Raw genomic sequence first — 72,089 nt, 5'->3', positions numbered from 1 at the left:
AGCATTCGCAACCGCGACGGAGGCGAGGCTACCAACATCGATCCCAGTCTTGCCGTCTTGGCCTTGGGTATGGGAGAAGGAGAACTGGAGAAGCCGAGATAGAGAGGTAGAGGCGCGGCGCAGAGTGCGTGGTGGACTGGAGGACGGTGGTGGTAGCCGGTGGTGCAATGGTGCGTGTGTGTGTGCGCTTGACCTAGGGTAGTGAGAGAAAGAGGTTGAGGACTGGGGCTGAGTAGTGAGTGGGTCTTGGGTGCAAATTAAAATTTTTAGGGGGTTCAAAAAAATATTATACAGGGGGGTAAGTGGGAATTTTATTTTTTTCAGGGGGTTCAACTGAACCCCCTGAGTCCAACGTGGGTCCGCCCCTGATTACAAGATAAAGGAAGCTATTTATCTTCTAAAGCCATGGATCATTCATAGGAAGTGTTTAACCTGCCATAAAACTGCTGACAGTGCAGTTTTGCAACGGGAGCTGAAGGTATAGATGGGGTTTGTGTTATCATGATGTACTGTTCTTGTGCAGCATATCAGAAAAAGAAAGATGGTACACATCATGACTTGCCTATAGTGGGATATCAGACATAGATGGATTCAATGAGAATATATACAACACTTATATTTTCAAACTTACAGTTATCTTTTTCTTTATACAAATCATAAGTACATTTCTAACTGTTTGGGTTATTTATTGGAATATACACAATACATATTCCTCATTCAACTAATCATCTCTGGAAGCTGTAAGAGCTTGTTCTGATTCAACATGTACTGAATGAGGATATAATTATCTTGATCAGTTGTTCTGCACTTGTAGCGTAACAGAAAATCTCTCTCTCTCTCTCTCTCTCTCTCTCTCTCTCTCTCTCTCTCTCTCTCTCTCTCTCTCTCTCTCTCTCTCTCTCTCTCTCTCTCTCTCTCTCTCTCTCTCTCTCTCTCTCACACACACACACACACACACACACACACACACACACGCGCGAGCTCAAACCAAGACACAAGAACAACAACAAAAAAGAACCATAGTAGAAAAACTATCTGGCACCAAATTTGAGGTAAGCACAATAACAATATTTCAAAGAATTAAGAAAACAATAAAGAAAGAGATAACACCAAGATCAGCAACTAAAGCACGAAAACTTTATACATAGCATTTTAATAAAGCCAAGTTAAAAAAGCACATACATTTTTGCATAAAATGATTTAGGAAGAAACACTAGGCTAAAAGGGTCAAACAGTATATTAAATGGACTGGGAACAAGGCCACATGTTTATACGCCAATGAAATATGAGAAATGATTAAATTCCAAAATAAGGGAGTGGAGGAATGCAAGAATGAGACTAGCCAATAAATAAAGAACTGGTGTTGTAGATGATATTTTCGGGTGAGTTCTGTCCTGAGCAAGCACAAGGTATGTCCTTCCACCATTGATCGCCTCCTCTTCCATGGAAGCACACAGGTTAATAGAACTGAAGCCAAACAGGAGGGAGGGAGGGAGGGAGGGAGAGAGAGAGAGAGAGAGAGAGTAGATCTGAGATCTGAAACTAAATATTTTGTTATTGGTAATTACAACAGTGTGGGATTACACTAGTTATAAACTGTATAACAGAAACCTAACTACCTAACTGACTTAACTGCCTAACAGAGTGTATACTCTATTACTTCCCCCTCAAGCTAGACTGGGGTGTGATGTGCAGCATCACAGACAGTTAGCTTTTTCCTCAAATCAAAGAATCTTGTTGAAGGTAAAGGTTTTGTCATAGCATCTGCAATTTGAAGATCTGCTGGAAGATGTGTGACTTGAAGCTGTTTGTGAAGCACCTTTTCTTGGACAAAAAATAGATCAAGCTCAATATGTTTGGTCCTAGCATGGAGAACCGGATTATGTGCCAAAGCCACTGTTGACAGATTATCACAAAATATGGAAGGTGTGGAAGAAGTCACTTTGAGTTCTGTGAGCAGGCTTTGTACCCACAAAATTTCTGCAGTAAGATGTGCTAAGCAGTATTCAGCTTATGTACTACTTCTAGCAACCACTGGTTGCTTCTTTGACCACCACGAAATGAGGTTGGGACTTAGAAAGATAGCAGCACCAGAAACTGATCTTCTATCATCTGAATCTGTGTGGCCCAATCTGCATTAGTGAATCCTCTCAATTGCATAGGACAAGACAAGGCTGGTCTCCTATGAAGACCATGGGTGAGAGTACCTTGAATATACCTAAGAATTCTCTTAACAACCCCCCAATGAGTGTCAAGAGGATTTATCATAAACTGACAAACTTTGTTGGTCTAGTGGGGACTGCTAGGGTTTTGGGAATTGAAGATAAAATACAATTACAACGTATTTATTAAATAAATATAAACATTTGAACAAATAATCAAATGACATCTTATAGCCCAATGGCATGAACCTTTGTCTTCCCAAGGATGTACAAAGGAGTCTTTAGAATACTATCATATTTTATCAATATACATTAAATCAATATTATAATGTATTTTGAGCCCAATAAGACAACTAAAAAATTGACATATTCTTTCATGACCCAACACCTTTCTTCTTTTCTTCCTCTCAAACCCATTCGAAAAAGTTTTTAAGATTTGTTGGATTCCTTTCCCTTTAAGCATGGGTCATGGAGTCCTAAGTTCTTTTTTCTATGTTAAAGGACTTCTTATCATCTCTTCAAGTATTAACCATTGGAAAAAAGGCACGGTGGTCCATATAACACATCTTACGACTGTGTCTGAGTTATATAGAATTGGTGTTGTAAGTGCAACATGCACATGTCAAGATTCCTTTGGTGCTCCAACCTAACAACATAACATACCCAAAATAGTTACTGATTGTCCACGAAAGAGATTAACACATTTAAAATGTTTGATTTATTGAGACCATATTTTGTACTCTTGATTCCCATAATGACTTTAGCTCTTCTTTCAGTGACTAAAGGTATACATTTTTCCGGTAATTTTTGTCTAGGAATCAATGATGACAAAACTGTATATTCAGATTTCAAGGACAACCAAGGTGGGTTGTTGTATACCATTATCATGGCATGCCATGTACTATGAGTTAATGCCTATAGTCCTAAATGGATTGAATCCACCACTGACTAAGCCAAGTCTCATATGAAGTCGACCAAAGACCTTCCATGCTTGGTCGTCAATAAGATGCCTCAAATTCCCATAATTTGAGTGTTCTTCTTCATACCATCTCATTGACTCGACTATTGTTGAACACATGAACAACATTTGAAGTCTAGGACTCAACAAAAATGCCTCAATTTTTTTGGAGGAACTTTGTAATCATCTTTTGATTGCTCAGACCCACAATATGCTTGAGAAAAGTCCTTCCACCGTGATGCTTCACAAACACGGCAAGAATTGTCAACACTTAAGTGGGAAGAAGATCCTCACCTTATAAAGTAAGAATTCTAATGTCTCTCTACATTCTGTAACACCCCGATTTTGGTGGCGTCACTTTAGTAACCAAAAAGAAACTTAAGCGGAAAAACGTGAATATATATATATATATATTTTATAATGGAACCAAAGACTGAAAGAAATAAACTCCCAACAAAAGATAACAGAATTAATATCTATTATAAATACAGCCCCCGCTGTAAGTAACAGCCCAGGTCACGAGTATCCTCCAGTGACGGAAAGTAGCGCTCGTAGGCAAAAGGTACAGACCAAAAGAAAGGTCAAGTGTCTGCAACATTATCCCTCAAAAATTAGAATAAGGCAGCCCAAACGGCCTAAAACGAGACCTCCTAGTCCAACCAACTCTCTGTGATTCCCGTAGAGAAACCACACAAAAAGCTATAGGCGGGAAACTACCCTGTCCCCAAATAGAAAACATGACGGTCAGAGCTAAGACTCTACTCCTACACTAATCTTGTTTCGAGGAGCTCACACTAACACTCAATCCTACATGCTAACGTGATCGTCGTCCGAATCTGAAACCAGAACGACCAAGTCTATGTACACCATCCGTCCTCCTCTCGCTACCGCGATGCGCTCCTGTTCCAGCATCTCGAACCTAGTTCCCCCTGAAGGGTGAACCGTCGTGAATCAGTCCACCATGGACATCTGACAATGGGCGTTTATCCGCCAAAGCACACACAGAAGACGCGAGGGTCAACTCCAAAGAATTACGTAAATAATAAATCCAATAGATACAGATAGATATAGCTACTTAGGCTTATAAGTTAGAGATAGCATCCTAGGGTTGTACAGTTCACAATGAATATAAAAGACGATAATAACAATTAACATGCATCAGATAAGATTAACAATTATCAATCACACACAGCAACTAAGTCAGTATGCATGTTGCATGAAATGCAAATGACGGTTAACCCAGTTAACCAAATGCATTCCGGAAACGGATGGACATCAACGGATCAGCCCTAACACCAGCCACGGTGGGACCATTTCGGCCCGCGTGCCTCTTACACCACACAAAGGTAGCCAGATCAGCAGTAAACCCGAAGGTCTGCCATTTCGGTCTGCTACAAGAGTCGTCTACAAACGCTCTTACACGGCATTCCGGGTCTTAGGACCATTTTGGAAACCGACGAGGTCCAGAGTACGTCCTGTGTTAATACCTCATTAATGTTGCATGAATGCAGGATGATTAGTCAAACAACGTCTCCGACTCTCACTCGACACGTCGCCACGTGTTCTAGCTAAATTAATGTCTCTAAAAGCTTACCCTAAGGTAAAGTCGATTCTGCGACAAAAGACACACTTCACAACAACACATTATCTCGTGATGATCTCCAAATCATCCGACTCATCTCCATCCGATGGTCAAAACTGCTCAACGAGCAAAGAGTATCAACATACTCGGAAACTACCGGTTTCCCGGACTTATCCCCAGGATAGCCCCACAACACAACTGCTCCCAGAGCACAAGAGTATCAACATACTCAAAAACTTACTAGTTTTCTCAGCTCTTGGACTCGACGACACTTCTCATTTTCAAAACTTAATGTTCAAGCCCTAAATTTTCGTCTGAGTCTTTTATCATTACATTAAGGGTTTTGAGGTTGTTTAATACATTATGGAGGTTCATTATGCAATTGTTTAAGTTTCGTCTCTAATCCTATTAGTTTCAAAGTTCTCATAATTCCAATGATTCCCTGGAGAAGGTCTCAAAACAAAAGGTCCATCATCACCCAAGTAATGGCCCGAGAAGTTCCCAGGTAAGCTGGCCGGGCACAATGCCTCATTAAAAGCCCTTCTTACCTTAGACAGAACAACCCAAGTTCTTACGTGACTTCAAATGGGGTGTTTCCAATATCATTTTCAAACTCATTTTCCTTTGAGAAGGTCTTGATCCATAAAACAATAATAGGGTACGAACCTCGGTCCGTCCCATCAAACTTCCCAAAATCCCAAAATAAAATCGGCATGACATGCCCGTTATCCTCACTCTAAAGCATAACAGATATATGTGTAATAGCATAGTTAAGTTAGCACAATTCAACAATCATAGCTCATATATCAACACATCCTAAGTTAACCACATAACACTTAGCATATAGAGCAGATATCACACATCCTAAATTAACCATTTAGCACATAGCATGTAAGTCAATCTCAAAAACAATCAATAGATGAATACTCATCATTGTCAGCCGAAGCCTCAGAAAACATTTTCCAGTCAAACACAAACAAGTGCATAAACAATAAATCAAGTCGAATTCGTCGACACCTAAAGCATTAGCTAATAGTTCAGTGAGTAGCCCTCACCTGTAGATTCTCCAGGGTTCTCTTCAAACGCTCCTTCACAATCCTCTTTTCCTGCTCCAAGTGTTCCTCCAAACGAATCTTTGAGCAAACGAAGCGAAGGTCAATCAAAACAAGTCAATTCGGTCAATACAATACTAACTAGCGTTTAGACAAAGCTTAAGAAGCTTCAAAGTACAATATTTAAGCATGAATAGACGACAGAACCTCGTTCGCTAAAACGAGCATAACTCGAGCTACAGAACTCGGAATGGCACGAAACCAGCGCCAAAATTTCGACAATCGAAAGAGCTACGCAATGGCTCAGGTCATAGAGACCCAAAAATTATTTTTGGACACGGTACCCTAAGCAATAGGTTTCGGCCACTATGAAAAATAGGGTTTCCGAACTTTTTCTTTGATCTAAATCGATTCCTAGGTATTCTTAGGCGATATCTAGGACAAGGAAACTCTCAGAAAAATTATCGAATCGAAAACTGTCGCAGGGGTATTTTGGTCATTATTTTCAGCTCAGAATTTCAAAATCAGAGTTTCGAAAAAAAAATTAGATGGGGTTGATACTAACGACGATTATGACGACTAATCTTACTAACGCTAAGCTCAGTCGAGAGTTTTAAGCCCAAAGGTTGGAACTTTAGCCAAAAATGGGTATTATGAGCATAATTGAAACTCAGCAGCAATTCGGCGAGAATCAGCAAAATGAAATCCGCTAAACATGCTCAGGGGCACGCATGGAATAAGTTTAGAAAGAAAGATGAAGTCATTTGGATAGTTTTGCAAAAAGCTCAAAACTTAGAGCACAGAAAAGCATAGAGAAAAGCTATGGAAACGACGATCAGAGGTAAGGATTAGCGACTATACCTCGATACCTTCAAGTAGCAACTGTTGAATCAACGATCAAGCAAGAAATGAAGAAAAGCTCTCCTCCTCCCTCTTCTCTCCAAGCCGCGGATTGTGTGTGTGTGTTTGTGAGGTTTTTGTTTCAAGCTTCACATATTTATAGGGAATGAAAAGGAAGATATTTATTAAGGATAGGATAAGTATGAATAGATATTTATCAAGATTGGATAAGTATGAACAGATATTTATCAAAGATTGGATAAGGTTGAATAGATATTTATCAAAGATTGGATAAGAATGAATAGATATTTTGTAAACCGGTACAGTTTTATTTAGATATCGGAGGATTTAACTCATAGAGTTAAAATAAAAATATAAAAGCGATCCCGATTTCTTCCTACTGATTCCAACGTATTTTAGACACGATATTCTCCCCGCTGAATCTTCTAATTCTTCAAAGAAATATCGGTATGATTTTTGGTTTTCGAGGCTTGTTTTTAATGCTATATATAGAGGTTGGAAAACGCGGGAAAATGAAAGTTTCGCGAACCTGATTTTTCCGGCTTCATTCTCCATGAATTCTAAGATAGGTTTTGGCGAAAGAATTCCAAAACTAAAAAGAGGTTCCCTTGTATTTTAGGCGACTAATGCAAAGTCGGTGTAAAACTATTTTGCCCGATAAGTTACTTTTTGCATCGAATGTCGGAATAGAAAACTTTCTTCTGAAGAAAGATTGAAATCATCAAGAGAAATGGGTGCACGCGTGTGGAATCTTCATTTGATGTTCTGAATAGAAAAAGTCTTCATTGTCGGGTGATTCTAGGGTTTTGAAATACCAGGGTTTCGGTTTCGGCAAACTTCCGATGATTGGAATCGGACGTTCGTAGATCCTAGAGTTTCGCCTCGAAACGATTGTGATATATGGAAAAAGAGAAGTTCTAACATTTCTCTGAAGATTTTTGGAATAAATTCCTACAGTGTTCCAAGGGTGGAATATTTTTATAAATTTATTCTTATAGTGTTCCAAGGGTGGAAGATTAGTCTTTTCCTGAACTTTCTCCTTCATAAATTTATTTCACTAAATAAACTCTTGTTCAGGTTTCTCTTCACAATACGTCAAACCTAATCGTAAATGGAAATCTCTCCCACTTATTCTAAGCTTAAAAACTTGGGTCTTACACATTCCAAGCCCACAATTTTCCCCTTGTTTTAATCTTATAAAAAGTTAACATTTATAACTAATTAAGAAAGATTGAATTTATTTAATCATTGGAAATTTTTTAATAATTATGAATTTGATAAAAACGTATAGCCCTTTTTTTCCCAATAATTCACTATATATTTGAGATGTTTTTTTTCCTAATATTTGTAAATCTTACAAATTTAAAATGTTAATAATTATTATAATCATGACATTATTCAAATCCAATTTTTGCTAGTGCTGTTGCTGTATTATAATTTGCTGGTGTTGATAATTTAGAGTCTGGCGCTACTGGAGCTGAATTAAATTCGTGGTTGCCCATGCTTTAAGTCATTGGATTATTTTATTAAGATTAGGGGATGTCTGCTATTGTATTTAGATGCAGAATGAATATCCCAATATTGTGGTACTCTTTTTTCTCGCTAGGTTTTTATTCCAATGAGTTTTTCCTAGTAAGGTTTTAATGATGCTATTTCCTGTGATTCTGTTATATGCCATTTTACGGGTTGGTGGTGAGTTTTTGTGTGAGACCCAAAATTTCCGTTATAGAATTAATTAATTAAATTCCTAATCACGATTAGGTTTCGATGTATCGTGAAGGAAACCTGAACAAGTGTTTACCAAATGGAATATATTTATGAAGGAGAAAGTTCAGGAAAAGACTAAGAATAGTATTAAAGTCGATATAAGTTTTAACGTGAGTCTTATTCGCTTACGCCTAGGGCAAGAGCGTTAGTAAATGATTAATTTATTCTTAAAGCATGTAAGGCCCAAGTTTTTTTAAGCTTATGCTAAGTGAATAAACTTCTTATTCACGATTAGGGTTGATGTAATGTGAAGGGAAACCTGAACGAAAGTTTATTAAATGAAATATATTTATGAAGGAGAAAGTTCAGGAAAAGTTCAAGGATTGCATTATGATCGATAAAAGTTATAGCACGATCGTTACACGCTTAAACATAGGTCAGAAACCCTAGTTCTATTGCTTTTCACTTTTAGGCACGACGGAAGTTAATTCCAAAAATCTTCAGAGAAATGTTAGAACTTCTCTTTTTCCATATATCACAATCGTTTCGAGGCGAAACTCTAGGATCTACGAACGTCCGATTCCAATCATCGGAAGTTTGCCGAAACCGAATCCCTGGTATTTCAAAACCCTAGAATTTCTCGACGATGAAGACTTTTTCTATTCAGAGCTTCAAATGAATATTCTACACGCGTACACCCATTTCTCTTGATGATTTCAATCTTTCTTCAGAAGGAAGTTTTCCATTCCGACATCCGATGCAAAAAGCAACTTATCGGGTAAAATAGTTTTATACCGACTATGCTTTAGTTGCCAAAAATACAAAGAGACCTCATTTTAGTTTTGGAATTCTTTCGCCAAAACATATCTATTAATTCACGGAGAGTGACGCCACTGAAATCGGGGTGTTACATTGTGGTATCAGAGCACGGTCGAGTCTTTCGGGAGTTGTTGGGGAATAGGTCTTCTGTGCTAGGTTGTGTGACTCTGCAAAGAGTGAAAATTGATTGTCTGCAAGCGATTTTTCGCTTAAAAATTGATTGAAGTTATTGCTTACTCATATTGTATAGTGATGCTAGATGCTATCTTATGATGAGTACTGACTGTTTGCTTCCTTTAACAGAACATGGTGAACACTAACAGTTAGCGGAGATGATGGCCACTATGGCCCAAGCGGTAACAGCGCAGGCCCAAGCGGTAACAGCGCAGGCAAACGATAATGCCATGAGGCGTGCTGCTGAAGAAGCACATGAACAACATCAGCGCCAGAGGGAAGTAACTCTGGACCAGAATAAAGGCCTCAATGATTTCAGGAGGCAAAACCCACCCAAGTTCTCTGGTGGTACTGACCCAGACAAAGCGGATCTCTGGATCCAGGAGGTTGAAAAGATATTCGGCGTACTACAGACTGTTGAGGGTGCCAAGGTGGGCATGGCGACTTATCTGTTGCTCGGTGATGCTGAGTACTGGTGGAAGGGCACCAAGGGAATCATGGAAGCTAACCATGAAGAGATCAACTGGAACTCTTTCCGGACCGCATTCTTGGAAAAGTATTTTCCAACAAGTGCTCGGGACGAGCGGGAGTCACAGTTTCTGACCCTCCGTCAGGGAGGTATGTCTGTACCGGAATTTGCTTCGAAGCTGGAATCCTTGGCGAAGCATTTCCAATTCTTTAATGATCACGTGGATGAGCGCTATATGTGCAAGCGCTTTGTCAATGGACTGAGGCCGGATATTGAGGACTCCGTGAGGCCGCTGGGAATCATGCGATTCCAATCATTGGTGGAGAAAGCCACGGAAGTAGAGCTGATGAAGAACCGGAGGTTAAACCGGGCTGGAACTGGAGGGCCGATGAGGTCGAGCTCTCAGAATTTTCAGAACAGAGGAAGGTTTCAAAATAGGAGGCCGTATCAGCGTCCTGTTGGTAGAGGAGCGGCTTCGGGATCTTACAGGCCCATGGTGGGTGCTGCTGGTGGTTCAGGAGGTCAGACTCAGAACCGGGAACTGACTTGCTTCAAGTGTGGTAAGCCAGGGCATTATGCTCGTGATTGTCCCGACACGAGACCTTAATGCTACAACTGTAACAAACTGGGGCATACTGCGGCACAGTGCAAGGTACCAAAGGCGGAACCAACCGTCAATACTGCGCGAGGGAAGCGTCCTGCTGCAAAGACGAGAGTCTACACCATGGATGGTGAAGATACTGAGGGGGTCGATGGACTGATTAGAGGCGACTGCGAGATTGACGGTAACCTCCTATCCGTACTTTTTGATTCCGGTGCAACGCATTCATTTATCTCTAGGGAATGCGCGATCAGATTAAAACTTCCTATTACTGCTTTGAGCTTCGATCTGATAGTTACTACTCCTGCCAAGACTTTACTTGCTAATTCAGCATGCATGTATTGTTCGATAACATATAACAATAGGATCTACCAAGCTAACCTAGTATGCCTAACTCTTAAGAACCTAGATATTATCCTAGGAATGGATTGGTTGTCCCGCTATCATTGTCTTTTGGACTGCAGCCGAAAGAGAGTGGTATTTCCTGATTCGGATCTTTCTGAGTATCTATCTGCCAATCACATTGGCGTCTCTTTGAACGAGGGATCTCAAGAGTATTCCGTTCTGCTGAGCTTGGAGAGTAAAGGGAATCCGGGAGTTGATAGTATTCCAGTGGTGAAAGAGTTCGCAGATGTTTTTCCTGGCGATGTACCTGGATTGCCGCCTGTACACGACATTGAGTTTGCTATAGACATCGTACCGGGAACAGGGCCGATTTCGATTGCACCATATCGTATGGCACCTGCGGAGCTAGTGGAATTGAAGTCCCAACTAGAAGATCTGTTGTCGAAGGGATTTATTCGACCAAGTGTTTCACCTTGGGGAGCGCCAGTCTTATTAGTGAAGAAGAAGGACGGGAAATCGAGACTATGTGTCGACTACCGACAATTGAACAAAGTAACCGTTAAGAATAGGTATCTGTTACCTAGAATTGACAATTTGATGGATCAACTGCGAGGAGCTACAATATTCTCGAAGATTGACCTGAAGTCGGGTTATCATCAAATCAGGGTCAAGAACGAGGACATCCAGAAGACGGCATTCAGAACCCGTTATGGACACTATGAGTACTTAGTGATGCCATTTGGGGTGACAAATGCACCGGCAATATTCATGGCTTACATGAATATGACTTTCCATACATTCTTGGATCGATTCGTCGTGGTGTTTATCGACGATATTCTGATCTACTCAAAGAATGCTGAAGACCATGAAGAGCACTTGCGACAAGTTTTACAAGTGTTAAGGGAGAAGGAGTTGTATGCCAATCCTTCTAAGTGCGAGTTTTGGCTCGAAGAGGTAAAATTCTTAGGCCATGTGATCTCTAAGGAGGGAATAGCTGTGGACCCAGCAAAGGTAGAGACCGTATTGTCATGGGAACGGCCAAAGACTGTGACTGAGATCAGAAGTTTTGTCGGTTTGGCGGGATACTATCGTCGCTTTATCGAGAATTTCGCGAAGATTGTTGGACCTTTGACTCAACTGACGAGGAAGGATCAACCTTTCGCATGGACTGAAGCGTGCGAAACTAGTTTTCAGACGATGAAGGAACGGTTGACGACGTCACCTGTACTCGTCTTACCGCAACCGGAGGAACCTTATGAAGTATACTGTGATGCTTCGCATCAAGGTTTGGGATGTGTGCTGATGCAACATCGGAAGGTGGTTGCTTATGCTTCAAGACAACTGAAGGTGCATGAGAAGAATTATCCAACTCATGACTTGGAACTAGCTGCAATCGTATTTGCGCTGAAGATTTGGAGACATCACTTATATGGATGCAATTTCACCATATTTAGTGATCATAAGAGCTTGAAGTATTTGTTTGAGCAGAAGGAGCTGAACATGAGACAGCGTCGGTGGATGGAATTTCTCAAAGATTACGAGTTCACTCTGCAATATCATCCTGGAAAGGCGAACGTAGTTGCTGATGCCTTGAGCAGGAAGATGCACATCTCGTCGATGATGGTAAAGGAGCTGCAACTGCTGGAACAATTTAGAGATTTGAGCTTGGATGTGAGATTGTCCGAAGGGGAACTGAAGTTCGGAATGATCAGAATCACAAATGGATTGATGGAAGAAATCCGAGACCAACAGTTACAAGATGAGTTTCTGCTCGGGAAAAGGAATTTGGTAAGTCAAGGTAAAGACCCAGAATTCAAGGTAGGAAGTGACAACATCCTACGGTGCAAGGATAGGGTTTGTGTGCCTAACAACCCTGACTTGAGAAGATTGATTATGGATGAGGGTCACAAGAGCAAATTAAGCATTCATCCTGGAATGAAAAAGATGTACCAAGACTTGAAGATGAATTTTTGGTGGCCAGGAATGAAAAGACAAGTGGCTGAATATGTAGCTGCATGTCTGACATGTCAGAAGGCAAAGGTGGAGCATAAGAAGTCTTCAGGTATGCTACAAAGCTTGGATGTGCCAGAATGGAAATGGGATAGCATATCGATGGATTTCGTGGTAGCTTTGCCAAGAACTCAGAAGGGCTACGATTCTATTTGGGTAATCGTGGATCGACTGACTAAGTCGGCTCATTTCGTACCTGTGAGGACTACGTACAACGTGGAGAAACTATCAGAGATATATATAGCGGAGATTGTACGACTTCACGGAGTACCGACAAGTATTGTATCCGATCGAGACCCGAAGTTTACATCACATTTTTGGGGAGCTCTTCAAGAGGCTTTGGGAACGAGGCTGAGACTAAGTTCTGCTTATCATCCGCAGACTGATGGACAGACTGAGAGGACAATCCAGTCGTTGGAGGATTTGCTACGCGCTTGCGTATTAGACAACAAGGGCAGTTGGGATACCTTGTTACCGTTGATTGAGTTCACATACAACAACAGTTTTCATACGAGCATTGGTATGGCACCGTATGAGGCTTTGTATGGCCGCAAGTGTAGAACACCTTTGTGTTGGTACCAAAACGGAGAAAATCTGTTGGTAGGACCGGAACTTCTGCAGCAGACCACTGAGAAGATCAAGCAGATCAGAGAGAAGATGAGGACTTCTCAGAGTAGACAGAAGAGTTATGCAGATCAGAGGCGCAGAACTCTGAAGAGTTATGCAGATCAGAGGCGCAGAACTCTGGAGTTCGAAGAAGGAGATCATGTATTTCTGAGAGTTACTCAGACGACGGGTGTTGGTCGAGCAATCAAGTCAAAGAAGCTTACGCCCAAGTTCATTGGACCGTATCAGATCACTCGTCGAATTGGACCAGTCGCATATCAGATTGCACTACCTCCATTTCTATCAAATATTCATGATGTATTCCACGTGTCACAACTGAGGAAATATATTGCGGATCCGACACATGTTATCGAGCTGGATGATATTGAGTTGAAGGATGATCTGTCTTTCGAGACACCGCCAATTAGCATTGGTGACACCAGGATAAAACAGTTGAGAGGGAAAGAGATCGAGTTAGTGAAGGTCATTTGGAATAAAGACACTGGTGATGCGACATGGGAGCTGAAGGAGAAGATTCAAGGACGGTATCCAGAACTTTTTACTAACCCTTAAGTTTCGAGGTCGAAACTTTCTTTTTGGAGGGTAGTAATGTAAGGCCCAAGTTTTTTTAAGCTTATGCTAAGTGAATAAACTTCTTATTCACGATTAGGGTTGATGTAATGTGAAGGGAAACCTGAACGAAAGTTTATTAAATGAAATATATTTATGAAGGAGAAAGTTCAGGAAAAGTTCAAGGATTGCATTATGATCGATAAAAGTTATAGCACGATCGTTACACGCTTAAACCTAGGTCAGAAACCCTAGTTCTATTGCTTTTCACTTTTTGGCACGACGGAAGTTAATTCCAAAAATCTTCAGAGAAATGTTAGAACTTCTCTTTTTCCATATATCACAATCGTTTCGAGGCGAAACTCTAGGATCTACGAACGTCCGGTTCCAATCATCGGAAGTTTGCCGAAACCGAATCCCTGGTATTTCAAAACCCTAGAATTTCTCGACGATGAAGACTTTTTCTATTCAGAGCTTCAAATGAATATTCTACACGCGTACACCCATTTCTCTTGATGATTTCAATCTTTCTTCAGAAGGAAGTTTTCCATTCCGACATCCGATGCAAAAAGCAACTTATCGGGTAAAATAGTTTTATACCGACTATGCTTTAGTTGCCAAAAATACAAAGAGACCTCATTTTAGTTTTGGAATTCTTTCGCCAAAACATATCTATTAATTCACGGAGAGTGACGCCACCGAAATCGGGGTGTTACAAAGCACTATAGGAACTAATTCCAAAAATCTTCAGAGAAATATAAGAATTCATCTTAATCCTTTCCATGACAAGCGTTTCGATCCGACTTTGCTAAGAATTCCACACCGACTTTGGATCGTTTGCTTTAATTCTGAGAAACCTGTTTCGAGTTCTGGAATTCTGTCGCCATAACCTATCTTAGAATTCACAGAGGAATGCACAGGAAAAATCGGAATCGCGAAATTTTCTTTTTCCCGCGTTTTCCATCTCCTATAAATAGGAGAAAAACCAAAAATTCTTCAGCATTGCCACACCAAGGCCGCGAGCTTGAGGAAGGAGAGGGGAGGAGAGTTTTTCGTCGATTCTTGCCTGATCGTTACACCGTTCGTTGCTACGCGTAGATCTTGAGGTATAGATGTTATTCCTTACTTCTGATCGTCAATTCTGTCGCTTTTCTCTATGTCTTTATGTGCTCAAAGTTTTGAGCTTTTTGTAAAACTGTCCAAATAACTTGATTTCAGTGTCTAAACTTATTGCCTACATGCCCAAGAGCATGAATATCCGGTTGTTTTCTGCTGAATCTCGCCGAATCGTCGCGGAGCTTCGATTCTGTGAAAATACCCATTTTCTAACCAAAGCTTCGTTCTTTGGATTAAAAACTCTCGACTGAGCTTAGTGTCAGTAGGATTAGTTGTTATAAATGTCGTTTGGAACACGCTCATCAAATTTATTTCTCAAAATTCCGACTTTGAGTTTTCGGGCTAAAAACACTGACCAAAATACCCCTGTGTTAGTTTTCGACCCGATAATTTTTCTGAGAGTTTCCCTGGCCTAGATATCGCCTAAGAATACCTAGGAATTAAATTAGATCGAAGAAAAAGTTCGGGAAACCCTATTTTGATAGTGGCCGAAACTTATTTGCTATGGTACCGTGTCCAAAAATAATTTTTGGGTCTGTATGACCTGAGTTATAGCGTAGCTCTCTCCGTTGTCGAAATTTTGGCTTTGGTTTCGTGTCATTCTGAGTTTTGTAGCTCGAGTTATGAACGTTTTAGCGAATAAAGTGTTTTTGTACAAAACTTGAATCGAGTCAAAACTCATCCATTCGGGGAAAGCCCTTCCATTCGTGCCTAAATGTTGTACTCTGAAGCTTCTTGAGCTTTGTCTAACGTTAGTTAGTATTGTTTCGATTGTACCGACTTATTTTGATTGATTTTTGCTTTGTTTGCTCTAAGGTTCGTTTGTGGAAACCTTGGACTTGACTGAGCAAGCTTGTGAGTGTGACTTACACTGTGATTCTGGAGGAACTTGAGGTAAGGGCAACTTACACTGCTAGCTAATGCTTTAGGCGTCGATAATTTCGACTTGCTTATTTATGTTTCTTTATCGCTTTGACTGGAGAAAATGTTTTGAGGCTTTGGCCGTGTGAAACTAATATGAGGCGTGTGTCTCCTTTTTCTGAGAGGCTTCGGCCGTTTACTGGTTTCCGTCTTACTGCTTCCTAGTGGATAGGACAGGGTTATGTTTTACCGCAATTACTTGATTCACATGCCATACTTGCTAAGTGATTAAATGGTTAATCTTAGGCTATGTGAATACTTGTGCACATTATTTTGGAACATGCAATTATTATTGGAATATGCTGACCATATGGTGCCATTTATATCGTTTATTCGTGGACTACCAAAATGTGAGGAATAACGGTTAGTTATGCCCCGTTGGTGGCGAATTCTTAAGGGTTTATCTCGACAAGACGAACTGAGGTTCAGACTCTTGTCTTCTTTTGTGGTTTCAAGACCTTCTCATGGGATTTTGGGGATATCGGGATCTTTTGAACTTATAGCTTTGGAAAGAAAATATTTTCATGAGAAATTCCATAATGCTTTAAACAACATTCAAACTCTTTTAATTAAATGTTAAGTGGACTGGGCGGGACATACACAATGCTTATGCCCGCCCAAAACGAGCGACCAACCGAGTGAAGACCGTCATGGCGGGAATCGACGACGCAGCAAATATCCTTGCCTTTCCTTTATGTGGACCCACGAGCCAGCTGGAAGATTCTTTTGGATTTGTCTTATATGCATAGGGATTTGGGCCCTGATTGTCAGGCTCAAATATAGGAAAAGTCCATATCATGACCACACCCTCTATAAAAGGGGAGGTCATCAACTTGTACGAGACCACCTTTTGAACATTTAATGAGAATATTCCTTTTATGATATTTTTGCCATTTTAGTGCTCTGCTAGGGTTTACTTTCTGTCATTCTCTTACGTAAGCTTGCCCTAGTACAGAACATTGGCGCCGTCTGTGGCTCTGACCTAGATCTTCCAGTGACGTAGAAGGTAGAAGTTACGAGCCATGGAGACTCATTCATGCGGCGTGGGCCGCCGTGATCATCGCCGGCGCGGTGGTGGTCGTCACGGCGGCCGCGGCGGCGGACGGGGCAACAATCGTCTTATACTGCACGAGTAAGTGCAGGAGGCTTCCTCGGAGGGGGTCCACTCAGTGGCGCCGTCGCCAGCATCGCTGGTGCACGCAGCTCCGGGAAGACCTTCAGATCTGATAGCTAAATCAGATCCAGGCGTTAGGCGGCGATCAACGCCGCCTGACTATGTGAACTTAGAAGACCTTAAAACCAGTGCTCCACGGAGAACGCATGAAGCAGTGACGGGTATCACGCCTGCGGCTTTGCAACAAATGTTAGATACTTTGCAGAAGGTGCAATCCCAAAACGAGCAGTTACAAGCCCAAGTTGAGTATCTTACTCAGAGGCAAGATTTTAAGCACGGACAACATCTTGAGGCAGAGGACGTAGTCGAATTTCAACCTTTTGTTCCATCCATCACCAAGGTAGACATACCAAAGCACCTGCAAACCATGGCATTAGACGCCTTCTCAGGCGACTCTGATCCCATGGAACACCTGAGATATTTTAACACAAAAATGGTGATTGGTGGGGCAACGGATGCGGTGAAGTGCAGATTATTGCCTTCAACATTCAAAGGCATGGCGATGCAGTGGTTCATCAGACAACCGCCCTTCTCTATTGACAATTTTACTGATCTGTCTACCAAGTTCCTGACTCAATTCTCCGCCAACAAAACCACAAAAGCAACGATGTTTGATCTTATCAGCATACATCAGCAGCCAGGGGAGAAGTTAAAAACCTACATGGCACGCTTCAGCAAGATGGCGGTTCAGCTGGAGGAGGATAACCCGGATGTATGCTTGGCGTCTTTCAAAAATGGTCTTCGGGCGGGAGACTTGAATCGGGACTTAACAAGGCGACCCGCGAGAGACATGATGGATCTTCGTGCTCGTGTTCAAGAATTCATATTAATTGAACAAGATGATCAGAAAAAACAAGAAAGAGAGGAAGGACGCAAGCAGGCCCAATCCGGCGGTGTTTCACAGGAGAAACCCAAGGCGGGAAAGGAAACCAGGATAGCACAAACCCCGCATATGTCAAGACCTGGACCATATCAAAACTCCAAACCCAGATTTCAAAGTACATGGCACAGAAATGCCCAAGGTCCCACGGCAGCCTCAACTGGTCAGCATGGAGCCTCGCCAGCTCCAGTTCCACTTACTAAGTTGAATGCTCCCTTAAGTACCATTTTAAAAGCAGTTGGACAGACAAATGTTGTGCAATATCCCCCACCGCCCCGACGGCCGCCAACCAATGTGGATACAAATAGATGGTGCGAGTACCACAAAGCGTTGGGGCATACCACGGATAATTGTTGGAACTTGAGGCGGGAAATTGATCGCCTGATTAAGGCTGGCCATTTAGCAAATTTTGTAAAAGACACAACAGCACCAGAGGCCGCCAAGATAACACAAGGGGACAAAGGTAAAGGAAAGGAGATAGTTGAAGAGTTGGGTGATCCTGTTGGGGAATGCTCATCTATTGCAGGAGGATTCGGCGGGGGTGCAATTTCAAGCAAGGCTAGAAAGCGTTATGTCGCGGCAGAACACTCAGTACATGAGGCGTACGAAGGCGAGTGTTGGGTGAACCACTCTCCTATTATATTTACCCCTCAGGATTTTGCACATGTGATCCCTCATGACAATGACCCAATTGGGTAACAATCAGGGTTAACAATTACATGACGAAGAATGTGTTTTTAGACCAGGGATCTTCGGCGGATATCATTTATGGAGATGCCTTTGATCGCCTGGGGTTAAAGGAATCAGACTTGAAGCCATATAAAGGAACCTTGGTGGGATTTACAGGGGACCGTGTCAATGTGCGGGGATACGTGGAAATACCAACTGCCTTTGGAGAAGGAGAGTTCGTTAAGAAATTTCAAGTGAAGTACTTAGTCTTGGCGTGTAGAGCCAATTACAATGTCCTCTTGGGGCGAGACACCCTCAACAAGTTATGCGCGATCATTTCAACTGCTCACTTAACTGTCAAGTATCCAGCCTGCAATGGGAAGATCGAGATACTGCGCGTAGACCAGAACGCAGCAAGAGAGTGTTATCTAAGAAGTGTGGTGCTCTATGGGCGAAAGACCGCCAAGGAAAGTCACCGAATTACAGAAATCTTTCCACAAGAAGGATTTAGTTTAGACCCAAGAGACGATGCTGATGATTTTCGCCCACAACCTCTGGAAGAAACCAAGCAGGTGCAAGTCAAGGATAAGTTTTTAAAGATTGGTAGCAGTTTAACGAAGGAACAAGAGAAAAGATTGATCACCCTTCTAGGTGATAATTTAGATCTCTTTGCATGGACCATCAATGATGTACCAGGGATTGACCCCAATGTGATCACTCATAAACTGGCCATACGACCTGGGGCGACACCAGTCATCCAGCCAAGGCGAAGAATGAGTGATGAAAAGAATAAGGCGGTGCAACTAGAGACAGAGAAACTAATCAAGGCTCGATTCATCCGTGAGGTGCAGTACCCAACTTGGCTCGCCAATGTTGTGATGGTCAAAAAGGCTAATGGGAAATGACGAATGTGCACGGACTATACGAGTTTGAACAAAGTGTGTCCTAAGGATTCGTATCCACTTCCCAATGTGGACAAGCTTGTGGATGGAGCTTCCGGAAATGAACTTTTAAGTCTCATGGATGCTTATTCAGGCTATAATCAAATTATGATGCATCCTTCAGACGAGGAAAGTACAGCATTCATGACTAATCAGGCGAATTATTGTTACAAGACAATGCCTTTTGGTTTAAAGAATGCAGGAGCTACGTACCAACGGCTCATGGATAAAAATTTTTCCGGACAAGTAGGCAGGAATATGGAGGTATATGTGGATGACATGATCGTGAAGTCCGCCAGGGCTGGTGACCATGGCGATGATCTTAAGGAAGCATTTGCTCAAATAAGAACATATCAAATGAAGTTAAATCCTGAGAAGTGTTCTTTTGGGATTCAGGGGGGCAAGTTCCTAGGATTTATGTTGACGTCAAGAGGGATAGAAGTGAATCCTGATAAGGGAAAGGCGATCTTGGAAATGAAAAGCCCAACAAGTGTAAAGGAGGTTCAACGTTTAACAGGACGAATGGCCGCCTTATCACGTTTTTTGCCAATGGCGGGTGACAAAGCGGCTCCATTCTTCACCTGCTTAAAGAAGAATTCGAAGTTTCAATGGACAGAGGAATGCGAACGAGCTTTTACCAAGTTGAAAGAAACATTAGCAACGCTACCAGTACTCTCTAAGCCAACGCCAGGCGTTCCTTTAATACTCTACTTAGCAGTCACTGACAAGGCAGTGAGTACAGTGTTGCTTCAGGAAGAAGGAAAAAAGCAGAAGGTTATATATTTCATGAGCCATACTTTGCAGGGGGCAGAATTGCGGTACCAAAAAATTGAAAAGGCGACTTTGGCGATTCTGAAAACAGCGAGGCGCCTCAGGCCTTATTTTCAAAGTTTCCAAGTCAAGGTTAAAACCGATGTTCCCTTAAGGCAGGTATTCCAGAAGCCTGATTTATCAGGGCGATTGGTTAGCTGGTCAGTTGAGCTATCAGAATATGATATACAATATGAGCCAAGGGGCCAAGTTACAATCCAAAGTATGATCGATTTCGTGGCGGAATTAACACCCACGGAAGGCGAGAAAACTCAATGAGAATGGGTCCTCTCTGTGGATGGATCCTCCAATAACACTGGAAGTGGGGCAGGGATAACTATTGAAAGTCCAGATAAAATGATCATCGAACAATCTCTAAAATTCGAGTTCAAGGCGAGCAACAATCAATCCGAATATGAGACTTTGATCGCCGGCTTAAGACTCGCCATTGAGTTAGGAGTCCATAAGTTATTCATCAAAGGAGATTCGCAATTGGTGGTTAAACAGGTGAAAGGCGAGTATCAAGTGAAGGATCCGCAACTTGCTAAATACTTGGAAGTGGTGCGCAGATTAATGATGGAGATAAAAAACATTAGGGTGGAACATGTCCCGAGATGTCAAAATGAGAGGGCTAATGTGTTAGCAAAATTGGCAAGTACGGGGCGATTGGGCAATTATCAAACAGACATTCAGGAAACCCTGCCTCGCCCAAGCATCGATTTGGTAGAAATAAAGTTAAAAGCAGTAAAGTCAGTAATTGAAGGCGAGCCTTCCTGGATGGAGTCAATCAAGATCTTCCTAGTGAACCCTCCAAAGGATGATGGTCTGAACACGAGAGCAAAACGCAGGGAGGCCAGTTTTTACACATTGGTGGATGGTGAGTTGTATCGGCGGGGAATTATGTCTCCTATGCTCAAATGTGTTGATACTAAGGATGCCCCGGGAATAATGGCGGAAGTCCACGAAGGAGTGTGCTCCAGTCATATCGGTGGGCGATCCTTGGCAGTAAAGGTTTTGAGAGCAGGATTTTATTGGCCTACAATGAAGAAGGAATGTCTGGAATATGTTAAGAAATGTGAAAAATGTCAAGTCTTTTCTGATCTACATAAGGCTCCGCCGGAAGAATTAACAACCATGATGGCGCCTTGGCCATTCGCTCTGTGGGGGACGGACATTTTAGGACCTTTCCCAGTAGCAAAGGCGCAAATGAAGTATATCATTGTGGCGGTTGATTACTTCACCAAATGGATAGAAGCTGAAGCAGTGGCGACTATAACAGCCGCCAAGGTCAGGAATTTTCTGTGGCGAAGGATTGTTTGCAGATTTGGGGTTCCCGTGGCGTTGGTAATGGACAATGGAACCCAATTTACAAGTAATGGGAATTGAAATGCGATTTGCCTCGGTAGAACATCCACAAACCAATGGACAGGCTGAGTCAGCTAACAAGGTTATTTTGAAAGGCTTAAAGAAGAAGCTGGATGAAGCGAAAGGACTTTGGGCGGAAGAATTACCAGGCGTCCTATGGGCATACAACACCACTGAACAATCAAGCACGAAGGAAACCCCATATCGCTTAACTTATGGAACTGATGCCATGCTCCCTGTGGAGATTGCCAACCAAAGCTGGCAAGTGGCTCGGTTTAATGAGAATGACAATGGGGAAAATCTGATAGCGAATCTAGTCATGCTGCCTGAGGAACAACGGGAGGCGCACATAAGGAATGAGGCGGGAAAAGTGAAGGTTGCAAGAAAGTTTTCAACAAAAGTGGTGCCAAGAAAGATGAGGGTAGGAGACTTAGTGCTCCGAAAAAATACCATACCTGACAAACACAACAAACTGTCGCCCAACTGGGGCGGGCCCTACAGGATTATAGGCGACGTGGGTGGAGGAGCGTATAAATTGGAATAACTTAACGGTCAAAGGGTTCCACGAACATGGAACGCCTCACATCTGAAGCAGTATTTTAGTTAAAAGAAACAACAAAGATGAATGAAGCCGCACTCTTTTCCCTTTCTTTGGAGAGGTTTTTAATGAGGCGGCATATGTAAGAATGAAGGGACAATTGTCCCATGTATGAAAAAGTAATGAAAAGATCATTTCAACAAAATTGCGTATTTTTTGATTTATATTACGAATTTATGCAGTGCAAATCGTATCAAGGTATACAATACCGCGAATAAACCTTTCGGAATAAGAAAGTATCGCCATCAAATGTTAAAAGCCTTGGCAATTCTAGTGGCCACTAGAAACCAAGCCTCGTCGAAAAATCGGCTAAGGTATATAAAGCCAAATAAAAAGAAAATTTAGTAAACAACAGTTTAAAGGTAACAACGATTGAACTTAAACAAATTATATTGAAAAGGAGAAAGGGGCGAAGCCCATACATGACTTGAAACAACAAGGAACAAAAGAGCAAAAGGGCAAAGCCCAAAGATAAAATTTTGACTTAACAAAATAAAAACAATCTAAATTCAAGCCAGGTTCTCATTGCTGGCGTTGTTGTCCTGGCTTGCAACAACTTGAGGGTCTTCCTTCCCTTGATCCGCACTCTTGTTCTGGTCATTCCCATCTTCGCCATTCCCTTCCTCATGCTCGCTTTCAGAATCAAACTGAGGAAGAAGGTCGAGGCCAACATTATCATCGCCAACCACTTGACCATCCTAGATCTCCTTCAGATACCCGATGCGAGAAAGATCAAAGCCCGGTTCAACAACACTTATTTGCTCTTTGGCCGCCAGAAAGCCTTGAGCAAATTGGAGGGAGGCACGCCCCAAAATGGAAGCATTCAGGCGTTCATACTTCTTCTCCAGCTTTTGGCACTTAGCCTGAACAGCAGTGTGTTTGTCATTAATGGCTTCTTTCAGGGACTTGGTCTTCTGAAGGAGCAGGTTAGAAGCAGCCAAGTCATCAGTTAACTTAGCACATTTCTCTTCAGCAGACTTCAAGTGCTTGTTGGCTGTCTCAGCATCGACATTGGTTCGCTCATAGGCAGTCTTATAATCAGCCGCCTTCTTCTCAAAACGATTCTTGGCCGATATCAATTCCTTCACACACTGAGCCATTCCCGCCACAGTGCTGGCGGCAGAAAGTGCATGGAAGATGGCCTGGGAAGCAATGTTGGGAGGGCCTTGACCGGAAATATCTTTGTGAATCCGGTTGTCAAAAGTTCGGGTCATGAAGTCCAACCCGTTGAAGTGAGGAACAGATAAGCTCAGCAAAGGGGGAGGAGCCTCGCCACCAATGGCTGAGCTAGTGCCAGCATGGCTAAATGGAGTTGGCGGACGGTTGATCAGCATACTTGAATCCTGGTGGGGTGGCGGGACATTGTCATGTCCCTTCTTTTTTTCCGCGGGTTGACTCTTGGAAGCCAAACCGGTTGGATCGAGAGTTGACTGGTGAAGAAGTTTACCACCAGCAGCGCCTGAAGTTCTTTGGCGCTTAGGGTCCCTGACGTTATCAAAGCTCGAAGCACCTTCATTCTTCTTCTTCTGTTCATTCTCGGCGGCCCTTTTCTTCGCCGCCGCAGCAGACTGGGCGAGGTATTCCTTCATCTTCAATGGGTTAGCGTCGACCTTGCTTTTTCCCATCGTAGCTGCATGGAAAGTATCAGTTAGACAAGACACATGGACAAAAAAGAAAATCAAGTTATGTGCAAAGATTATAAACTTACTAAAAAATTGATCTACAGTGCCGGATTTCGACGCCTCAATCAAGTCATGACCAGAGATTACTGGTAGTGTGCGAAGGTAATCGGCGATACCTTGCTCAGAATCATCCAAGGCGTTATATGAAACGGATATTTTTCGGCGAGGGTTTTTTGTCTAGTAAAATGGGAAGAGAGGATTATTGTCGGAATCTCGGAATAAGTTCTTTATTTCGGGCGACTCCATAACTTTGAAGTATTTTTTCTGCCATACTTTGTAATGGCTTTTAAGGGCGGTGAATCGGCTCATGTTCTTGCGGGCTAACAGGGGAACCCACTTAACAGAGGTAGGCTTAGTGGTGACTGACTTATAGAAAAGGAAAAACAAGGGGTAGGTCGGAGTGAAACTCAAATGTTCGCAAAGAATTTCAAAGCAGCGGATGAAACCCCAGGCGTTGGGTTGGAGTTGACAAGGCGCCACGTTCAGAAAGGAAAGAACGTGACATATAAAAGGCGAGAATGGAAGTTTGATATTCAAGTCTAAGAAAAAATAACCATAAACAAAAAAGAAATCGGGCGATTCATCGGATGGCTCTTTGCGCAAAAGAACACAGTCACCCTCGCCACATGGAAGAACATTCAACTGAAGATCTTCATTGTTAGAGGTGGCGGGGTTTAACTTCGTAAACCCTTGGGCAGATATTCGAAGCGAGTTAATGCTCCCAATACTGCCCCAGATGGAACGCCAAAGACACTTATCTTCAACCAAATGTGCGTTCGAACGCCATTCGGGTGAAGACAAATCTCCGTTAGAGGAGAGAATAGAATCTACAGAGCCGGTGGGACCGGAATCCTCGTGGGTAGAAGGCGAGGAGTGAATTTCAATGACAGTGGGGGCAGAAACTTCCCCCTCCGTAGAGGGTGAAGAAAGTTCTAAGGAAGAAATGCTAATATTTTGCAACGACATACTGGGTAACTTCATAAAAAGAAAAAAAGAAGAAGAAGATGAACAGGTTTAAAAAGAAAAAAGAAGAAGATGAACAGGTTCAAAAAGAAAAAAGAGAAAGACGAACAGTTTCAAGAAAGAGAAAGGACTCACCGGAGGAAGAAGTGGAGGATTGAGTAAGAAGGATGTCGGCTATGGGAGAGCACCGCGCAATGACGACGGCCGGAGCGACGGAGGTTCGCCGGAGTTCGAAGAGGAGAAAGTGAGAATTGCAGAGAAAGTTCAGGAAAAGAGTTTCAGAAAAGTGAAAAAGTAAAAGGTGAAAAGGGTTTTTATAGAGGGAAAAGGAGGAAAGAGAATGAGTGGGGGAAGATCGTGAAGAGTCGTGGGATTTGAAATTTGAAAAGGTATGAAGTGAAAAGATGTAACTCCTCGAGACGCACAACCGCATTCATGGCAAATGATGACGAAATCCCGGAAAACAAGGATTACGTGCGTCAGTTGAAAAGACGTGATTGACGGTTATGACAATGGCGATATATCTACGAAAATGGAAATGAAGACGGCGACACATAAAAGTGGCGCCATATCAACGAACAACGAAATGGCGATGAATGAAAGCATATTAAAGACATTTCGACTCAAGTTACCCGAGCCTCATGTCTTGGGGGCATGTGGACTGGGCGGGACATACACAATGCTTATGCCCGCCCAAAACGAGCGACCAACCGAGTGAAGACCGCCATGGCGGGAATCGACGACGCAGCGAATATCCTTGCCTTTCCTTTATGTGGACCCACGAGCCAGCTGGAAGATTCTTTTGGATTTGTCTTATATGCATAGGGATTTGTGCCCTGATTGCCAGGCCCAAATATAGGAAAAGTCCATATCATGACCACACCCTCTATAAAAGGGGAGGTCATCAACTTGTACGAGACCACCTTTTGAACATCTAATGAGAATATTCCTTTTATGATATTTTTGCCATTTTAGTGCTCTGCTAGGGTTTACTTTCTGTCATTCTCTTACGTAAGCTTGCCATAGTACAAAACATTAAGGATCTCAAAATGAACTTCTAGGATTTGGATATTAGTTTTGGAAAATGAGAAGTGTCGCCGAATCGAAGTTTTGGGGAAGCTCATAAGTTTCTGAGTATGCTTATACTCTTCCGCTCGCTGAGCAGTTTTTGAACATCGAAATTTGATGAGTCAGATGACTCAAGAAGTCATCAAGGGTGATTGCACTCTTTTTATAGTTATATGTCTTTTGTTGCAGAATCGACATTTACCTTCGGGTACAGTATATGCCTTCGGGTACAGTATATGCCTTCGGGTACAGTATATACCTTCGGGTACAGCATGCCTTCGGGTAACTCGGGCATTCGATGGGGGATATGATCGACCGTATGGTTAGGATCGACCTGTTGATGTCAGGCATAGCGGAGGGAAAAGTCGACCCACAGGGTTAGGACTGATCCGGCTATGTCAAGGTTGTAAGTGACACCCGAGGGTTATGGTCGACACAATGCCAGTGTTAGGACCGACTCGATCGTGCCCAGCCTACTTCTTCCGGAACCTGTTGAATTGATGTTGCATTGACATATCATGCACTCTAACTATATTTGTTGAGATCTTGATAATTTGATGTTGATAAACATCGTTATGTGTTTTGATGATTTAATGTTGATAAACATCGTTATGTGTTTTGATGATTGAATTGTATTAGAGATTTGATAACATGCTATGTATAAACCTTAGGGTAGACAATGCAGAACTTATACGTATATATACAACATATATATATATATATATATATATACCCCTTATACTTTACCTGTTGTCTTGTATTCTCTATACTATATTCCGTAAGTTGACCCTTGCGCGTGCTACCTGTGTTTGGGGGGCTATGTATGCCCTTTTTGTCAGATGCCGTTGACGGATTGTTTCGTGATGCTTCGTCGTTCGAGGAAGAACCGGAGCGAAATGACTACTACTGAGCCTTCGACGTGGACCCGGACTTCATGCAGGATCGGATGAGGGTCGATGGTAGGGGTGTAGTATATCGGGTTTCGTTGTCATAGCTCTGATTTTCATTTCTTATTTTGGGGCAGGGTAGGTCCCCGACTATTAGCTTTTTGTGTGGTTCTTTTCCATGAGGATCACAGGGAGTTTGTCGGACGTAGGAGGTCCTTTGGAGGTCGTTTTGGACTGACTTACTTTATTGGAGGACTGTATTTATAAAACTTATGACTCTGGCTATGGGTCGCACTTGTTTGCCGTTGGGAAATATTTTTAGTTACTTGATGTTACTTCCCGTCACTTGAGGGCACTCGTGACGATGTTTTTAGTTGCAGCGAGGGCTGTACTTATATCGTATGTTAGTCGCTGTTAATCGCGATTGGGTTGAGTCTTTATTTCAACAAGTCTTTTTATTTAAACAAAATGAAAAAAAAATACCTGCTTTTCCGCTTTACTTGATTTTTGGTTAATAAAGTGACGCCACCGAAATCGGGGTGTTACATTTTGTTGCTTAATATCTTGTATCTTGTACTTTGCCTTGTTGCTTCTTCTGCTCAGGCTTTTATCTTATTAATATATCTTTCATTTTAAAAAAAATCAAATAGTAAGTTATCCCAAAATATATTATTTAGTTATTCCCATATTCCGATCCTTCAAGTTTTATTTAAATTCAAATTTTAATATTAAATTTTAGAAAAATATCAATTAATCCTCCACCTGTTATATATTTTTTCAAAAATTCATATTTTTAAATCTTAAAAATATCACATACAATATACAATATATTTCTTTTTTATTTACATCGGAAAGATAAATTGCACCCGTCAGCAGGGGCGTATCTAGGATTTTCTTGTTGGGGGGGCAAAATATAAGACCAAAATTTTTTTCATTAATATTATATAAACTTTAAATAATAAAAAATTATTTAAATACAACTGTTCGTTATTTCATAGTACTAAACTTATCTATTATTGTATCAACAAGGATATTTTCAGCAATTTCTCTCTCGATATATAGAACTAACAAAATTTCTGAGAAGATCATCTTTAATTTTGTTGCAAAGCCGAAGTCTTAACTACTTTCATTGCAGAAAAAGATCGCTCAGTAGATGCGGTTGAAAAAGAGAGTGTCAAAACAAGACGTATCAATCTATCAACAAGTAGAAATATTGTTATTTTTTCAGTTTCAACTAACTTCTGGTAAAACTCGGATAAACTGAAATTTATTAATAAATTAGGATCTCGGGAAACATTTGAATGATAATGTCTCAGTTGGAACGACAAATCCCTTTTTCCTAGCTCGGAAAAATCATCTGTATAAAATTTCTCAACAAGCTTACGAATTTTCTCATTATCAAATGCTTTAAAATTTTCCTTAGGATCTAAAGCTGAACTAAGTATGAGAAGTTACGCTGCCTTTACATTAAATCTTTTATTTAATTCAGATAGTTGCAAATCAATTGCAGAATAAAACACATATATTCTATAATGATGTTTCATTTCTCCATCTTGTTTCTCATGACGACCATTACCAATAAAATAAGGGGCTTTCATGTCAGGAAAGTCAACTTGATGAACATCATAAAATATTATAACATTTTCCTGTATAAAAATACCTATAGTCGGTGAAGATTTCAACATTTTTTTGGGGGGGGGCGATGACCCCTACCTGCCCCTCCCTAGATACGCCCCTGCCCGTCAGTGATTGATTCCTGGACCTCCCCCAACCAACTTACATGTCCCATAGTTCTTACTACTTGAGCTATCATTCGGGGACACAATATACAATATATTACTAATACATAAAATAAGACTTTTGTAAACAGATTTTACATATTCTTCAATTAAAATTCATTAATTTGTCGAGTCATAATAAAAAAAAATTTAAAATATGAAAAAAAAGCATTAGTTTTGCCTCTCTCACTTATTTTGGTGCCATCCCTATTTACCCATAATTCCCATAATGCCCCCCTTTTATAAAAAAAACCTAACTGTATCTCAACCTAACATTCACACATGCACTCACTCATCACAACCTTCTCCTCTCCGTGTTCTTCCTCTACACCCAACCTTCTCCTCTCTCTGTTCTTTGTCTCCTCTGCGATCCACACGGTGCTCTGCTGCTTCCCACCTACGCCTCCGCCTCTGCTATCCGCACGGTGCTCCGCTGCTTCCCACCCACACCTTTTTCACATACTTCCTTTTCACACACAAGAGTGCAAATCCACCAACTATTTTGAATTTAAATTTTTTATTTTTAAAATCATTTTAAGTGCGAAACACTTGAACGCAGAAAAGAATAGGATGAAGAGAGACTGAAAGACGGTGAGAATAGAAAGAGTATGATGGGTAGAAATTTTTTTTTTTTACATCGGAAAGATAAATTGCACCCGCCACGAATCGATCTCTAAACCTCCTCCTACCCAACCTATATGTCCCTTAGCTCCTACCACTTAAGCTATCTTACGGGGACGAGAGAAAAATTGTTAAAAGGTAAAAAAAAAATATGTTAGGGATGAAATTAAATTTTAAGGGTATTTTAGAGATTTTTTTACATAAGCATGATATCAAAGCAAGTGGGGGAGGTATTAAAACCAATGAAAAAAAAAACTCCCCAGCTGTTCACTTCCATTGGATCAACCGAAGTTCTAGGAACATTGTTTGTTTGTTCTTGACTTCTTGTTTGCTCCTTTCTGTCTCTCTCACTACTTTTCTTCCAAATTCCCAACCAAATCAATGTCTTTTCTTTTCTTTCTTCCTTCTCCTCCTCCTCCTTCCACCAAAGTAAACTAAACCCAGTCACTCACTTGAATCTTTCTCTCCAGTTTTGTAATGGTTGTTGTCCAAGGTTCCAAGGTAACCCTCCCAACCCCTTGTTCCCTCTCTTCCCCTCTTCACACAACCTCCATCCTCTTTGAACCCACTTCACTCTCTCTTGCCCTCACTCACTCTGACTCTTCCCTTTCCCTCTACCCTTCCTTCTCACCTTCTTCTTCTTCTTCTTCTCTTCCAATCCCACAAACCCTAATTCCACCCCCTTCTTCCTCCTCCACCTTCCTCCTCCTTCAATCCTCCACAAACCCTAACCCCTCCGTGCTCTTCCTCGTCTCCTCCCCTCACCGCGCCGGCTCCCAGATCCTCCTCCGCTTCTACCTCCTCAACCCAAAAACCAACGCTTTCGCCGCCGTGCCGCGTGTTCTATGCTCCCAGAGGGACCTCCGCTTCGAGTCCAAATTGGGGGTCTTGCTCGATGCCAAGCATGGGGCTTCTCTCAAGCTCGCCGGCTCCGTCAATTACTTTGCCCTGTACTCTGTTTCCTGCTCCAAGGTTTGGGTCTTTGCGGTCAAAATGATGATGGGTCATGATCATGAAGATGGTATCAAGTTGATGAGGTGTGCTGTGATCCGGTGCTCCAGGCCTGTTTGGTCCCTGAGCATTTCGTTTGGTTTCTTGCTTCTCGGTGAAGAAAACGGGGTTAGGATTTTCGCCCTGAGAAGGCTGGTGGCTGCTAAGAGAGTTGGGAATTCGAGTTTGAAGAATTTGAGTTCGAAGCAGCAGCAGCTTCCTAATGGTGTTGTGGGTCGTGATCGGCATGGAGGTAGGGATCGACGCCATGGTGAAGGGGTTTTGGAGGCGACTTGCAATGGTGATACGGAGGCGAAAGTTGAAAAACATGGTGTTGCTGGTAGGTTCATGGGTTACCTTTCTTGGTACGGTATTCAAAGCAAGTTTTGATTTTAGTAGCTCAAGTCCTTGGCTGAATTTTCATTCTGTTTCAAAAATGAATGCTGTTTTCTTATTGGTTTTGATTCTGGTCTATTTGGCTTATGTATTGATGTCATGGTTTTTTTATTATTTTAGAAGTCTTGGGTTGAATTTTGTTCTATAACAATTGTATAAGAGTTTTAAATGATATTTATGGATGACACAGCCAGCCCAGTGCATTGTGCTGCATTTGTAATTTATTTATGTCCAACCTTACAGAAATTGTTATCATTATACTCACATATGCAAACCAACTATTAGGACAAGACATTTATGCCCTGTGTATATTTCCAGTTATTAGCTAGAAGCCAAATAATGTCACTTCTCTCTAACAACATTGCCAAACAACTGCGAAAAATGCATGTTATTCAAACTCAAAACAGTTCTACTTGCAAAATTTCTATCGAAAAACTCCCATTGAAATGACCCCTCTGTTGTATATGTTGGATAGAGAGTTGAGTTAGTCAAAACTTGTATAGGGCTTCCTGTTGTTACTCAGTCATGAATTCATCAATTGGTATACATTGCTCCATTTCCAGGACAATTGCTAAGCTGTTTAACCAGCTTGAGGCCATTTAACAATACCATTTTTGTTATGATTAAATTGATGAGTTATGTACTGCTAACTGTAATCCAGCTTTAGGACTTAACATTTACCTGGTAGGAAATATGTGGCATTTTTTAACCATGGGTTCTGCAGGGTATTGATCTGCATTCTTTTACCATCTGTGAGATGTATCTTTTAGTGTAACTGTCTCTTAGTAATAGTTAGTTGGGCTGGATAGTTAGGAGAGGCCTGGCATGTTGCCTATAAATAAGTGGAGGGGTTTATAGGGAGAGTTTGTTTGTCATGTGAGAGAGAATTGGGGTCTTTGGACTGGGGAAGTAGGGATCCTCAATGGTCAGCAAATTTATAGCCAGTGAGCTTGTGAGGGATGATTTTCCCTTTTCTTTCTAACAGAATACCCGGCTCCTGACACTTTCATTGTTCAACAGTAATCAATGCAATATGATGGTTGATACCAGCAGATTAAATGTATTAAATCATGGTGTGTTTTGGCCTACTCTTAAATCTAAGTGGCTGTACTCAGATACTCAGATTTTACACTGACCATATGTGATAAGTTATCCTTTTATATAAAATTTTTGCAAACTATTACATACATATTTTTCTTGTTGATTGGAATGTGGGTTCAATAACTGCTGGCTGTAGATTGAATTTCTTGGCTTACGAATGGCATCTCTAGCTAGCAGATTGGACATCTACTTTTATTCTCTTTCTAAATTTTCCTACACAGTAGATCTGTAGGGATCTCATGACCTGAGTACTTAATTGTATGTATAACTGTGAACTGTTTCTGATATTGTTAGTATATAATCTAATTATGTATTTTTACTTTCAGTAAAGCAGACAAATGTTAAATTTAAACATGACCAAAATGATGGAGGTGCATGTTTTGTGGCATTGAAGGGAAATGAGATTGAAACAAAATCCATTGCAAAGGTATCCATGTCCGTAAAGGCTATTTCCATTCAGGCTCTGACCCAGAGGATGTTTCTGATCTTGGACTCACTTGGAGATTTACATCTGCTACGCCTGTCAAATTTTGGCATAGGAGTAGATATCACTGGTCATGTGTGGCAACTGCCTCATGTTATGAAAGTGCAAAGTCTGACAGTTCTTCCTGATGTATCCACAGGTAAGTTTATTTTCTTGTCTTGTTTTATATCTTCAAAATTTAATTTGTGGATGCTTTTCTAATGAAAGACTTTATTTTGGTGTTGGCAATAGCTGCAAAACTCAGAACGTTTCTTTTTGAGGTTCCATTAAAGTCCTTCTATTAGTTTTAGTTTGACAATAATCACATCTCATTCATTCACTCATGTGCCTGTACCTAATAGCTTAAGCATTGATAAAATTAGTCTGTGGTGACCGTCCAGAGTTTGATGTTACCCTCATTCTTCTAAAGAATTAACTTTGAACACAATATTTGGTGGGCCGATGCATTGTTCATGCTTAAGTCTAAAGGGCTTTTTGTGTGAGGCGTTGTGTTGGATGTAAAACCATTCATGTGCTTTGATCCGACAGCTTAAGTTTTTAGATTGGTTGGTTCATGAAAGTGTTGAACCTTAAAATATAATATCAGTCAACTATGGTAACAACTGTAGTTAACAGCTGTTAATCAGTTCTATATTTAGTCCTGATTAGCTCTTAATCAGCTTGTTGATTGATTTCAATCACCTTATAAAAATGGGATCATTTATGTAGCTTAGAGACAATTTTTCCCAATCACCTTTCAGTAATCAACATAAACATGTAGGCAGAGTAGTTGATGGGGATGGGAAGACTGAAAACTTCATTCTCGTCTGTTATCATAACTTGCATCAGATTGAGAAATCAGTTACATTGGGTGGCTTTGTATTAACAAAATGAAGTGAATTATACTTAATCTATCTCGTTTTCTCTATTATTTTGTTTTGTTATTTTAGATATACTAGTTGTGTAATCCCGAAGATTTCCGCTGTATCATAGATTCTAAGAATTACTCTAAAACGTAAACAATTATGAAGCAAGTTCAGATTGCAGAACTAAATACTAACTGTTGAGAAGTCCTACATTGAGTAGAGATATGGCTAAAATAGTCCTTATAAAGGTTGAGCAACCATCAACCCTAAGCTAGCTTTTGGCGTAGAGTTAGGCCAAACCCAAATTCTAAGATGGTATGGGAATCTATCCTAAATCTGTTTATTGGAGACCACCCATATATGGGCCACCTGCAGATGTTCATTCTTGCAAATTTCACGCTTCAGATGTCCAGCCTTGGGCGTGAGGGTGTGTGTTGAGAAGTCCCACGTTGACTAGAGATATGACTAAAATAGTTCTTATAAAGGGTAGAGCAACCCTCACCTTTAAGCTCGCTTTTAGGGTAGAGTTAGGCCAACCCCAAATTGTAAGACAAAGATTTAATCACATTTTTTTTGCACATATATATTTATATAATTTAAAATTGAAGAGTTGCTGAATATAAAGCTCGGACCTTGTAATTTGGGATACTACTGTTGAATATCTATTAAGATTTAGTTTATAATTAGTCTTGTCTCATTGAGATATAGTTTAGATTTGTTTCTCTATCTTAGATTAGTATATCTTAGATTAGTATCTATTTAAATAGAGATGATATCTATTTAAATAGAGATAGGTTTAGATAGATTTAGTTTCTTTTTATCTCTTTGTTAGTCTATATATATTGTAGTTTTCAGTCAAGTATTAATCAATGAAATACAATAATTATTTATCAAATTCAAGTACTACAATCAAAATCTTTTACCCTTCTTCTTGTGCAACTTGCTCTGGTTTAGAGTGGATGAAGTACAAGTATGCCGGTTCAAATATACTGTTGGAAATAGAGGCACTTCACACTAATTTAGTAAGAGTTATTGAATGTTTCTGACTATTTTGATGTGCTAATCTAATAGCTTAAACATTTAGTTTATTTTAAAGTTGGAAGAAATACTCAAAAGTGTTGTATAGTCAATCGAATTAATGATACCTTGTTCAGGGTTGTAAAGTAACCAATCTGCTTCAATTTTGGAATCAATTCTAATTTATAAATGCATTAAAATCGAGTAGTTATTCAAAATCAAATGAGAGAAACTTGAGTGATTTATTACTTGACAAATGGTGAAAATATAGTTTCTCATTTTGATACTTTCCTATTCAATCGCAATCTTGTCCTATATAATCTGGACCCTCCCGTTTTTTCTTGTTCAAGAAAACCTACTTGTTCTTACAAGATGTGTTGGTTGTTTTCTCTTGGAATGATAAAACAGGGTTTACATTGCTGTGACTTTGTTGTTGATGCTTCATGGTTTAATTTATATTCACATTATAGAGATGTGTCTGTTACAATTGGTTTGTCTACCATGGGACTAAAGATTTTCCAGAAACCAAAGGAGTTTGAAAGTTGATTTATATATGTGGCTGAAAGGGTTAATTTAGCTGCTACACGCATGACATTGGTTCAAATGACAATGATAGGAGAGTGAAACATTATGATAAGCATGGTTTACAAAATCGTGATCCTACTAGGATCGGAGAGGGGACGTAAAATCGTAAATCGTGTAAATGTAACACGAACATTACGATCCTAGAATTTGTATATATGTGCACATTAATACATATATATGCATACAGTACCAACTCAATAACAAAAACTGAAGTACCACAATAACAAAAACTTAAAAGACTTGCATAATCCAATAAAGTACTGAACTCAAGTACCAAAAGAAACAGAGGAACCAGAACAGGGGAACGATAACCTTGTCCAACACCACAATCAGCACCTGGTCAAGAACCACCAACAGCCGCTCCAGAACCCCTTCCAACACCATGCCCAGAACCTTCCCATCCAGAGCCCCTTCCAAGACCACGATTTATTCCAGCCATTTTGAGCAGAAAGTCAGAAAAGACTCAAAGAGGAAGCAGAATGGAGAAGTGTAACGGTAGAAAGGGGAGGTGTGGCCGTGTGGATCAGGACCAGCAACGGCGCACACAAGAGAGCAAGAGATGAGGGCACACACATGTCTCGAGCTGAGGCAGAGTTGAAGTAGGGTTAGGTTGAAAATCGAAACAAAGAAGGCAAGTGAGAATCGGTTTCGACGGCGCACATGTTTTATATCTAAGATTTTAGGGTTTCTGAAATTAAAATATCCGGGCCAAACTGGGTAAACGGGTTAAATTTGGCCCAGAGCTAACCAAACAAAATCGGACTCACCGCACGAGTCCACGAGGAAATCACATAATTCCACGTGATTTCAGCAGACGGTGATTCTGGGCGCGATTCAACACGGAGAAGGTGGGTAACCTCGCAGAATCGTGCGATTCTACGATTCGGATCGCAAGTTTGTCTACCATGATGATAAGATAATATACATTCTTGGTTGGTTCGAACTTAAGCTTGAGAATGTCAACACAACTTACATAACATAAGAATGTTAAAGTTATGATCGCTCAGTTAGTTTAGCTCTAATGTATTTGAAGGAGAATAATGAAAAAATAACACCATCTAATCTATGCCCTTGTACAAGAACATGATATTTTGTTAATACTTTTTTCTTTGCAACTTTTCATTGTTATCTTGCAGTACCCCAGACTGCCTGGATATCAGATGGATGCCATTCTGTCCATATGTTCAGTACGGCGGACATGGAAAATGCTTTAAATGAAGCAGATGCAAATAATGATGACCAAAAGCTTATGCATCTACCAGGTAACTTCCGTTTTCGATTATTAATTGGATAATTTTTTAAACCTTAAATCTTGAGTTGCTGTACTTGTTGCTAACTTATGAAGTAATGAAAAATAGACATAATTTCTTCTAATATGAGCAGTGCCACAGGTTGAATTAATTTTTTTGACAAATCAAAATGAATATATTTGTACAAATTAACTTTTTAAGCATATACATTTTAAATTATTAATGCTCTGAAATAATTGTTAACTAAAGCTATTAATACAAATTTCACTCTGCTTTATATTTATGCTTAGAAATCAAAGCACGGCTTAGAGTATTGCATTATTTTGATGTTGTACTTGGAATTCAACGTTTGAAAGTTATAACTAAAAATGTCTCCTCTCTAAATTAATGCTGTGTGATCTGATCTGTTTAAATGATCAGAGTGCGCAGGAACTTAATATCATGTTCACAAAAATGATGTCAAATTCCTCACTAGCTCCTCAATACTATAAGAAATTAAAAGAATCAAACTAAAGAATAATCTGAATTATGTTAACTACACTAAGATATGATCAATATATTATGAGACATCTTTTTCATATTCTAATACTAATCATGAAATATAATGAAAATATGGAAACTGTTCCCAAGAGATCATCTTAGATAATTTAAAATATACTAAGATACAATAACGATATTCTGACATAGTGACATTATATAATATATATCACTAAGGTTTTCTCATAAAAATGCTGGGGGAAGAGAGGGCGGAGAGGGGGGGGGGGGTGATTACCTGTCATAAAGGCCTTCATTGAATGAGGTTACTTTGATATAAGATGGGCATAGAATTCTCTCTCTCTCTCAGCATTTGAGTTCTATGATTTTATTTGATATTCTTTTTATGTTGACATCTCAAAGCTAAAGTAGTCGACTGTATTTTTATCTAGCTTACCCCCTATTATTTGATAAGCAGTTGCCAAAATGCCAGTCATTCCATTTCTCTTCAATGCAAATTAAGGATTCAAGAATGCCTTTTATCAGTTTCTTTCTTCACTGTTCTGCATAATCTAAGTAACTTATGTTCTCTGTTTCAGTTATTCGAGTTCTTTTCTCAACTGAGAAGATCCAGGATATCATTTCTATAGCTGCCAATTCTGTTCTGATTCTTGGACAAGGTAATATTTACTTTTCTTTCTGTGTATGACTTTTGTTCATTACCAATCTAAGGAAATTCTTGCACCTTTTCTTCCTTACCTTCCTGTGACAAATAATATAGAATAAAAAGGAAAAACAAAAAAAGATACTTCTTATTTATGGCCTGTCTCAGTTAAGTCATCATAAATTTTTATTATGCATATTTCTGATGTTAGCAATTTTGAAAGATTTATTTGCGACATGTGCCTCGTATTAGAGTAATGTGAAAATTGAGACTCTGCGTATGATCGCCAAGATTCCAATTTTTTTTTTTGTAGAAGTATACTTAAATCAATTAGGATCCTCTCAATTGTAAAAGAACTTGACCGTGCCAAGTTTCACAATCTTCCCATTGCTTTGTGTGTGTTTAATAATTAAAGAAAAAAAAGAAATTAAATCAATGATGAGATTGTGAAACTTGACTTTGTAAATTATTTTTTACAGTTGAGAGGATTCTAATCCATACTTAAAATATACATATGCATAATTAAAGAAAATATCAGAAAATCACTTCATTAAACTAAACTTAAAATAGAAATTCATAAACTTAACTCGTAATGTAAGTCATACTCTAAATCCATAGCCAGAGGTGCTCATAACATGAAAGTAAAACACAAAAATGAAAAGAAAAATATTGATTTGTCCAATTTTAGTGGCAAAGAGAGACTTTGTAAACAGAGAATTAGAGACTTTGTGAGAGTCTAAGAGAAACGTTGGCAACAAAGAGACTTCGCGATGAGAGACTTCATGAACTGAGGGAGAGAGAACAAAGACTTCTGAATAGATGGGGAGAGAACAGAGACTTCTCAAGTCCGAACAGAGAATTCTGAATAGAGGGAAGTCAAGGAAATGAAGACATCTCGGGAGGGAGAACAGAGAGGAACTGTTGACAGTCCAGGGGATGGCAATGGAAGCTTTTCAAACGAAATAGGGTTGAAATCAGTAATTTAGGGCTGACTTCATCCTTTGATTTCGGGGGTTTTATCCGGGTCAAACAAAATCCCACTTGGAAACCTGTGATTTGTGAAATCATGCATGCAGCGAAGATCCCACGACTAGGATCAGCAATCCCACGCGACCTCATCAGAATGCGATTCTGCTTGTGGTTTAAGTCGGAACATGTTGCAGAATCGCAAAATCGTAATAGCAAAGGGTCCGGCTCCTCTAAAGTGAGACTCACTTTAGAGGGTAAAGTGAGTCATCCCACCATTGATTAAATTGTTTTTATTGACTTTACAAATTAGGTAATCACTAATTCACTATTAATGGTATAATACTTACTTTACCAAATCCTATTTGCCTATAATACCTACAATCCCTATTATTACTTGTCCCAGAAACAGCCTCCCATTCATTGGGGCAAAAGGTTGCTACAACCCTTCTCTTGATAGCAGGCTCCTTTAATTGTAATGGTGGAAGCCCCATGCATTGGTCCTTCTTTTTGGTTTTGTAGTTTCATTCTATGAATTATTACATATGATCTATAACTACTTTTGATTGCTTCTCTTGGACAGCTTCTGCCTTGATATTTCCTCTTTCACTTTACCCACTATATTATAACACTTTCTTTGCTCAACAGGAAGCTTATATGCATATGCAATTTCCTGAAGTTGCTTCGATTTTTTATCCTTTTCATCTGGTAAGCATTTGCCTCATTTTGTATGATCTCACTGAGCTGTATCTCTTACTTGCTACTGAGTTTTGATGTAAGCTCTGCTTGTAGGAAATCAATATTCCTGGCTCCCTTGACATTCTAATGTATGCTTGTATGGTTCGTGCTGGATAAATTCTATCTTTCATAGTAAGTATTTTATTTATTATCAGAAACGTGTTTTTGTCTGAACAATGAATTTTTGCATAACATTATCTATTACTTCACTTGAATTTTGTTCCAATCATAAATTGTTTGAATAATATGGCTGGTCTGCCCTTTATTCTTGAGTCAGGTGCTCTGGTTGCCTCACCATAGAATGCATCCCTAAGATACTGGAGATCTTGAAAGGTAAATAGGTTTTTGTGATAGCCTGGCAGCACTCTTTTTTTTATAAATTTATTTTTATGTATTTATATGCAGCGGCTCTTGATTGTGAACCAAGTCATCAATGATATGATGAATGTGACCTGATTATAGAATATATATCCAATAACCATCAGTGAAAGTATAATCTGATAATTATTGTCTACAACCTGTTGTGATATTATTGTTATTGTTTATTGCGAATCTTTTACTGGATTGAGTTGAATTGTATGGCTCTTTTATTTGAAGATAAAATTTGCTAATTTTACATCTCTGGTTCTTCATGGAATGTTGCAGTTTTCTCATTTACAATGAATGCAACTAATACACATTTTGTTTACCTACAGTATTTTAAGTACTGTTTTTCATTGCTTAATGAAAAACTCAGCTACACATTTTGTTGAATATTTTATTAATTTAATTAATTTTATAACTTCCCTCATCTTCCTTCCAACCCACATGTCATGCTGTGATTGGACAGTAAAAACATCATGTACAGAACTGCATCTAAGTTTTGTCAATTTTATTGTTGTTTTTAGGTTAATAGGATCATGGGGCTGGTTAAGTATCTGTGCTGTTCCAAAATTCTGGTGCTGCGGCGGTTATCCACTGATCAAAGCAAGCTTTCCTGCAAAACCTATCACATCAAACTGCAAGACTACATGCCTCCAACAAAAATATTGGCTGTTCATCCCTACTTGTTTGATGCCCATCTGACAATCATGGTTTTCTGCCAGGGAACTGAGCAGGGTTGATAGAAAAGGCATATGATCTTTGCTTCGCTTGTTGGAATAGTGTCTATGTGATTGCAATTTTCTGTTTCAAGCTTTGTTATATCCATGGTCCTATTATGAAATGTATTTTCTGCAGTGAGAGGCTTATCTGTTATTGAAGCAGAAGAACAACTTGCGTTGATCTCTATTATGTTTTGTTTGTCTGAACTTCACAATCCTGATACTTTTGATGCTTTAATTGTTAATTTTGATTAATTTATGCTTTATTCCTAAGCCTGTATGAATTATTTGGCTTAGGCAAGTATCATTCATAAGTCTGAAATTGAAAAGAGAAGTTGGTAGAAATAGACTAAAGTTGCTTTTGGAAGAGCTTATTTGAACTTTCAGGATAAGTGATTCTGTGACTATTTGTGTAAATTTATGAAAATAATGACTTATTTATAAGTTTTTTAAACTTATTTTCAGAAGTTGTTTAAATTAATTTATGAATAAATGTTTAAACCTATTTATAATTTATTGAGCTTATTTTTCTAAGCTTGTCAAGTGATTGTGCCATGGCGTTCAATTAAGCTATTTATATAAATGTACCGTAAATTTGAAGGTGATTAAGTGTTGGCCTTGCAGAAAAGTAGAATATACGACTTGAAATACTAAATGTTATCAAAGAGGATTGAATAAAAAGTTCAGCTTTCTTACACTACAAGAAAACGAGTATTTTGCGGTGGTTGTTTTCCGGCCTTCACTGGAAATTGCGGCTATATTATAAGCTGTGGTGGTTGATGAGGCGGTTTAGGAATCTGCTGATTTACAACTTTTGTCAAGTGAAAAGTATCTAAAATCTATTTGTAGTATTATAATTTTTTAGATATGGGTTAACCTTACTTTCATAATTAAAATCTACATATTTTTGATTATTTTTCAAAACCTATACTACAGTTGGCCTTACTTTCACTCATCCTTGTGCAAGGAGACAGACATATACCTATTATGTTCGAACCTGTTTTCACATTTTATGTTTATTTGGCTCATCCGCTCATGGGTTCGATTTTATTCACATTTTTACATTCTTCATGTTTTTAAATAACCGATGTAATTTTTAATATTTTTTTAGATATCTTGATATCAAGACAATTATCTATGTAATTCATTATCAAGATTATTTTGAATTGTACAATTACATTATTTTTAAGCTGTCCATTTGCTTCATTACCAATTAGGTCACATGTATAGACCAACTGGGGTATCAATCATGGTATAAAAGATATTTTAGAGACTCATAAAGGCCCATTTACAGGATAGGGGCATAAAAGTCTATATGAGATTCCACAAGTCATGAATTTTTAAGCCTAACCATAAACTTCAACTTTTAAAACACTCGCATAATTTTCTTTTGAAAGAATCAGCTTAAAAGAGATAAAAAAAAGTCTAAAAATAATGATAAAAGGAAAAATTGGTGAAAATTGCACTAATTATCTACAGAATTACCTGCAGAATTACCTGTAGATATAGATTTGTAGGAATTTTACTGAAACTTGAAGCTAAATTCGTCGAAAATATTTTTGAAAATAATAGTTAACAGAATTTGCAGGAGATAAGTAGTGAATGAGGTATAGTATAATATTTAAATAAATTTAAAATTTAGTGTCATATAGGAAAATCTCAAGTCAATAGAGTATAATTTACTCTGTTTTAAAAATAACCGAGGTAATTTTTAATATTTTATCAGGCATCCTGATAGCTAAGATAATTACCCATGTAATTCATCATTAAAATTAATTCAAACTGAAAAATTCCATTATTTTTAAGCCTTCCATTTGCTTCATTACCAATTAATTAGTATTCCACAAGTCTTGAATTTTTAAACCTTACCAGAACGTGAGAGAAAAAAAAAAACCAACAATAACAGATAAAATGGATAAATAATTTTGTACATTTATTTAATTCATATTATTATTTTAGTATCCAATAATGAACGCGCGGGTCACCATCTAGGATGTATAATTTTTGTGTCACAAGCTATAAACTAGTGATACGGATCATGTGGTTAATTGTAGTTTGTTTTTCAGAAAGATGTGCTTAACAATTGATCACGTGTGCTGCATACAATGTTTGGGCACGTGAGAAGATACCACAATTAGCGAAACTGGAATCTCTCAATTGTAAACATAATTATTTGTGTTAAGTTTTAACATTTAACCATTAATTTTTGTATTTAATAACTAAAAAAATTAGATGTTAAAACTTGACATGATCAATTTGTTTTATAATTGAAGGATTCATTCTCGATACTTACCTAACTGAAGTGGGATAAAGCATGAAATGATTTGTGGATATTTGTATAATGTAGACACTCAAGGACAAGCAAAGTGGCATAAGAAGAGAAACATAAGTGATCAAAAAGAGAGATAGAGAAAATTGAAGTGTGCTAAGATGCTTAACTGTTTGAATATTTAAGTATCATTACTATAAAACATATCACCAAGGACGATAGGATTCTTTCATATATAAAATAAAATAAAAATGTCCCTCCGAGCTGGCAACTATTATATATCCTCTCTTGATAGTTGATACCTACTTCACGTACACATCAGACAAAACTTGATGACAATGAAGAGGTCCACAAGGACCCTTCTCCTTCCATAATGTGATGAGGACCCCTACCTCATTCATTTTCCCAGGATTATTACAAGCATGTGGCATCCATGTGCACAACCACAAAACGATCCTCAGTCCAATACCTTACAAGTACTCCACTCTGATTCTCTTTTGACAAGTGACATCCACTATTTCTATGACTTCACAGCCCACACTGAAAGCAACCCAACAATCCTTATTCTTTGCTATCATTCTCAAATGCCAATATGAAAATCAGTAATTACAGTTTGTTATGTATGGTTTATATATTTTTGACGAAATTTAAGATATTTTTTTTCTTTTTCTAGTTAACCAAATTTAAGAATTTGATTTCAATATTCACAAGGAGGGATTTGCCTTGAAAAAAGAAAGTTCTATTTATTGAGTAAAATTAACAGGTAATAAACATGTACATTTTTTTTTGATATATAGTCATGTTAGTTGTTGGTAATGTTAGTTGTTGGTTGTGTTAGGCATCGGTAGTCAACACAAAACTAATCGATATCTTCAATATAAATCAAACACTACAGATTTGTGCTAATGCTAGGTTATTTGTCGAAAGCAACATGATGTACGGCTCGAGCACAGTGTTAAATGAGAGAGTTGTTCTAGCCCACGATTGCTTGATTAGGTTTGGTTCTTGGAATATTGGTACTTTAACAGGTAAATCTATGGAGGTGGTGGGCACTATGAGTTGGAGAAGGATTAACATTTTGTGCATCTAGGAAACTAAATGGGTTGGGGCGAAAGCTAAGGAGTTGGACACTATTGGATTAAGCATTGTTACACTGGGAAGGTTAGAGGAAGGAATGATGTCGGTATTATTGTGGACGTGAACTGGAAAAAGAATGTAAGGGTGGGTGGGTGTTCAAACTTCAAAGAATTGGTGACTGGATCATATCTGTTAAATTATTGGTGTCTCACGAGACTACCAATATTATTAGTGTTTATGCCCCTCTAGTTGGATCAGAAGCTTCTTTGATTTTTTTTTTCGGGAGGATTTGTAAAGTATCGTTCAAGGCATTCCCTGAGAACAAAAGTTGTTCTTAAATGGACACGTAGGTCAGGGGTGGAAGACTTTGCTTGAGTTCATTTAGGTTTCGGCTTTAGAAAGTTAACGAGGAAGGACAATCTATATTAGATTTCTCTGTAGCATATGATCTCAAGATTTTGAATACTTGCTTGAAATACAGGAGGAACATCTTATTACCTATAAGATCAGCGGGACCTTAAAATCACAATTTGATTTCCTTTTGGTTAGTAACTTAGAAAGAGGGCTTGAAAGGATTTTAAGGGGGAATTGGATTTTCCACCTCAGAGACGGGATCCGGCACCCCAGACATTTTAAAAAATGCTAGAAGTGCCCCTCAAAGTTTATACATTCGAAGTGCTTTGGAAACTTAAATCCCGAAGTTGTGAGTGAAAACAAATCATAAAGTCAAGCAATAATGGATAACGTTACAAAATCCAAGACAAGCAAAATAACATAAATAATCCAAGTCAAGCAGGATTGAGGGTTACATAGGGAAGGAGAAGAAGAGTGATGGTGGAGTAAGGAGTAATGGAAGAACTCAGCCACATTGCAATCAGGACCATTAGGGATCTCAAGTTCCAAAGCACTTCGGATATGGAAGTCCCGAAGCACATTGCAATCAGGCAATGCATCCACTTTCACGTATTGAAGTACTTCGGGAGGTCAAGGCACATTGCAATCAGGCAATGCATCCACTTTCACGTATTTAAGGACTTCGGGAGGTCAAGTTCCGAAGTATTTTAAACGATGAGGTGTTAATTCTAGTTGCAATGACTTTGAAAACTAAGTTCCCTAAGTACTTCGGAAACTAAGTTCCCTAAGTACTTAAAAACAGGGGGTGTTAATTTCACATTATTTGTAATATATTAGACAATTTTACAAAATTTTACTTCTAACAACTCCTAAAACTGACAAGTATATTTAATTGATCTACAATCTAATCTATATTCTTACATTTAAACGACATTAGATAAATTTTGGGTTAAATCATTTATCTTAAATATCATTGGTCTACTTAAACAAATAACTTCACTAATTAGAAAAGTGAGTTTCCTAAGTACTTCAGAAAGTGAGATTCCAAAGTACTTAGGAACAGAGCGTTTCCGTATTTCTCCACTTTAAAGTGGAGTGGCAAATCTAGTATGTGGGGTGACAAATCCAACCCCCATTTTAAGGTAATGCCCGGAGAGAGCTTGAATACTCGACATAGGGTTTTGGTCCTTAATGATCGCTTTAAGAGTGTAAAGAGAAAAATTGACAAGTTATGAATCGAAGAATTAAGTGGAGGCAGCTCAAGGGAGAGAAACTGTAGACTAAGAGGACATTAGAGAAGGAAAGTAATTGGGAGGAAAAGGTTACACTACAACAAAACTGGTGTTTAGCGACGGATATTTTGCGGCGGTTACGCAAAAACCGCCGCAAAATGTAAACTTGAGCACTTTTTCAGGCGGTTATGCAAGCCGCCGCAGTTTTCGAACAATTTTGCGGCGGTTTAGGTCAACTAGTGGCGGTTGTTTAGACATTTGCGGCGGTTATTTCAGAGGCGGTTCAACCAGGCGCCGCAGAATGATTAAATCAGGAAAACCTAAAATAAACCCACCTCACCTGAACCCACCACAGAAGCAATTTCAGATCGCGTTTTTTCATCTCAGGAAATACCCACCACACCTTCACCTCTCTCAGCATCGCGATTCTTCTCAACTTCGTGATTCTTCACCTCTCTTAGCATCGTAATTCTTCATCTTGCTCAGCATCGTGATTCTTCATCTCTCAGCGATGGCGAACACCTCAGAAGCAAAGCTCACGCCAGTCATTGATTGAAGGTAAGCACTTTGTTTCATCTCGCGAATTGATCAGGAGTTAGGGATTTTAGTTTTTAGATTTCAGGTTTTTGATTTGGATCTGTTTGATTTGGTTAGGAATTAGGGATTTTAGATTTCAGATTTCCACATTCTCATCAAAACTGATGTTTGTGCTCTCGGTTCTCAGTTCTCACTCAGATTTTGGTCTTTGATTGAAGGTAAGCACCTAGTTCTTGGTTTCAATTTCTTCTCAGTTGTGCTTTCACTTCACTCAGTGAATGTGGTTTCGTAACATAGTAGCTTCTAGCGTTGATAGTTCAAGCGTTAATTGCTATTTTCTTTGAATTTGTACCTCTGTATGTTTCATCTTTCTTCATCCTTTTTCTTATCATTGATTGAGGCTTTGAAATTTGAGTTAACTAAACCAAATTGCTATATCTGTATGTAATGATTCCTGAAACCTTGGCACCACCATCAATCTGATTTGCATCTTACTCTTTTCATATTACTGATAGCCGCTGTCAAGTTCTTATTAAATTCTTTATAATGTCTCAATTCCTTAATTATTTTGGGTTATACCTTTATGTCATGTCATGAGGTTTCGGCTGTTTTGAATGAATTGTCTTCATTCTTTAGGCAATTATGTGGTAAAGTGTTGAATGTGAAAGCTTTAGATAAACTACAACATGATATTGTGCTCACTTTATGCCAATTGAGTGTAAGTCTATGCCTGCCCTTCTACTTTGTGGTGTTAAAAATTCTGGTTCAGTTCTCTCTCAGCACTCATCAGATCTAAATTTAACGTGGCCCTTTTTTTTTATTTCATTTGAAGGTCTCAGATCATTTTGGATTAAAAATCTTAGGAGCAAAGAACTAAGGAAGATTGGATATGGCAACTAGACGCGTTCATTACGCTCCTCTTGCCACGGATGAGGATGATTATATTGGTGATAGAAGTAGACCATTTGACCCTCGATTTGATTATATCCCAAAAGCCTTGGATAAAGTTCCCTGGAAATCCATTGTCCTTGCACTCTTCCTGTTATTTCTCGGTACAGGACTACTATTTCTGTCATACTTTATCTTCACTGGTCATATGGGGGGAGAACGGTCTCAAGCTTATGGCCTTTTAGCCCTTGGCTTTCTTAGCTTTCTCCCAGGTATGTTGAAGTCTCAAGATGTTGTTACATGCATTGTTTACGTGTGCAAAGTGCTTTGGTTGAATAAATATAAAGAATTAGGAAATTTAATTGTTTATGACATGCTTCTGTGTATATGTTAATAGTTATGCATTAAGATCTATCTTGGCTGCAACTGCTTTCAGCTTTACAGTCAGAAATACAAACCAGCATACAGGTTTCAATCTTGTCAATGTTCGAGTGAATTTGGTCAATTGGAGGATAGTGGATGCACCTTATGATTTGCAGAGATAATTCTGATAGGAACTGAATTTAATATGGAATTATTCAAAAGATAGAAAAGCTGTAAATAAATTGTAAAACAGAAAAGCTTCTGCCTTATAACTAGAATTACACATACTATGAGGCATACTACTCTGTATCCAGATCACATGTCCTACTTTCCTGTCCCACCTTAGAGTGTCATTTATAGTAACACAATTTAGGTAAATGACAGTGATATCTATCTCCATCCCAATGGATAGGGTTACCATTACAAATTAATGATTTCTTTCAATCACTTATATATGTGGAGTGATGTTGCTTGACATGATTTTTACCTGTTTTATTTGTTCTAGAACTTTTATGTCTGGCTACTTATCTTTTTCTTAGACAGAGAGTAGTTTTTAGCTTGTATCTACCATGCAGCCTCTTTTTGGTTATCACCCTTTAACTCTGCTGAGATGAACTTATCTTTCATGAGGATTTTTTGTCGACTAAACTTGTTGCACACGTCGATTGATTTTTTGATACAGGCTTTTATGAGACTCGAATTGCATATTATGCATGGCGGGGTGCCAAAGGATTCTGGGTAATGCTTTCTACACCAATACAAATTCAGGGTAATGCTTCTACCATTAGTGAAAGTGCATCCCATGCTTCAGCACAAAGTGAGCCCGTAGTTCCTACTTTCTCATCCATCCCATCCATCCCATCCATTAGTGTTGCATCACAAAGCCCCCAAACTGCACACTCATTTGACCAAAATGACAATCTTACGGAAGTTAACAGCCCAATTCCTCAACCTGCGCATAAGAAGAATAAGTCGGAAAGATATTGGACAGTTGATGTTATTGGTATGAAATTTCTGATTTGTATATAGTTATATTAGTAGAATCTGATATTTGACTTAACTTAAGTCTAGTTTTCTCTATTACTTCTTTGTTAACATTTTTTTGTTTACTCTACATGTAGATGAGGATGGAGTAATTACAGTAGAAAGTTTACAATTAGCAAGTTTGAAAAAGCTTCCTATAAGTAAGAAGGTGGTCTTAAAATGGAATAAGGAGGGTCAACCCATTGGAAAAGCTGCTGGGCTTTTGGGAGTATTTTTAGGATGCATTGCTGCCAAAGCCGAGAAACTCTCAATTATCTATGAGAGCTGGCATTTAGTTCCAAACAAACCTAACAAGATATATGTTTGGGACTCCATTGTAAAGGTATGAACTATAACTGAATAGATGTAATTTCTTACTGAAATTTTGTGTTATCATTTAGTAATTAAATTTGTCTTTTGAAGAGAAAATTCCTAGTCAATGATGGGCAGCATAAGAAGTGGATACTAAAAAATATTGGAAAAAAGTGGAGGGATAGTCGTGCGCGGTTGTTTGCTGAATGTTATAAACCTGCACTTAGTTGGGAAGCAAACCTTGATAGGCGCCCAGAAGGCATGCCGATAGAGCAATGGGCTTCTTTTCTAACTTACCGTCTGAAGGAGGAAACAATGGTAATGAGATATTTTTGTGTGATAATTCTCTAATAATAGTTATCAGCTACTGATTTTGTTATTTTTTTATTCCTTCACAATGTAGAAAATGTCTGAAACGAATGCCTTAAATAGACAAAAACAAACTATACCGCACACGCTTGGCACAAAGACCATTGCAAGGAAGAGGCATGAGCTGGTAAAATCACTAATCTGATATATTTTTTATTTCATTTCTCCTATGCTGTTTCTCTCCTCTGAATGTTCTCGGCCTATGTCATTGATATTCCTGGTTGAAATCAGTTAGTTTTCTGCTATGCAAGCTGGCATATGCAGATTCACAGATTGCAGTTTCTTTTTCTTGTTCTTCATCAAGCTTGTTTTTCCTGTGGTTGCTGGTACCTGGTTGTGCTGAAATTTATGTGCTTCGAAATTGTTTTGAAGATGTTGTTGCTGCTGTTAGGATTAGAACTTTTATTTTCTCCTATTTCCTTATTCTAGAGTTGTTGCTGTTTTTAACTTGTGGTTGTGCTGATAATTTTTTTAGGAAATTGAAACCGGCCGATCATATAGTAGAGCGGAAATGTACTCCATTTCACACAAGAAAAGTGATGGCTCTTTTGTAAATGAAGAAGCAAAACAAAAGAGTGTGAGTATAGTTACAAGTTTCTATTTCCTTTGAAAATTTTATAACTATCAAATATGCTTTGTATGTTTGATGGCATGCACATGTTTAATTTTTTGTGTAGGATTTATTGGAGAAGGAACTTGAAAAGAATTGTTCTGAAGAGGCTGCCTATGTTAAAGTTTTTGGGAAAGATCGCTCAGGATACGTGAGAGGCATGGGCTTTGGTGTTTGTCCATCTCAAGTGTTGGAATCTGCTAGCAGCTCTAGTAGCTCGCAATTTGCTGGCATTTCATTGGCTGAATGGAATGCCATGAAATCAGAATTGCAGGAGAGCAATGCGAAATTTCAAGCTTTAGAGGAACGAATGAATTCTTTCATGCAACAGTTTGGAGGTCAAGGGCCACCTAACCAGGTATTGAAGCTTTAGATTTCAAGTGTGTTCATCTTGTTTCAATGTTTCCCTAGCTCTTCACTGTTTTCTATTTCTCTTTCACTCTTATCTTTGTGACTGGACACTGGAAAAGTTGATCAATTTATGGTGATAATGCTAATGTGACCTTACTTCTATTTTGTAGAGTTAAGTACAAGTCCAATTTATTTTGTCATATTTAGTATTTTGCATTAATCTCCTATCCACACTTATTATGTGATAAACACTTATTTTGTAAGTTGTACTTGATCATATTATACTTCTATTTTGTAAGTTACTTTTTATGAATCCTTTAAATACATTTGGGTGGATGAAAGTGCTAGTACATTTGGCATATTTCCAAGGTGTTTGGAATTGGTTGATTTCTTTGCTACTGTTTATAAATATTATAAGCTTCATTTTATTTAAAGAGATCATTTTATAAAGATTATAAGCTTCATTTTATTTAAAGAGATCATTTTATAAAGATTATAAGTTTCATTTTATTTAAAGAGATCATATTATAAAAGATTATAAGCTTCATTTTATTTAAAGAGATCATTTTATAAAGATTATAAGTTTCATTTTATTTAGGGATTAAATTAAATATATAATTTGACTTTTAAAAAAATTTGAAAAACTATTTTACAACTCCCTGTAGCAAAAAAAAACTCACTGTAGAACTTTGCGGCGGTTAGAAACCGCCGCAAAACAGAGGCGGAATGAATTATAGGTTTTGCGGCGCTTTTAACCGCCGCTATATACTGCGGCGGTTATTCCAACGCTTGGATATAAGCGCCGCAGAACGGCCCCCGACGCTCGTAACTGCGGCGCTCGAGGAAACGCCCCAGTATACATTCTGCGGCGGTTAAAACCGCCGCAAAATGCTTCCAAAAGCGCCGCAAAATGGCTTTTTTTTGTAGTGTTAATGCTAATTTTATTTAGGATGATATGTTTGAGAAGGTTTGGAGGGTGGAAAAAGAAGTCTTGGGCGTATCTAAAAAGGTTTTGGATTAAGAGATAAGAAATCCTAGTCTTGGAATGAAAATGTGCAAGAAAAAGTAAAATATAAAAAGGAATGTTTTAAGACTTTACACGCAAGTCTCATCAACAATGAATGGTTACTAGACTTTACACGCAAGTCTCAGCCAAGGAATGTTTTAAGACTTTACACGCAAGTCTCATCAACAATGAAAATGTGCAAGAAAAAGGAATGTTCTAATACTCATAGGAGGAGTCATTATAAACTCAATGCCTAAAGAGGCAATGAAAGAATACTTGGAGGAATTCTGTCGAATACTCATAGGAGGAGTCCTTGTAAACTCAATCCCTGAAGAGGCAGTGAAAATATACTTGGAGGAGTCCTGGATAATACTCAAAGGAGGAGTCCTTACAAACTCACCGGGAGAGGTCCTGTTAAATACAGGTTGTAGGAGAAGTCCTTGATACTTGCATAGTGAAATCCCGGCTTTGTCGGGGACTAGATGTAACGCTATCGTTATGGGGGTGAACCAGTATAAATCGTCTATCCCCTTCTCCTTCTCCTCGTTAACGTTTCCGCTGCCCCCAAACGATATCGACCAAGACGTAATATCCCTCTATCATTTGGAAATCCAATTTTTGGATGACACATTTCAATCCCTCATTTCTTGTGCAATTCCGCGTCTTTTCTCACTTCAGGTTGCTCTACCCTTTATAAGCACTTGTCCCAGGGCTGGACATCCGAAGCGTGGAATGAACATCAACGGGTGGCCAAAATATGGGAGGTCTTTACAACGAATTGATCTAAGATAGACTCTAATACCATATTGGAATTAGGGAGGCCTAACTCAACCCAAAAGTCAGCTCAAGAGTTGAGGATTGCTTTATCCTTTATACACACTTATTTAGTCACATCTCTAGCCAATGTGAGACTTCTAACAATAACCTTCCTTAATAAGATTTTAAAATTTTCTCTTCATTGACTGAAATTTACATTTTGTCTTTCTTCAACATAGAACCGCATGAATCCAGTGGACATTTTGTTTCCATGATAAACATAAAAAATTAAAACCTCATCCAGTGGGGACAGAGTAACACAAAGTTACTGGTGCAGCAATACAATGAATTTAGTGCAGAGACAAAAAGAACAGAATGAAGACAGACATGCAACATAGACACACTCTATTTTATTGGGTTGAAATTTATGAGACTAGCCAAATAAGAACTGTGAATACCAAATTGAATGTGAGAAAATATAATTTAATGATCCTACATGAATATCAAATACTATAAGAGACCGTTGGAAGGAAAGTTTACTAATGTAGGAAATGAATATTCTGAAAATTCATCTACAGTTAACTATAAAATCATAATCACTGATAAGGAAAATCATTTCTGAGTAATTTCCTGAATTTCAAAATTGATTCTGAGATGTTAACCACAAAGCGTAGAGATCAAATGACACAAGGTTGTTTTAGCTAAATAAGAGTTCTTGAGTTTGAGTCCCTGTAAATACAATTGCGTTACATACTTAGCAGGTCGATGGTCCTACCTGACTCGAACAAGAGTGCCTCAATGGAGAATATTTTTTTTCAAACCATAAAAGATATTTGAGATGTTATACCATGAACATTAGAGGTGAAAGACAATTTTGAAAAGAGACAGATTAATACAGTAACATAAGCCACCTAATGCTTACATAGACAAAAGCTTCAATCATTTGAATATGAAAAAACCTTTTTCTTTGTCATGCCATATAACTGTGCAAACCACTTTCAAACCTATGCAAATTTGATTGTAGACCAGCTTGAACTACAGAACAATTCTACCCCATTCATGGCCTCCAGAGACTCCACAGTGGAAATACAATCATCCAGGAAACAAGATGATTCAGAGTTCAATTTGACAGAATGGGCAGTGAAAGCTCGAATCAGCCGTGAGAACACAAAGTCAAGAAGGTACTCAGCATCATATATAAGAAGCTTTAGAGAAGACACACGATCTTTTAGATCAAATATAACCATTTCTAGCACTGCTTCTTCTCCTGGACACCAACTAAAAGGTACAATGTCTTTTTTCACTTCAAATTCCAGGTGTTCATGGTTTTCTTAACATCCATCAAACTCTACAAAATTTGTTGCAGATGATCAAATAGACCCTTCAACCTATTCTTTCACTACTGCTCTTAAAGGTACAAGAGAGTGAACCATAATTAGCATAAAGACTTCATAATATTATCTGATTTTGTTTTAATCAACTGCACGGTGGTTTATTACAGCATTGCAAGCAAGGACAATTCATAAAAGTTGGGAGTACTTTTCTCCAGATGGGTTTGCTTTGAATTCTAAGTGGAATGAGGCAGAAAAGTATATATGCAACCCCCTTTCAGGGGAGGTACCAATGGAGTGTTTATCTGCAAAAACTCTAAGTGGAAGGTCAAACTCAACAGCAAATGGATTCATCACCATGGCTGCTCCTCTAGTTTATTCATCAAAACAGATTAAAACCAAGCCATCAACTTGCATACAAGAAGAAGAAGCCCTTCAATTTTATATTCCAGGTTCACATACTTCATTAGCCTAATGTGCTTCTGTATTACCTTTTACTTGCTGTATCGGTCGGGTCGGTTCCAGGCAACGTGAGTCTCGGACACTACGCACATAGCTCGACCATCACCTAAGGTACAGGTCAGAGCTAGGGACTACTTTTGTGGCCGTTCCCACCATTGTCCCCTAGTTCTGCCCTTTTTCCTTCGGTGATGGTCGAGCTATGTTATAGTCTATGAGACTCATGTCCGTTGGAATTGATCGGAACAGTAGTACTTTAGCTCTGGCATTTACCTTCGGTGATGGCCGATCTATGTGTGTAGTGTCCGAGATTCATGTCGGTTGGAATCGACCGGAAGACTTGCTGATATATTAGTTAAATCACACAACAATTCTTCTTGACCTTTGTACACAGAAAAGAATAAGGAGGGAATAACAAGAGATGCAAGTACTCAAAATACATCTCCTTATCCTAGTTCAAGCAACACCAGCATTGCTTTAACTCCATCCATCATAGAGAGATCAACAAAGCTATCTGAAGACTCACTAAGTTCAGATGCCAAAACAAAATCTGAGGAAGAGGTGTGTTCTTGATTTTTCTTTCTCTTTGATTTTTAAATGAGCTTCTCAGAATCTAATATATTCCAAATTTCCCATTCAGACCTTAACATTTTCGTTTTAGATTCATTCTTCTTTGGTCCCTAAAATATGAAATGCATGAGTATTTCTCTTTAGGTAATGATTGACAGACACTAATTGAAGAGAAAAATACTAACACAACAAAGAAAGCCTTGTTACTTGATTATCCTTTTTCTATAAAGATATTAATTATACTTGATTTACTCATGAAATAAACCTTCACTGATAATTTGAAATATACCTAGCAAATATTGATTCTTACACATTAACACATGCACACACACCTAACAGACACCCTATTTGTCTCTATCTCTCTTCTCATCATATTTATCATATATCTCCTTCATTACGTATCTTTCTTCTTTTCCTTTCTTATTCAGGATGTCTGTTAAATGTCTAAATTATACGAATGTCTAGTAACCATTTCGTATAACTATAAGTCGATAATTTCATTTAATGAGTATAAGAAGTTGGACTTTCTATGTTGTAGTTGTCAATTGTCATGACTCATTTAAATTTTCTGTTTTGTCAAAACTAGATGTGAAACATTAGTTCGTGTTAGTGTTTCAACACTTGAATGAACAAAATTATGTTTAAAAAACAATCATTGCAAGAGTGGTGAAAATTAAATTTTGGTTGAGTATAGTCATAAATTTTATTAGTACCTGAAAATATAGATAGCAAGTTGAACCAGAATGATTGCGCCTTCATAATCAATTGTAGAAGATTTTGAAACATACACTAAACCTAGGCAAAGGGTGGGTTTTCCAAGAATCAAATCTAGTAGCCATATAATTAGATTACAACCTTCCAATGTACAATGTGGGGGCAAGTAAGTACTAGATAATATATTGGTCCCTTTCTCTGTTTCATGTGCACATGCCAGTGCCACTCGAGTTTTGGTCCCTTAGTACTTTCACCAATTTGTCTGCTGTATACATGTACACCTACACATATGTTTTTCTTTTCCGAAAAGAAAAGATGAAAGATTTTCAGGACAAGTTGATAAGCGATTCCAAAATCAACTATTCAATCATTTTTGCTCCATGAATTATTTGAAAATTGAAATATTTGTGATGTTCTCTTTCAATCTTATTTACTCTGTTTCATATTAATCCACTAGACAACTTGGAGTCCAGGTATATCATTTTATCATTGAGCACTCGAGGGCAGTTTGTGAAAATGACTTCTCATTGCTATGGTACCAATCCCTCAATAGGATTATTATATATGTGAAAACTCTATTTCTTTACAACCTCTTTATACCTTTAATTTATACCCTATAAAATAGGTATTTCTTAATAAAAGGTCTAACTAACATTTAATTATGGGAAAATGACATGTACTTATGAATAAATAAGGGGCTGTAGTTAACAAATTATTTTAACACAATTTTAGATAATTTCCTGCATAATACCAATGATAAGTGGCTGCATAGAATAGTCATGTTGAGGGAATTTGGCATGAGTCTTCAAATAGTCTATATGTGCATAAAACTACACACTCTAACACTAATTCATTTTCTCTCTTCGAGCACGCTAATTTAAGGGTAAGCTTGACAATTTTCAATAATGCACTCATACACCATTTAGGCATTTACAATTTAAGGCACTGTAGCCATTGCCATATTTTTAACCTTCTTTGGTTTTTTTTTTTTACCTTGTGTTTGTCAGATTGGAGGCAAGAAGTAACTGAAATAGAATATTCTTCCTGTAATTCGGAAGAATATTCTATTCTATTAGTAACTTTGGTCGAGAATCCAATTTCCATCTTCACTTTCATACTTAAATTGATCAAACTCTTTCTCCTCATAATTCACTTAGAAGCTGCTAACAAAACCTGCTCACCAAAATTGATTGTCTTTAAAATTAATTATAGAAAAAATTTCAGACACGCACATAATTGATTAGCGTTTCTTAACACAGCAACATCATAAAATGACTAATGGATTTGAGAAGTAAAATACACCAAATATATATGACTGAAGTGAGGTACAAATACATGTGCAGGTGGAGATGAAGGATAAAGAAACAGTAAGAGAAGAGCATGAGTTTAGGCAGAAAGATGAGCAATTTTGCAGGCATGGTGGGTGCTTTTCATGGATATGGATGAAAAAGCAGAGAAAGAAAGACAATGAAGGAATGACATATATTTCACTAGTTTCGAAGTTTGCTAAAGAAAGAAAGATGCTGAAAAGTGAAAAAGGACTAGTGTAGGATCTCAGTTCTCACACTCACTTCAGCAATTTCGCAGTGCATTATTACCATAAAAAGAAAAGTTTAGAACAATTGCAAGTGTGTGTTGAGACTTGAGTCTTATGTCTGTGTTAAGTAGTTCAATGGTCAGTAATGATATATGTTTTGTTCTTGTGGTGAAAATTTGGCTAGCAGCTCACGTACAGGCTTATCTATTTGTGCATTTTGAAACGCAAGGTTCTTATCTTCTATCTCTTAAAGCTCATTTAGGCAAATGAAAATTTGAAAATGAAATGCTAGTGAATAAAAAGTATGAAAATAATAAACATTAATTCTTCTTGTAAAATTGATCCCTTGTCCCAGACCTTACACTTTAAGTAGCCTAGTAGGCCCAATTACAGTGCCTCCGATCCCATGAATACATAGAGATCAATGAAGAAGTAGCCTTCACCCACGCAATTATGAACGTTGATGATCGTTGAAGTTATGGCTTAATTAAGAGAGACCAATAAACTCATGTAATGGTCGACGGCGGAACCGACCCTCATAACAAGTAAACGGTCAGGGAAGAGACCTATAAGAGGAACCACCATCCATGGAACAGCCAGACTCAGAGATACCTACTACCTCACCTATTTCCTTAAACCTCACCCTTGGTTCTTCAATTCTAGAGTGGAACATTGGCGCCGTCTGTGGGGCATTATATCAAATTAAGTATATAATGCACCGGATTAACAACAAGAAACTTGTTAATTGCAGGGGTTCATCTTCTTGATTAGCGGTGCTTTTTGACCCCACAAGTTTATTTGGGCCAGCTTTGAAAAACACCATTGTTCCGTTCACCACAAGTAATTTACAATGGCTTCTAGCAACCACCAGAACCTATTCAATATTGTGGCTATTTTCTAAAAATGAAAAAGAAAATATACATATTTAAAATACACATCTAGTTTGTCCCTGATCCTTGAATAATCTAGGCTTAATTCCAGTTTGGGCCCCTGATGTTTCACAAATGTGCGGTTTGCATCCCTTGTGTTTAAAATGTGCGGTCAAACTCCCTCATGTTTCTAAAGCAGTCGATTGAAGCCCTTCCGTCCATCTCTGTCAGTTGACCAAACGGAAAATATAGGCTACTAATTGGTGACAGAAATAATCCGTCACAAAACCCCCCAGCCTCACACATTTCAGAATCATTACGTTCTTCTCCTTCAAAGTTCAAACACGCTGCAACCAGCCACACAAGGGAATAAGTAAGTAAACTAGTATCTTATGTTTCTTCTTTGACTTCTCTAAGCCTATAAGATTGTGCAATTTTCATTTGATAATTGTTTCTTTGACAGGAAAAGTGATGGTTTGCAGGGAAGATGATCACTGCAAGCTTCTGAAACCAGAGACCCCGATCTGGTCTCTGGAATTTTGAAACCAGACTCTTAGGGAAGATGATCACTACAAGCTTCTGAACCCCCATCGCTCCAAATCCCCCAAAAACCAACCCAGATCCCAGAAACCTGTTCGTTCAGACCCATAAACCTGTTTGTTCATCGTTCAGAATCAAAAACCTTGTTCACCTAGAAACCTGTAAAGAAGCACAACTGCAAAGTAAATCACCACCAACATCCAGGCATCAAACATTCCAAAAATTGTATTTCCAGAAACCCAAATCGAGAGATGCGGGAAGTAGATGCGAGTGAAGCTTAGGAAGCCCAGCCCCCTCCCCTCTCCTTCCAGAAATCAAACACAAACCAAGAAAATTAATTTTACCCACCGATCCTTCACCTCATTCCTCCATATCCTCACCCTAGCCGTCGTCTTCCTCCTCTCATACCCACTCGAACGGATCTGGGACTCCATTATTCTCCACCATCGACTTCGTTGTTGATGTTGCTGCTGTTATTGGGGTTCAATTATTGACTTATGGGGTTAGGGTAGTGGGTTTTGGTTCTTCCCTCTCGCCCAAAATGGTTTTATTAGAGGGATTGGTGAGAGATGGGATAGAGGTGGTGCGTCCGGTTAAGAAAGGAAGAAGAGGAGAAAAAGGAACAAAATTTGGCAGAGCTTGATGATGAAGTTGTTTGTTTTTCTCATCTGTCTCTATTGATTCTGATATGTATGAGGAAGAAGAAAAAGGTATTTGCTGAAGGGTTTTGTGACGGATTATTTCCATCACTAATTAGTAGCCTATATTTTATGAATTAAATAAGTGACACGTCAGCATTTCCGTTTGGTCAACTGACAGAGATAGACGGAAGGGCTTCAATCGACTGCTTTAGAAACATGAGGGAGTTTGACCGCACATTTTAAACACAAGGGATGCAAACCGCACATTTGTGAAACATCAGGGCCCAAACTGGAATTAAGCCAATAATCTATGATCTAGCATGGGTGTATGGGCCCTATTGATGAGAAAAACAGCTTGTAAAACAGCATAAGACCACAAATACCATGGAAACTTTTATAGGAAAAGTAGAACTCAAGATATGTTGATGTTTTCTCTCAACTAGTCCTTTTTGTTGGAGAGTTTCAACACAGATGTTTTGTTGTATTCATAATAGGAAGACATCAGAAACTCTTGTTCATCATCTGATTAAATATTCTTAACAGTAGCGCCAAACTAAGTACTAACCATCTCAATAGAATGTTTGAAATGAGTTTTTGATTCGACTCTAGTTTTCATTAGAATTACCCCAAGTGAACCTACTGTAATCATCCAAAACAGTGAGCAATTAACGATTATTACGAATAGAAGGATTGAAAAATGGTCCCCAAAAATCAATATGTACATGCTCAAAATATTTTGCTGTTTTAAAAACACTATGAGGAAAACTTATCCCTTTTGCCTTGCATAATGACATACATAAATCACCTATATGAACACAAGTGTATTGTTCAGCTTCAATCTTTGATCTACTCTTTGAAGGATGTCCTAGGACAAAATGTCACAGATAAGTTTCTGTAAGAGTAGTAGAACAATACACTTGTGTTCATATGCAGCGTCAAGTTAAGCAGGTAGAGACCCTATATTGCCTTAGCCAAACCAATCATCCTCATGCTCCTGGTCTCTTGAATTTCACCATGATTATGATAAAAAATTAAGTGACGACCAATATCTGAACACAACTTATGTATAGAGATCAGATTAAAAGATAACTGAGGTAGAAATAACACATTGGTGAGAGTGATTGAAGAAGTGATGTGAATATTTCCAACATATTTTGCGATTAAACTATCAATCATTTAGTAACTTGACATGTATTGGAAATTTTTTCTCAAAGCTATTGAACATAGGAAGAAAAGCACATATACAATAGTTTCTCCAGAATCCAAATCCAAGAATTCCCAATTTGGTGTTTTCTACGAGAAAAAAAATTAAAGATTTGCGCGGCTTGCTTGTCAACAAACTTGACTGGAACAAACTTGATTCGCTGTTGGTGTAGTTCCAACATTACATGTTGGAGCGCCTCTATACTGCTCAGGGCTAGAAGAACTGCTGCCTTTCTATCTCTTTATTTTCATTCTCAGCCTTCACTTCATCAAATTCAATTTCATGTGATTCACCAATGATGTTATTTGTATTGCTTGAATATTTGAACTTAAAACTCTGGAAATCCATGCTTTATATAGCAAACCTCAACTATATGTTTGGATACCTATAACCATAGCTTCCTCTGCCTCTGCCCTCTAGCGCTACCAGAAGGATTAACTTGGCCACAAGTCCGCAACATGAGTTCCTATTCTGAGTATTCATATTTGTCAAATTGTCTACAATTTGCATATCAATGGGATCAGTTATCCCCACTTGTCTCTCATGTTGCCAAACTAATGAGAAAACCTTATTCAGTGTAGGAAAATTTTCCAAGATCGAAATCTCTAAGATCTAACAGTGTTGAAAATTTCATTTAAATCCATCAAAAATCATAATCCTGCTACTTATAAGAAACAGCATGTTTTGAAGCTTCACAAGAACACTTAACTGAACAAGTACATTTAGGAGAAGGCCTATATTACTCAAACTCTTCACTTAGTTTCTTCAATTCAGTCAATTATTCAGTAACAGAATAAGTATTGTATATTGGATCTTGATTCTGCATTCCTCCATGATTATTGTTACTCACCATTGCGGAAGCTTGATGGTAAAGCCCTGATCACAGCTCTGATACCACCAAAGAGAAAGTTACATAGCAGAGAAGAAGAATGTAAAAAAAATGTAACAGAATGAAGAAAATGAAAATTGATGGAAAAAAAAACACTTGTCTACAATAACTAAGCTCTATTTATAGTTTTATACCATCTTATTGCTATCTGTTGCTGGCTGAATACAAGATAGGTTCTGAATCACAGATGAACCACTCCTAACTAAATTTTATGTACACCAAAACCTACAAAACATATGTAGCAGCTGTCTTACAGAAAAAAAAGTTATCAAACTGAAAGATATTGTAAGGAAGAAAAACTTGATGAATTTCTCACTTCTCATTAACTTTTTTAGCACACGGAAGCATTATTTACGGTACGAGCTGCCACGAATTGAACAAAATTTTAAGCAATCTCATGGAAGAGAGAGAATGAGAGAGTGAGAACTTTTTTTTTTGAAACTGAGAGAGTGAGAAATTAACAGAACTAAAATGTTATTTGGTAGTAAAAATTGTAAAAATTAAATTAAAATTTCATAAATGTACGACAACTTGAATTTTTTTATAGGAAAATGTTAGTTGTTAATAATATTAATAAATTAGTCTCTCAACTCAATCTTTAATTCATTATGTCCCTACCTTTTACCACTTGAGCTAACGCATGTTGGACATGTAGAAATTAATAGTCATGTCAAAACTAAGATAAATCTTATTTTGAAAGAACAGCAAAAAGGGAGAGAAAGAAGTGTGCGAGGAAAAATCAAGTCAACAAAAGGGTGAGTGAACAAGCTAAGAAGACAAAGGGGAAGAGAGGGAGACCAAAGGGGAGTAAGAACAAGCCTAAATGTGTAGTGGTGGCTGATGTTAACTGGTTGGAAGGTGTTTCGTGTGAGGTGGATTTGGAGACAAGAGCAAAGGAGACTTGGTTGTTGGGAAAGGAGTTGGGCTTGGTGTTCAGAGGAGATGAGGAGGTAGCAATTCAGGGTCTCCGGGAACAGATTAAAAATAATCATCCGGTAAATTGTTTGGGTAGCCAAGAGCATAGGCCATGAAAGCTTTTTCAAGTGCTAATGTGTATTGATAGTTTATGTGGTCGCTCGAGGATGGTGCTGGGTTATTTGAGTGAGGATAATATATTGGTGGGGGACATGTGTATGGTTGAGTTTTGGACGGGGGTGTTTCGTTTTTATGGCAGAGTAAGATTATGGATGAACATGGAATGTTGCAGGGGCTATTTTTCATGCATGGTTTTTGGCATAGGTGTGATTTTTTCGTAGCTGCAAGACGCTTGTATGGGTCATGGGTTAACTTATGATTTTTTGTGGGTCTAGAATTTGTTATTTTGTTTTTTATGTCATCTTTGAGAATGTGGTACTCTTTTTTCTTTACTAGGGTTTTTTCCATTGGGTTTTTCCTAGTAAGGTTTTAACGAGGCTCATTTTTAAGATTTGTACATCATTCGGGTGGGTAGGTGGTTTGGCTCTTCTTCTATGAGAGGCCTGCTCTCATGAAGTTTTATTTCATTTTATCAATAAAGTTATGCTTTAAAAAAAAATTAACTTTTATTTATACTCCATCTGTTCCTATATATAAGTCCAAATAATTAAATCTCTTAGATTAAGAAAAGTAGTTACTAGTAATAAATTTGTAAAAAAAATGATTTACTTTCTTAGATTACCCTTATTTACTTTCTTAATACTTCTAAAGTTTATCATCTCTTTCATATTAAATATGAGGGTGAACTTGGAAAAACTTATTTAATGCTTCCTAGATATTAGAAAGTGACTTATATTTTGTAACAAATTTTTTTCAAAAAATGTGACTTGTAATAAGGAACGGAGGGAGTACTAATTTGGTATTTTTATTCACCTAGATTTTTACTTATTGTGAATTTTTACAATTTATTCAATTTTTTTATATTTGGAAAAGATAAATTACACCTTTTAATCCTTATACCTTCTACTCCTCAACTCATATGTCACACATCTCTTACCATTTTTTTTTACATAAAAAAATCAATTACTAAACTTATTCTAAATTTATTCGCTTTTGCATAAAAAAAACATTCACTAAATAAATTATGGAGCAATTAGAATATTTTAAATAGTTTTAATACTCCATCTAGTTATTCCTATATAACTGTCACTATTTTGATCATTTTTATTTTCTATTTATTTTTCACTTTTACATTTTTTAGAGCATTAATTATACTCTACCAATTGTACCCTTCATTTATTACTGGTAGGAAAATTGAAAAGTTAGAATTAATAAGAGAGATAAAGGGTATAATAGGAAGTTAAATAGTAATTTTAATAAAACAAGAATATTAATTATTATGATGGATGGTGAGAGTAGATCATTTCTCTTCTTAAATAAGAAAGCGGTCTCACACGTGGGAAACTACTAGGAATTTTATTTTTAAGATATTTAAAATTTGGAAAGAGATGAAGAAGTAGATTAAATTTTGGAAGATGAATTACGGAACTGAATTAACTAACCTCTTAAATATCCTTTTTTTTAACCCTCTTAAAAGTTAGTTTTGAAAGTACATTGGGAGTTGTTAACATATTTTTTAAGGGAAAAACTTAGATCAAGTTCCTTAAATCCATTTCATCAAGTTTACCAATCATGTGATGACACATGTGTAACTATTTCTAAAAATAAATGTCATTTATTAAGAACTTATTGTCAAAATTTAAAAAATTACACATAAACTTGATGGAATGGAGGTAAGAAACTTGACTTAAGTTTTATCCATTTTTTAATGCACATTTTTCAAAAGTAATAAATTTTTCTCATTTATAAAAATTAAAAAAGACTTCTAACATATCTTTTGTACAAACACGCAGAGCAACTATTTTTTACTTGTTAGTTAAAAATTCAAATTTCATTCATTTTCTTTACAAACAATTTACAATATATCTGCAATTAGATTTGTTTTTTATTTGACCGAAAGATGAAATTCACAATATTTGCAACTAGATTTGTTTTTTATTTGACGGAATCACAATATTTGCAACTAGATTTGTTTTTTATTTGACGGAATCACAATATCAGCAACTAGATTTGTTTTTTTTTTCGGAAATTCACAATCCCTTCACAATATCTGCAACTTTACTTAATTGATATCATTTCATTTATTGATTGAAACTAACAATATCTAGTTCGTTAGGGCAAAACACTCCAATAAATATATATAGTGGGCACATCCCCTGCAAAAGAAGTGAAACTGCATTATTTTTCATCTCTGCTTCATAATTTCACTGATCGATATTCCATACTCCATTGATCAGACTCTTCTAAGTCTCATCGTTCTTGTTGGTGCAGCTCTTCAAAGTTCAAATACAATATGGTTAGTTTTTCTTCAGATTTCTTTTTCCTTCTTGTTAAAGTCAAAATTTTGGTGTATTCATATCATAGAAGGAACTAGGTTACTCAAAGTTGGTCCAAAAATAGCCGCACTTAGAATAGGAATAAACAGAATACTAACTTCTGAAAAAGTACTTCAATTCCAATTAAGCGTCATATGATTATTTATGTACTTCTATTTCATTTTCTTTCATTGCTTGTTTTGTATTTTTTATCACATCACATATTAGCAATTGTTTATAATTCTTGATCTGTTAATTTGTCGCCCCTGTTTGTCCAAATTTTCTAGTTCCATCCCTGATTCATATTGAATCTTGATATTAACCAGTAGCATAAAAAACCTTCAAAACAGTTTGGTTTGATTTTTCTTAAGCTTTTATTAGTGAAATTTGTATTTCCTTATGAAACAAAAAGTAGTGATAAATTTTTGTATCCGCGCTCGGTCATGAATTTGTGTGCTGTTTAGCAATTACTAGTCTGGAAATTTAAAAAGAAATGATAAAATATTTTTGTTCAGCAATTAAATTGTCCTTGTACTAATATGTTTTTCATGTTTAATTCTCATGAACAGTTGGTTTCCTGGCCGGCTCCTTCCTTAAACCAGGTGGCTCTCAATGTTGACGGCAGTTCTTACGGGAATCCTGGTAGAGCAGGCTTTGGGGGTCTTATGAGAGATCACGACGGCAAATGGTTGATAGGTTTCAGCGGGCATGTAGACTTTGCTGACAGTCTTGAAGTGGAGCTATTGGCTATATTGCATGGTTTGAGAATTGCTTGGGACATAGGCGCTACCGACGTCAGTTGCAGATCAGATTGCACTAAAGCGTTATCTTTGATCCAGAATCCGATATCTCACACTCACAGATATGCTGCGATTATTTGGCATATCAAAGAATTGATCTCCAGAGATTGGTCTACGGCATTCTACCACACTTACAGAGAAAGCAACCAATGTGCAGATTTTATGGCAAAATATGGAGCTAATAGTACGGGTGATTTAGTGATATTTTATGAGGCACCGGATGTTCTTTCGCCACTCCTATTGAGTGACGCTAAGAGAACACCCTATGTAAGGGTGTAATAGTTTGAGTATCAAATGTTGAATTTGTAACATAAAAAATTGAAATCCATTTTAATCATTGTTTGCGCAAAAATGGTTCTTTCTCTGCAATTATGTTTGTTATAATACTTAATATATCAAGTGATCCAGTGTTTCTTAAAAACAAAAACAAAAACTCACTTCAGGGTTCTCTCTTTGCGCAAATTTGTAACCTCCGCAACCTCTGAACATAGAGAGTCAAGTAATATACTTTTATAGTTTTATCTTTACATCTAATGAAAATGTTCACTATATATTTTTACAAGAAATAAACTGGCATGCCAAAAAATGCTTTTATGAATTATCGCATCAAGCCTGACTTGAGCAATCCAGGTTCAAACAATCTCAAACTTGGACCAAAAACAAAACAAATCTCAAACGAATTGCCAAGCAAGTTCTAGTTTTGTAAGCTCTCGTGTATCAAGAGTAAAATAACGTGATATATCATTAGCTATGCTCTTTGTTCTCAACTGCAAACTTTTCCTCTTAAATTTGTATCAAATTTTACACTATACAATAGCTCGATACCTTTGAATCAAATACTTTTAAAGGACCTAAGTCCTGTAATTAACTAAATCAAGCAACATTGAAGAGTAGGGTAAAATGGTCAAGAACTTCATGATGGAGAGGCACTGGGGTCTGTATTGGATATAAGTCGAACCTCATATAAGTCTTTTTCGCTCTTGCCTGCATCCGAATATCATGTCAGAATGCAATCATTCATTTCATAATCTTTTAAGTAGGCTTGAGTAAACTTTTAATCCTCATTTTACAATCAGATATGGTTTTTCGGTTTTTCCCTACTACCATCTAATTTTATCATTTTGGTCCCTACTTCTACAGGAAATTGTAGTTTTGGTCCCCATTATTAATATCTAATCTCATTAATCATTATTAACCGTTGATGTGGCTAACAGAGGACCACGTCACCATTGCCACGTGCCCATAGTAATCCTATGTGGCCTGCTTTTCATCAAAGTTCAAACCGGGTCTGATGGCTAGCTCTTTTAAGAAAAGAAAGTTTTCACTACAAACGCAATTAAACTTTAGGAGGCTTCATGTGATAGTGAAAATTGTTTTTATTTAAAAGAGCTAGCTATCAAATGAGACATGGCAGGAAAGTAGGTGACAAAACATAAATGACATGTCACAGTAATGACATGACCCTCCTTTGTAAGATACATCATCAGTTAACAGTGGGGATGAAAACCAAAGTTCTGTAAAAGTAGGGACTAAAACCATTAAAAGTAGATGGTACCCGTGAAACAGGGGACTAAAACCTTATTTAAGCCCCTTGTAAGTATTTGCAATTTTGCATATAAGCAAAGTTATTTGAATTTTCAGACTCACCAACTTCAGCTGTAACTCCAGGCCCAAAGAATGAAGTAAATTTAGCCTAAGCACAAAATAGAAGTTGAAAATTAGTTAGCACTTATATCTTCGATATTAAAACTCAGGATCTTAGAATCGCAGTGAGTAGGAATTGAATTGATTTAGAATCCTAAGGCACAGTGGCCCTCTAAGGTTAAAGTTTTCTGTCTGTCTATAAATGTTGTTATGCATAGGATTAACACCACTAACCTGTTATATAGAGTATATTTTATCTCTTGAGAATTGTTTTATACAATTTTGGAGTGGGACTCGGGTGGCAGAGACTAAAGCAAGTGGGTTGTAATTCTGCTCTAAAACAGCTACTTTGGAGCTCAAGCAAGTCCCAGCCAGAGCTAGAATTCCCCGACAGCAGTGCTCGCCAAGTGGACGATGTTACGTTGTAATGAAAATGAGGATGGAGAGGATGACCGCTAGAAAACTCCAAAGGTCGAACTCAAAGCACAGCGCATGAGAAGGCTGCAAGCATATCAAGGCCATACATGAAGTTGGCCACATTTTTTCCATTGTCGGGCCCAAACTCAAAATATCATGGCCCTTGGATTGGTTGTCATGAAGCAGGGCTGAGGGCTCATGTAGCACATAGAGGTATTGTCAAATCAAATTGAGGACCTGAGATAAGGTCAATCTCAACCAACTAATCAGAATAATTGTGTCTTACATAAGGAGAATGGATCCAGTTTGAACAAGAAAGAAAGAATTGCTGACACTAATGAGCAAGTTACATTTGTGGACTATGAGAAGAATCAGTGGCACAAAGGTGAACATCATTGTCTTTGTTGTGGAACATGGTCATCAGGTTTCAAAACAATGGGACCCTGGCGGAATTTATTTTGAGCTATCACATGCTACCCAACTTGAGGACAAGGGGAATGTATAGGGTGAAAAATTGATTTGTGCGGTCAGTTAACAATATTATTTAATAGAATAGTAGTAATTAGTTAGTTGAGTTAATGAATAAGGCATTTTGGAAATAAATTAGAAGACGGGTTGAGAGGGAGAGGTGGCATTAGGAGATGCAGAACCTCGAAGTTCTTCCGTGTGTGTGTGTCTGATAGGTACTCACGGTTAATAGATTAGTTAGTAGCTTAGTTAACAAGTGTTAGGCGTTTGTTAGTGATTTAGAGGGTTAGTTAGAAGTTTAATAAGGCTAGTTTCCTATAAAAAGAGGGAGTTAGTGAGGGATGGTTATCTTGGTATTCATTTTGGAATTGGGGTTTAGGGAGAGTGTTGGGTCTCTCTCGGTTTAAGGAGAGTGTTCGGTTTCTCTCTCTTGTATGTTCCCCTAATTCCTAAATTTGGAATCAGGGTTTCTTCAATAATACTACTCTAATCTCTGGGTTCTATTACTGGTATCAGAGCACCAATCTGGTGCCTGAAAACCACAAGTTTCCCTGTGCTGCGGTCGAAGACGAGAAGCATGGCAAGAACTCTCGAAGGAGTGGAGTAATAGCGTGAAGAGTTGAAAATAAGGATGGAATTGACGGAAGATAGAAACAGGAAGATGTAGTAGATGTTGGCAGCGATTGCTAAGAGGGCGGAATTGGTCGTCACAAATCATTCACCAACAGGAAAGAGAGACGATGGAATGAAGATGAATCTTCTACAATGTTGCAAGGAGGATTGCCAATGGGACTTATTTTGTTTGAAAATACAGAGTAATATAAGTTTTGGTATTTATGTTTTTTTATTCTTCTTTCTTGTAATTTTTCCATGAATTTACAAAAGAATTACTAGTAAAAATATTCCAAGAATAATATAGTTTCTAGAACTTTTATTCTCTCCACTCATGAAGATTCAAAGGATACAAGAATAATGAAATGAAATTACGTCTCAGTTATATTCTTTAACATGTGAGGAAATTGTATGCAAGATCTAGGTAATTAAAAATATATGCTCCAATAAAGCAAAGTTAAATACCTGTCTCTTTTCAAAATCCGACAGCTGCAGAGCCTTGGCCTCGAAAACCAAGACCAAAACGTATTTACCATCTTGTGTTACCTAAGATAGAGGCACATTATGACAAAAGATCAAAAATGGAATGCGCATAGACATATCAATTCAAAAAATTCTACTGAATAATGTGCAAGGAACCATCTCAGATCGACATAGATTGTTACAAGAGGAATATTAACAGGCAACCATTTCAAGAGTATTATGGAATCTTATATGTTTATAGAATAGCAGGATACACAAATTTTTTAGTATTAATGACAAAAACGTGATCAACCAAAATGGATTGGACATTTCTTCTCTTAAATGAAAAGGCAGTATTGAGGTTTAGAGGATCCAATCATAAGATGAAGAATAACTGATGAAGACTAGAGTTTGCCCATTGACAGCACTGATTCATAGGAAAGTTTAGCATAGTGTGTTAAATTAATGAATTTAAAACAATTCCTATTGTGGACCTTAAATCAAATGACATGGATGTCAAGCGGAATAAATGGACTTTTGAGGCAAATCTAAATGCACTAATAGCTAATAATTCGAACTTGTTTTTGGTACAAAATTTCTATATTTTATATGCAATCAGAAAATGCTCTTTGACAACCTGAAAAAATTGAGGTACCACAGAAGGTATTTAGTTGCACCTCACAGAGCACAAAGACAACCAGGGTGCTTGAGCTTACTCAAATGTGGAAGTGTGTAACCCAGATGGTTGTGGTGGGTACGGATAAGGGTAGAGGTTATAGGCTCAAGTTGTGGTAAAACTCAAAGATATACAAACAGAAGATAGAACAAATGAAAGCATTCAAATAACAAAATCTAATTTCATTGTAAATGGTAATAGAGTGAGAACAGTACAGAAATATAGTTTATTTAAAGCAGTTCAAACTGTAGATAGATGGAAGATGTCTGTGAGAGAGGAGACATGAACTACTAACATAAATTTACACGTTCTACTTTAGACTTTTCTTATAAAGAAAGTGAGATGTATGCCATTATTTTCTTTATATGTATTTCAAAGTGATTTAGTAAGTATATGAATTGAAAAAGATTAAGGTACTGATTAATGATTTAAAGTAAATTGACAAGCATACTTCTTCACGAATCATTTGTAGAACCGGCGCACTTCTTCTTGGTATTCCTCCTCCCTGAAACATATAGCAGATAAAATGATGTCTCAAAACTGAAGAGTATATCACAAGCTGTAGGTTCAGGTATCTCATTGAGGTCTATTTCAAACACATGCAAATAAAGAGATCCAAATGTTACTTTTATGTTATTCTCCCAGTTTGTGGGCTCCCCTAACAACAATATTTTTTTTGAAGGACCCTTCTTTTGCTACTTCAATCCTCACAAAGATGAAAATGGAGAAATACATAATGTACAAAAAGATAATTAAGAAAATGATAATTAATTCATTCAAACAACATACTTGACCATATTGGAATATCCGTTTCAGTGCTTCATCCAAGTGCTGTTCATCTCCATAGCGATATCTGGTAACATCGCTCTTCACCTAAGAAAGCACAAAAGGGTCACTTAAAACATATTTTCTTTAATATAAAATACTATGAAAATAGTGTCACACCAGAACTAGAAAAGAAAATTGAAAACCATAGAGGGGTTTGGTCTCGAGTGCTTAAAATTGTGTATTTCCTCAAACGAACTAATTCCATTCATAGATGTATTAACACATCATTGGCAATTCTTTACATCACCCATGGGCGCCACTCAAAATGGACTCCATATTACAAGGTTTGGATTGTCATAAACAAGTCCAGGTAAAATACAACGGGCAACCTAACAGGTGTCAATACACGAGGTGAATATGGGTAAAACACTAAGCCTAAAATAGATCCACATTTTATCCTATAGCATAATGGTGAGTAAATGGAGTGACATATGTGTTAGAGAATTAACATGTTCCTTTTAGGATTTACTTTGAAAAATACCATTTTACTTTAGAGATTACAAAGAATCGAATGAAGAAATATCCCGAAATTGGAAAGCTTGATTTAATTAATAGAACCTAAACACTCATTATTTGCTTTCTTCATTTACCTAGTCTTGATTGCTATTGGATAAATGGATTAAAAGGGAAACGTTATGAGTCTTGGATTTTATTTGCTTAATAAATAGGATAAATGGGCAATGTCTGGGTTAACCCTTCAATAAGTCAATATTGTCATGGTGTAATTGTTACCAAACAATAAAAACAACCTTCAACTAGATTACTAGAGACATAAAAATTGACACTAACTACTATATTTCTAACAACTAGAACTGGAAAAGAAGAGAACCCCATAACAAGAAACATTTAAAATGACACCATACGTGGCACTAAGAATGAGTCTATGATGAGATTGCCTGTTTCAGAATAGGAGTTGCACATTTGTCCTGCAATCTTTGAGCATCTGAATATGTTAGGCATGGGACAGGTTTAAGTTCTGCATACTGCAAAAAAGATGGTCCATTGGAAAAAGAATCAAGAATACAGAAAATGCCAGATCCAGAGGAGCAACACAGATGCAAGAAACCATGAAGCAACGGCATGAACAATAGGAAGGGAATTCCCAACATGATTATTTTGCACAATGTTGACATAATGAATTTGCTCCAAAATATTCTTCACCTTGAGAGCCATGCCAATAATAGCAAGAGGGAAGCCATATGTTAACATTAAAGCTGACCATTCAGATCCAGGGAGAATGTTAAAATATGCCCCAAATCCATATCTGTATACATGAAACAAAAGGACCAAAATAAGAAACAAGAGGACTTGATACATTATGAATTTGGCTCCTCAAATCTAGGTGTAATTCAATTTAGATGATAAATCAAAGTATAATAACCGTTGATGGGAAAATCAACTGCCAATATTTTAAAACATCTAAAATTTGTTATTTATCAGCAACTGTGCATGTAATATCAATTGTTATTCATGTCAAATATTACTTTGCCCTTATAAAATGAGAGCTCATTTTAGAAGAGTCAAATCCATATATTATAAGATATGGTTTCAATAAAGAAGCCGAAACAGAAGATAAAACTCACGATAATAGTGTGACTCCAACACCTAGACCAATCACACCAAATGAAACCTGCAATCATTAAACAATATCCTGATAATAAATGTCCCACTCCCAGAAACTAGTTATACAATTTTATGCAGAGAGGGCAAGGACAATCATGTGAAGATTGAACCAGCAAGCTTAACTGAGTGACATGAACCAGAACTTACGACAGTAAATAATGTTAGAATATCATATAAAACCATTAAAGTGATCCTTACCCAACAGCTTAAGCTTTTGGGATTTAGTGGTTACTTGAGATGGTATCAGAGCCTCTATGACCGAGAGGTTTAGAGTTCGATCCTTGCTCCCCTCACTTTCTAATTAAAAAGTGGAATTTAATTAAGCACATGGTAGGTGGGCCTGTGCAGTAATCCACGCTTCAAGCCCAAAGGGCTCTTGCGTGAGGGGGCGTGTTAGAATATCATATAAAACCATTAAAGTGATCCTTACCCAACAGCTTAAGCTTTTGGGATTTAGTGGTTACTTGAGAAATAAGACTTCCCTCAAAGAGCAGGAGAATATTACAGACAATTTACCTATTAACTACCATATTTCATCCATCAAAACACAGCTAGGAAGAGAACAAATCTTGCAATATGAGTATAGACTCGCTCAAAGCAAATCACATTTACACCATAGTATATATCACCGATATCTCATTTCTTGCTTCTTTGAGCAAAATCCAGTGTACTTCAGAAAATTGCTTTGTATAAAACATAAAGAGCATGACACTGAAATCCACACTTACTGCATAAACCAAGTAATATTAGTTGTATTTTGTACCCTCTCCTGTCAAAAACAAAAAGTACTATTTTCTTAATTATATAATTCAATTCTCTCATCTTGTTAAAATATATCATCTGGTCTTGTGAGAAAGAGTGCAAAGCACACATCAACTTCTAAATTAACTAGTGAAAACCATCATCCTTTTTCAAAGAGAAGAATGCCAGTTTTTGTATCCTTCGGTTCCAGTGTACTTCAGAAAATTGCTTTGTATAAAACATAAAGAGCAAGACACTGAAATCCACACTTACTTCATAAACCAAGTAATATTAGTTGTATTTTGTACCCTCTCCTGTCAAAAACAAAAAGTATTATTTTCTTAATTATATATTTCAATTCTTTCATCTTGTTAAAATATATCATCTGGTCTTGTGAGAAAGAGTGAAAAGCACACATCAACTTCTAAATTAACTAGTGAAAACCATCATCCTTTTTCAAAGAAAAGAATGCCAGTTTTTGTACCCTTCGGTGAAAGTAATCATGCTCGAGTCAAGTAGGACCACTGGACAGTAAAAACTTTCTCTCTTTGTAGTATTGAACATGACAGCATACCTAGGACTAAAA

General features: G+C 37.9%; 4 protein-coding genes across 8 annotated transcripts in view; 3 read left to right on the top strand and 1 right to left on the bottom strand.

The window, feature by feature from the left end:
• The first annotated feature begins 29,645 nt into the window (after positions 1–29,645).
• LOC130737565 (uncharacterized) lies at positions 29,646–40,295 on the top strand. 2 transcript variants are annotated; one of them, XM_057589376.1, is made up of 8 exons: positions 29,646–30,719; positions 32,203–32,499; positions 35,944–36,069; positions 37,131–37,211; positions 38,810–38,869; positions 38,954–39,031; positions 39,177–39,232; positions 39,787–40,295. In XM_057589376.1, exons 1-5 carry the CDS (start codon positions 29,867–29,869, stop codon positions 38,836–38,838), a joined length of 1,386 nt encoding a protein of 461 aa, XP_057445359.1. In that variant the 5' UTR covers positions 29,646–29,866; the 3' UTR covers positions 38,839–38,869; positions 38,954–39,031; positions 39,177–39,232; positions 39,787–40,295. The 2 variants fall into 2 exon arrangements, with proteins under 2 accessions (XP_057445359.1, XP_057445360.1); XM_057589377.1 differs by having other exon boundaries at positions 39,173–39,232.
• A 4,974-nt stretch (positions 40,296–45,269) lies between these two features.
• On the top strand, positions 45,270–49,707 carry LOC130737564 (uncharacterized). Of its 4 annotated transcripts, none has more exons than XM_057589374.1 (10): positions 45,270–45,471; positions 45,568–45,668; positions 46,087–46,168; positions 46,290–46,610; positions 47,384–47,704; positions 47,823–48,067; positions 48,148–48,354; positions 48,440–48,532; positions 48,881–48,982; positions 49,083–49,707. In XM_057589374.1, the coding sequence occupies exons 4-10, from the start codon at positions 46,340–46,342 to the stop codon at positions 49,386–49,388; spliced, it is 1,545 nt and encodes a 514-aa protein (XP_057445357.1). In that variant the 5' UTR covers positions 45,270–45,471; positions 45,568–45,668; positions 46,087–46,168; positions 46,290–46,339; the 3' UTR covers positions 49,389–49,707. The 4 variants fall into 4 exon arrangements, with proteins under 4 accessions (XP_057445357.1, XP_057445356.1, XP_057445355.1 ...); XM_057589373.1 differs by having other exon boundaries at positions 46,283–46,610; XM_057589372.1 differs by lacking the exon at positions 46,087–46,168 and having other exon boundaries at positions 46,283–46,610.
• Positions 49,708–52,050: 2,343 nt separating this feature from the next.
• LOC130737563 (uncharacterized) lies at positions 52,051–55,987 on the top strand. The gene is made up of 5 exons (XM_057589371.1): positions 52,051–52,413; positions 52,495–52,542; positions 52,630–52,911; positions 53,313–53,479; positions 55,546–55,987. Exons 1-5 carry the CDS (start codon positions 52,101–52,103, stop codon positions 55,750–55,752), a joined length of 1,017 nt encoding a protein of 338 aa, XP_057445354.1. The 5' UTR covers positions 52,051–52,100; the 3' UTR covers positions 55,753–55,987.
• Positions 55,988–64,749: 8,762 nt separating this feature from the next.
• Positions 64,750–72,089, bottom strand: part of LOC130737562 (uncharacterized) — an 8,285-nt gene continuing 945 nt past the window's right edge. The window contains exons 2-9 of the mRNA XM_057589370.1: positions 70,723–70,769; positions 70,301–70,403; positions 70,036–70,122; positions 69,101–69,184; positions 68,763–68,816; positions 67,639–67,719; positions 65,680–65,725; positions 64,750–65,016 (exon numbers count right to left, since the gene is read on the bottom strand). Of these exons, the coding sequence (XP_057445353.1) occupies positions 64,946–65,016; positions 65,680–65,725; positions 67,639–67,719; positions 68,763–68,816; positions 69,101–69,184; positions 70,036–70,122; positions 70,301–70,403; positions 70,723–70,769 (573 nt within the window). The 3' untranslated portion in view covers positions 64,750–64,945. The remainder of the gene's footprint in view (positions 65,017–65,679; positions 65,726–67,638; positions 67,720–68,762; positions 68,817–69,100; positions 69,185–70,035; positions 70,123–70,300; positions 70,404–70,722; positions 70,770–72,089) is intronic.

The sequence above is a fragment of the Lotus japonicus genome, chromosome 2, assembly GCF_012489685.1.
Source record: "Lotus japonicus ecotype B-129 chromosome 2, LjGifu_v1.2".
Taxonomy (NCBI): domain Eukaryota; kingdom Viridiplantae; phylum Streptophyta; class Magnoliopsida; order Fabales; family Fabaceae; genus Lotus; species Lotus japonicus.
Note: the sequence above shows the minus strand (reverse complement) of the source record. Positions and strands in the feature narration are given on the sequence as shown.

Excerpts from the sequence above, each read along its gene's own strand:
- LOC130737563 (XM_057589371.1), top strand. The coding sequence starts at position 52,101 with ATGCCATATAACTGTGCAAACCACTTTCAAACCTATGCAAATTTGATT. Across the intron at positions 52,912-53,312 it reads CCTTCAATTTTATATTCCAG|AAAAGAATAAGGAGGGAATA; the intron begins GTTCACATACTT and ends CTTTGTACACAG. Across the intron at positions 53,480-55,545 it reads AAACAAAATCTGAGGAAGAG|GTGGAGATGAAGGATAAAGA; the intron begins GTGTGTTCTTGA and ends ATACATGTGCAG.
- LOC130737564 (XM_057589375.1), top strand. The coding sequence starts at position 46,340 with ATGGCAACTAGACGCGTTCATTACGCTCCTCTTGCCACGGATGAGGAT. Across the intron at positions 47,705-47,822 it reads TTGGACAGTTGATGTTATTG|ATGAGGATGGAGTAATTACA; the intron begins GTATGAAATTTC and ends CTCTACATGTAG. Across the intron at positions 48,068-48,147 it reads TTTGGGACTCCATTGTAAAG|AGAAAATTCCTAGTCAATGA; the intron begins GTATGAACTATA and ends TGTCTTTTGAAG.
- LOC130737565 (XM_057589376.1), top strand. The coding sequence starts at position 29,867 with ATGGTTGTTGTCCAAGGTTCCAAGGTAACCCTCCCAACCCCTTGTTCC. Across the intron at positions 36,070-37,130 it reads AAAGCTTATGCATCTACCAG|TTATTCGAGTTCTTTTCTCA; the intron begins GTAACTTCCGTT and ends TCTCTGTTTCAG. Across the intron at positions 37,212-38,809 it reads TGTTCTGATTCTTGGACAAG|GAAGCTTATATGCATATGCA; the intron begins GTAATATTTACT and ends TTTGCTCAACAG.